Source organism: Bidens hawaiensis, unplaced genomic scaffold (assembly GCF_021521415.1).
Source record: "Bidens hawaiensis isolate Kalapana, Puna unplaced genomic scaffold, B.hawaiensis_p1.1 tig00025049_1, whole genome shotgun sequence".
Classification (NCBI taxonomy): domain Eukaryota; kingdom Viridiplantae; phylum Streptophyta; class Magnoliopsida; order Asterales; family Asteraceae; genus Bidens; species Bidens hawaiensis.
Genome location: NW_027493987.1, coordinates 246,955 through 318,241, shown reverse-complemented (window position 1 = coordinate 318,241; position 71,287 = coordinate 246,955). Strand labels below are relative to the sequence as shown.

Sequence of the window (71,287 nt, the reverse complement as noted above, 5' to 3'; positions counted from 1 at the left end):
TTTTGGGCCGAAGAAGAATAAATTTACCCTACCGAGCAAAAAACGGAAGTGGCCGGGCTCAAAATTTCGGCCATCATGTATATAAATTTTCGGCCGAAGGATGATAGATTTACCCTACTGAGCTTAAAACGGAAGTGGCTGGGCTCAAATTTCGGTCGAAAACGGATAAATTTACAATATGTATAAAAAATTTTAATTAACTCTATATTCTTACACATATAAAAACCAACCGAGCTGCATCTGGATAACGGGTAAGCGAGCAACAAGCTGCGCCGCTATCCCCTTTTGAATCGCAAAGCCTATTCTACTAAATATAAATCATTGGTTCCTCGGTCTCTGCGAATCACTGTGGACCACCTTCGGCCGAAAAAAAAATAATTTACATCATCAAACGAAAAAACAGTGGGGGCCGGGACGCCCTGACCCCAACTAAGTTACGCCACATATCCCAAGTATCATCCAGTACCCCTATATAAAACATTAAAACCTGTACTCACAACGTATAAAAAAAAAGGTGACCACTTTTCCTCCCTTGGTTTTGAGTCATTGACATTAAACTCTTCCCAAAATGGTTCCATCTTATTCTTATTATTATTTTCTACCACTTTTTATTCTCACAATATCATGCACTCAAACCCCTAATGTATTTGTCAATGGTGACATAAATTTGATCCAAAAAACATGCAAAACCACCAAATATTACGACCTTTGCATGTCATCTCTCAAATCCGACTCGACTAGCACACAAGCCGACACGAAAGGGCTAGCGATTATAATGGCTAGATTCGCAATGGCTAATGCTACCAACACCAACTCTTTCTTGTCATCTAATGTTCTTGTGAGCAACAAGACTAGTGATAGTTTAATGAAGAAAGTTTTGAAGCAATGTGCTGATAGGTATTTGGCTGCGGGTAGCTCGTTGCAAGATTCGGTTAAGGATTTGGGGTCGGAGTTGTATGATTATGCTTATATGCATGTGATGGCGGCGGCTGACTATGCGAATTCGTGTCATAACGCGTTTAAGAGGTACCCGGATTTGGTTTATCCTCCTGAGATTGCTGCTAGAGAAGAGGGTTTGAAGCATATTTGTGATGTGGTTATGGGAATTATTGATGATATTGGGTATTAATGATCACATTCATGTTTTGGTGTTTTGTTATTTGTTTTATGGGTAAAAATTGTATGTTTTTTTGTTGTGTAATCTTTGATTTGTGTGGTTTTTTAATACATATAAATAAAGTGTATATTATATGTTATTTAATACATATGTTTTTATGAAAATAAATGGTTTTTATGATGACACATAAACTTGATGAGATATTGTAGCTTACAAATTGTAGTTATGAAAACAAAAAAAAAACTAGTTTTTTTTTTATTTGAAGAGGTCGTGATTAGTTTATTTTATTTTATTTTTTTACTGCGCTTTCAAGGTTTGAATCATTACCAGACACCTTCTTTTGAGTAAAAAGGTGAACTTTCGACTTGTCACATTTTCCTATGCCGACTCAATTGCTTGCGGACAAGAGCACCAGTGGCGGACCTACAGGTGTAGGTTTCGGCCGACCTCTGTGAAATATAATTTTTTTTAAAGGTATGTGTTAAAATCCCAGTTGACCCCTATGAAATTTTAACACCGACTCTCTTCTGACCCATGTGAAATTTTTTCCTGGGTCCGAAACACGATATTCGTAGTAATTTAGTGTAGAATACGTAGGAGGCAAGATAAGTCATTTGCCAAGATGGTGAACTAATAGTTAATGCATAAACAATGTTTGTTTTATACGATCGAGGTTTGCACGTTAGACTAATTTTCAAGTTACAGAGTTTTTAATCGGTTTTAGAGTTATATTTTCTCTGGTTGTAAGATTGAGAGTTGTTTGATCAAAATTCATTGTTTTCATTTTAACAAGTTATGTCCATTCGTTCTTGATAAATTCTATTGAGTTAAATTAAAAAAAGAGAGACTTAATTAAAAGGAATACAACTGTCAAGGACAATATTTCTACAAAAATTTTTAGAAGTAAAAAATTGTGGCATTCAAAAGTCATACAAATAAAAGTTGATGGTTTCCTTGATATTATTATAGCTGGCTTAGAATTCTTGCATACTTTGATGACTTTTGCATATTTGTTGTTCATAAAGTCCCTGTTACTTTGACTTTCAGCCCTAACCATAGACATTTGATGCTCTCTAGCACAATTTCAGGTACAGATCCAACAAAGTATTGGTAAAGATCCTCGTAAGTTTTTTAATAACAGGTTTTCATGATTACAAAAAAAAAATATATAATAAAAAGCTGGGTTTGGATCAAATACAAATACAATAAATGTGTTAAATATGAGAATCAAGTAGAGTAATTATGTAATTCGTCATATAGTACTTTATGACGCAATTACATAATTACTCTACTTGTATATATAACTACTCTACTTGATTTTCACATTTAACACATTAATTTCATTTGCACGTTAACTTTCTCAAAAAAGTTAACTATAGAGGCCTTATCCTTTGTTGATATTTCCTTTTTTATTAATTATAAGTTCACCATGGGCCCCTATATAAATGGACAAACACCAAGTTGTACTGAGCCCGGTCTATTCACAACGGCACAACCCATTTGTCTCTTACCCAAATATGAATTTAAAGTGAAATTCTTTTCAATGATGTGTACATCAAAGAATTCTCTCTTTTATTTTTTAGATTATTAGATATTATTCATGAAAATGATAACAAGTTTCTTGAGGTGTTACTTCATTTCAGGTTATTAGAGTTTGAATAAAATAAAAAATAAAAAAAATATAGCGTCCAGATCATAAAACTTTTCCGAGATCAAAATCGTAACAAGGATTATTTTAAAATGATCAATTATAGATTTTGATTAAGGTACTTCCTTTAGGACTTATTCATGTGTGGAAAGTACAATGTCGAATGGAAACAAGGGTGACAATGAAAAGCATAAGTTCAAAATTTTTTAAAGGGCGCCAAGGTCTATAAACTTTGGATATAAAACATATCGTTTGTCATGAAAAAGTTTTTACTATGATAATCATAAAAATTAAAATGAAATATTGAAATGTTTGTTACAATGTTCATAATTAGCTTGTTATAACTAAGACAACAATGCTTATGATTAGCATGATATGTTATCCTAGTAAAAATAGCTATTTTTATGATTAGAATGATATGTTATCCTAGTAAAATAGTTATTTTTATAGTTACCCCTTCTTCTCTTATTACATTGACCACACAATTATTTAGATGGGTGTTTTCCTTTTACAAAGTAAGAGTTTAAAAATACTTTACAAATTGACCACATTTTAAAAAATATCGGTAAGCCGATGTGTCACTCGAATGTCAAATAGGTAAAGAATACATAAAAGAGTATTTTATATTTTATTATAGTGTTTTTAACAATAAAAACTATAATAACCATCATGCATATGAGACTGTACTTGTTATAAGTTAGAAGTCACAATTTGGTCTATGCTACTCTCATCAAGATTGTTAGGGATTAACACCCACACGAAAGCAATACACAAACGCGGAGATTTTACGTGGTTTAGTCTAGACTGACCTGCAATCACGAGCTACAACTAGGGCTATTCTTATTGAGTGAAACAAACATTACAAGACTACAAGTACATTATCATATTTATAGAGAATAAACTAGGATTTGTAGATTGAAGAGAAATTAACAAAACTTAGACGGCTGGAAATGGGCTAGGGCCTGCTGCACGTAGCCCAGTGGCGGATTTACTTATATGTCACCCGGGTGGGGGGGGGGGGGGGGGTAAGTTACCCACCCGTCTTCTGAATGGCTATGTTATAAACTCCTATTTAAATTTAATGTGCACAATTCAGTTTATACCACAAAACCCCCTAAGTTCTTTATTCTTTTCTTCCAAAACCCAATTCATTATCCAAAAGTTTATTCCAATGTCAACAAAAGGTAGTTTCGTACTTTCGTTCATCACTTGGGTTTAACTCAAATTTTGCAATTCAATATTTACACTAGCGACATGTGTTTCATGCCAATATTTATAACACATTTTTTGTGTTTAATTGTCAACCTCATTGATTATTCTTGTTTATTCAGCACACATCACTTATTTTTATATTAAATGCTATGGAAAGGTTTATGAAACAGAAAAACCAATCTTTCAAAACTAGTTGTATCAATTTAGATAATCTTCCTCGGTGGTCATGACTTTCAATAATTAATTACCATACTTATTAAACAAAGCAGGGTTTAGACGTTGTTTAGTACCTAAACCATAAATAGTGATGAAAAGCACAAGGACTTTTAACGATTTTTTTACCCCTACTGAATAAAATTTATGGATCCGCCACTTACGTAGACCTATGCCCCTCTCCTTTCTTCGTGTCAGTCTAACCCGGCCCATAACGCCTAAGAATATTCTAACATATCACGATTTCAGATTTCTCATAGTTGAGATATTGAGGCATTAAACAGATTTGTCACATACGTACATGTACAATTATAATGTATACCTTCTCAAGAAACCTCATTGTAATCATATTAGCCCAAGTTTATTTTACTTTGTAATTGACTTGATTCAAGGCTAGGGGCTGTTCACGAGTCGAGCTGAACTGAGCGAAGGCTTGCTCGTTGCTTGGCTCGTTTACAACCGAACCGAAACGAACGGCTGAAATTCGAACCGAGCGAAAACCGAAACGAGCCAAAATCGAATCGAGCATATTTCGATCGAACATCGAGCGATTTCGAGCATTATTTATTTCTTTTTCACTTTAAATTTTTCGATAAGAAACATTGTAAGTTATATATTTTATAAATAAATTATTAGTTTTTAGACAAACGTGTAATAAATTGTAAGTTTTTATTAAAAGTAAGTTTGAAATAAGATAAAATGATCATGTAAACAAAATTATAGTATTCTAAAAACTTGAAGGAAACAAATAAAACTATAAAATTGACGGAATAAAAAAATTTAAAGGGGTTCAAAAAATTGTAAGCTTATATTTATGTGTTTTGTCTATTATTTATATATTTGTTCATATATAATTATATATAAAATAAATTAAAAATATTCGAGCCGAACCAAACCGAGCAGACCTTTGATCGTTGGTTGGCTCGTTTACAATCGAGCGAAAAATAAACGAGCATTTTCCGAGCAATTTTCAAACGAGCAGCAAACAAGTTCGAGTGACGAGCTGTTTGGACGGCCATTTAACTAATCAAGGCCCATTGAACACATTTGCTTTGTTTCTTACATAAATTTATCTCAAAACCAATATTTTCAGAGTTTAGCCAAATTAAAAAAAAAAATAAAAAGATTTTTGGCAGATTAGATGAAAGTGACAAGTGTCATATGTATAAACCTCATATCCATATTACATACTCCTCATAATAATCCATAAACTTACTAAACTCTCACTATCACCTTAACACTTCCAGTTTCTCCCTCCAAAATCTTCAACCATGGCTGTGACAAACTTAACCCCTGCTTACACAACCACTGACTTCACAAACACAAAACAATCATATGTTTCATATTCAACTCATCTCTCATACCACCGTCAGTTAAGCTTCCAGCATCTTTCTCGACCTCAGAACACCGTGATCCGCTGTTCAGTTACCTCTGAGTAAGCTTTAATATTATTGTCACTTGTAGTTTGATTGTTTAGTTGTTTGTTGTTTATTATAAGTTGTTAATATTGAAGCCAAGTTCAAGCACCAGTTGGTGTTGGTGTTGATCAGAAACCAAAGGCTGAATGTTATGGTGTGTTTTGTCTTACTTATGATCTCAAGGCTGTAAGTTTTTTTTTTTTTGTTAATTTTGTGTAATTTCATTTGTTACCGCTGAGTAAAGCTTATGATATTATTTATATTGTAGGAAGATGAAACGAGATCATGGAAGAAGATGATTAATGTTGCGGTTTCGGGTGCGGCTGGGATGATAGCTAACCATTTACTCTTTAAGGTGAATGATATTATGTTACATGCTGATTCTAAATTATGATCTAGGTTTATGATATTTCCGTTATGTGTATGAATCAAATACAAATGACTTTTATCATGAGAAGTGTATAAATTGTTGTGGTAACTATGTTAGCACTAGTGTAATTATTATTACTCTATAAATTTTGAACTAGAGTAAGTATTATTATTATTTTACCTTTTATAAGATAATTTCTCTAGTTCAAAACTCTAGTTACACTAATTATTTGTATGTTTAGTAGGTTAATTTTATTTGTACCGAATCGCACCCGTACAATTATATTCTGATTATTGTGTATCTAGTACAAATATATGCTCTGCCACACAACTTAAATGACAGAATCTGGATAGTTTGTTTATTTTTTTTACTATGTTTTGAAGATTCTTGATTTTATGGTTTAATTGCAGCTTGCATCTGGTGAAGTTTTCGGTCCGGACCAGCCTATTGCCCTGAAACTTTTGGGGTCTGAACGATCATTTAGCGCTCTTGAAGGTAATAAGTAATAACACGATTGTTTAATATTTTAGCAATGATCAAATATTTAATGCAATGATCATCATGTAGGTGTGGCCATGGAACTTGAGGACTCTTTATATCCGTTATTAAGAGAAGTAAGCATTGGTATAGATCCATACGAAGTATTCCAAGACGCAGAATGGGCCCTTTTGATTGGTGCAAAGCCTAGAGGACCGGGAATGGAACGGGCCGATTTGTTGGATATTAATGGCCAAATCTTTGCTGAGCAGGTGCTCTTAATTCGTTTCAACTTTCATAACTCAAAAAATATTAATAAACTGCGATTTTCGTTTCAACTTTTATAATTGAGTAAACTGCGGTTTTCGTCCCTGTGGTTTGTCTAAATCTGTAGTTTTAGTCCAATAGTTTCAAACTTGCGATTTTCGTCCCTGTGGTTTCATTTCACCTGCAATTAAAACCGAATTCATTAACCCCGTTAAGTATGGTCGCTAAACCCATCAGCGTACCTTTCACGTGAGGGGCAGTTTTGTGGTTTTTTCCCCAACTACACCCGAGCCCCTCACGTGAAGGGGGGCTTGCGAATTACGACTGAGTTTATTTGGGGAGAAAAGGGACAAAAAGGCACGCTGATGGGTTTAACGAACAAACTTAACGGGAAATGAATTCGGGTTTAATTGCAAGTGAAATGAAACCACAAGGACGAAAATCGCAAATTTGAAACTATTGGACTAAAACCGTGTATTTGGACAAACCACAGGGACGAAAACCGCAGTTCACTCTTTATAATTTAACCGAGATATGACATAATGATGCAGGGAAAAGCTCTTAATGCTGTTGCTTCACCAAATGTTAAAGTCATGGTGGTGGGAAACCCCTGCAATACCAAGTATCGAAAACGAGCTTCTATACATTTTGACTTTTGTAGAAGTCAAAGTCAACAGTCGCCGTGACATTTTTTTATGTTCTTTTGCAGTGCTTTGATATGTTTGAAAAATGCTCCAAACATACCTGCAAAGAACTTTCACGCGCTAACTAGACTAGACGAGAATAGAGCAAAATGTCAGGTATTATTTATTAATATGCGTTAAATGTAACTTTAACTAAGTTTTCGAAAAATGTATAAAACTTGTTATGTGTCTTGCAGTTGGCTTTGAAAGCAGGAGTGTTCTATGATAAAGTCTCTAATGTCACCATTTGGGGAAACCACTCGACAACTCAGGTTTACTGGTTGTTCTTCTAACTTCTAAGTTTTCGTTTTGTTTGATAAAAATATAATTTTGTTCGTCTTAGGTTCCCGATTTTTTAAATGCTAAAATACATGGGATTCCAGTCACAGAGGTTATCAGGGATAGGAAATGGTTAGAAGAGGAATTTACCCAAATTGTTCAGACGGTAAGTCTTCGTTTAACGACACCACAATTTTTTTTATTTTTATTTTTTTAACTTTTTAGTAGTAAATGCTTTGTAGAGAGGAGGAGCATTAATAAAAAAATGGGGAAGATCTTCGGCAGCATCAACAGCCGTTTCCATTGTGGATGCAATAAGGTCTCTTGTAACACCTACACCCGAAGGCGATTGGTTTTCAACTGGAGTAAGTTTCTTGTAAACATCTTTTTAATCAAATAGATTATTATTGAACTATAATATAGTTAAAAGTTGTTGGACAAAAATGCAGGTTTATACAAATGGAAATCCTTATGGAATAGCAGAGGGTATTGTTTTCAGCATGCCTTGTAGATCAAAGGTAAGTACATATCGATTTTTTTTTTCACTTTTTATTTCTAACTCTTCGTCTAATTTGTATTTCGAAACTTTATTTTTTTTACGGTAAGGGGGATGGTGATTACGAGCTTGTCAAAGACGTGATATTCGATGACTACCTTAGTAAACGAATTAAAAAGGTACTCGAAATTTTTACTCTTAAAATTTTTAGTTAATATTCGACAAATTTTTACTCCATTATTTTTCAGTCTGAGGACGAGTTGCTTGCCGAGAAGAAATGTGTAGCACATTTAACGGGAGAGGCGAGTACCCATAATTAATGTGTTATATATGATTACGAAAACCAAATTGTTATAACTATAATTATAATCTAATTTACGTTTCTAAATATGTTTACTTTCAGGGAATTGCGGTGTGTGATCTGCCAGGAGGAGATACAATGCTTCCTGGAGAAATGTAGAACGAACCAGGTATATAATATTATTGATTAAGTACGTCATACATGCCCAAAATCGAGATTTTCAGGACAAAGTACTTGAATATCATGTTCTTGTTATAGTTGCCAATAATGGGCAGTTTACGCCATTTTACTACTTTCGGGTATTTGTAATTCAGTCGACTGGTTTTCGACCATGTCATCTTGGTCAGACTTTAGATATACATGTATACTATTCTGTTTCCAGAGTTAAAACCAGTCATCATTGTGTCAATAATACTATTTCAGTTAAAGACAATGGATAAATGCGTGTTTTTCTGTATACAAATATGCAACAAGATCTTAAACCGCATAATAGTTTTATTTTCAATGAGCAATCTCGAGTCAAGAATCAGTCACAAAGTACTTCTACCACGATTAGCGTTATTTTAACTAATCAACCAAATAAAGAAAACTAAATCAACGATACTTTTAGTTTAGTTACTAAAGATAGGCGTAAAACCTTTCAGCTCATAAATACCAAACTCGCAATCTTAAAGCTCAAACAAAGCACCATAGCCCAGCGACACGCGCAGTAAAACCAACCGTGATCCGCACCTAAGTTCACCTTCCCGGCTTCATGTGAATTGACCACCCTTTGACCCCCAAAGGAGAAAACAATGTTGAGTTGAGTGTGCTTGCCCAACGACAAGTCAACCACACCCCCATTGAAGAAGATGTTGACTGAACTTGCAGCTTCAGAATCAGAAGCTATGTGATTTGTAGGGAACTCTGATGCAAATGCAGGTGGTTCAGCGATGTTGCCCAACATGTAACTCGCTTTCTTCAGATACGGGTGTGAAATATCTGTATGCAAACATGAAAGAAGTTTAAAGTTAAGTTTAAGACTCGATAACAAGATATTACAAGCATGTGCCTTTTTACCTGCTTCTTGATTTGAATGCTCTTGCTTTGACGAGAGGGCAAGATTATCATTTTGTAGTTCATATGGCAGGCTTGCTTCATTCACTTCACGGGTTCTATCGTTCACATTCTAACAATAAAAAAACGCATATCATTAGCAAGGTAGCCCTGCTTGCGGTGCGCACATATGATGTATATATGTGTGAACCCTCGGGTGGGCAAAAGTGAAATTGCACTAATTTTGACGTTATTTTACTAATCTCGTGAAAATAACGTTAAAAGTGACGGACGGTTAATCAGGCATCATGTAGTGGCGTTGATAGCTGAAAGATAAGGGTACATGCACCGATCAGCCGGTGTCCCGATGATTGAGTGCTATGTGCCTTATGTCCAAGGCTTGATGCAAAACTACTATCGAGCCGGGGGTCTCACCGGAAGCAGCCTCTCTATCCCTATGGGGTAGAGGTAAGGCTGCCTACATCTTACCCTCCTCAGACCCTACCATAGCTTTGCTATTGGTGGGATATACTGAGTACGATGATGATGATGATGATGATGATGATGATATCATCAGCAAGGTATTGTTCAGTAACAGAGGTAGCAAAATGAGCAGATCAAGTAACACACACTTACTGTCTTATATATATATATGTGTGTGTGTGTGGGTAAGGATCCTAAGAGAACCGTTTGAAAATTAAGAACTTTGAGAACCATTTTGGACCACTAAAAAAACTCTAAAAAATATTTAAAAAAATTATAAAACAAAAATTTTGAAAAAGTAAAAAATCAAAATTCTTATATTACATTCCGGTTTCATTAAAAAAAAACTTCTTATTATACACATGTGTATAATTTCATTTAATCTCTAGTTACGTAATGTACACATATATACATTATCATTTACCTTAAATTGTACATATGTGTATAAAAATAAACACATGTATGTACATATATGTACATATTCTACAAATACGTATAATTTAGCTAAACCGATACTTTTTTTTTTTTTTGCTTTTTTTATGAAACCGCGATGATAAATAAGAATTTTGTTTTTTTTTTTTTACTTTTTTTCATTTTTGCGTTTTTCTTTTGTTTTATGCTTTTTTTTTTATTTTTGGGTTTTTTGTGGTCCAAAATGGTTCTCATAGTACTCAATTTTCAAATAGTTCTCGCACGATCCTGATCCTGATCCTATAAACAATTAATAAGTTAACTACAATTACAACCTGAAGTGTATACTGGAAGCTGTCGACATCCGAATCAAAGAACGAGGTATACTCGTTAACAATACCAAGTCCATAATCCATGTCCACATTATCCTTAAAGTCACCAGCTTGAAAGAACAAGCTATCATCAACTGGAAAATCCACATCAGTAGCATCAAAATACGACTCATCAAGCGAATAGCCCGTGTCAAAGTTCATTCATTGCTTAATCCTCCAACATATCCATCAGTCACCGACCCGGGTCCCATCTCAGTCTGCATAGACGGGTCAACCGGAAGATCATATTCACCTGCAACCACCAAAGGCTTTTGTTCACCACCAGTCACTGCTGCGTAACTCTCACCGTGGATTAGTGGGACTGCATTATCTTCCCTTGATATGTCTGAGTTAAGAATCTAACAAAGAACCAAAAAAGAAACTAAATATAAGAAAACAAAACGATAACGCTTAAAGAATAGGTATATTGGTTTTTATTAGTCCCAGTTATCTGCTTTTGGTCGCTGTTGGTCCCAACTAACGAATTGGCTGTCCCAACTTTTAACGTATTTGTTCCCAACGATCCGCGACTAACGGAATCCTAACACCGTTAGTTGCAGGTCGCCGGAAAAAACGTTTTTGGTTGGAAAAGTCACATTTTTTTTTCCAGAAAACACCACCCGAACCCCGCCACCACCATCAATTGACTCACCACCAACCAACCACCACCACTTGATCACCACCAACCGTTTCTGACGATGATTCTAGGGTTCTGACGACCTCAATAATTGGCACAAAATTGTTGAGTTTTCCGGAAAAAAATGTGAGTTTTCTGGCCAAAAACGTTTTTTAGGCGACCTGCAACTAACGACGTTAGGATTCTGTTAGTCGCTGACCATTGGGAACAACTACATTAAAAGTTGGGACCATCAGCAGCCAATTCGTTAGATGGGACCGACAACGACTAAAAGGCGATAGTTATGATTAATAAAAACCAATATACCTAAAGAATATAACAAAGAGTGTGAAGAATGTGAACCTGGTCAATATCATTAGCATCTAGATATGAATCCAAATCAACTGGCAATTCCTTACTATAATTTTCCTGTGCGCCACAAATACTAAATCATCGTCTTCCCACTTGTCCTCAATTAACGGTGCCCCATATCTTTCACCATTTTTCGGTCCAGAACCACTTTTGTGAAAGATTCGACACAGTACAAATGCATCCTATATATATATATATATATACAATAAATACATGATTCATATTATAACAAACTTTATAAAACATGAAAAAATACAACACACAATGGCAATGCATGAAAAAATACCTGCACAATTCCAGCCTTCTGAAGGTCCGGATCGATGAGCCTGTATTCATGCATGACCCAATTGGTCCTCTCGCCTTTTGGGGCCCGACCACTATGATAAACTAAAGTTTTCTTCATGCCAACCTGTTCAGACCTGTGGTGAACCACTCGGTCCTTACCAGTGGTCTTCCAATAGCCCTTCTTGGTAGCCCGGTTCGTTTTGGATCCGTTCGAGTGTTTCTTGTCAAGGACACTGAAAAAGTACCATTCCAAGTCTCTGGTCTTTATCTTAGACAAACCTAAAACAACCAAAGATGACACACTATAGCATGATTCATTCACATCTCTATTCATAATAAATATAAAATCTTAAATAGTGATATTAAAAGAATATATCTTTAGATATTTAATATATACTTAACTATGTTTACTTATTATTTAATTATGAATAATTATTATATCATTATGCAAATGAAATTAGTTATGAGTAGTTATCATCAACCAAATGAATTCAATTACTTAAAAAAAGGTGTATTGGTTTTTATTAATCACAACTATCATTTGTTGGTCGCTGCCAGTCCCAACTAACGAATTGGCTGCTGTCGGTCCCATCTTTTAAAATATTTGTTCCCAATGGAACGCGTCTAACAGAATCCCAACACCGTTAGTTGCAGGTCGTCGAAAACACGTTTTTGGCCGGAAAACTCACATTTTATTTCCGGAAAAAGGTTTTGAAAACTAAATTAATAAACTTTCACAAGCTCATTATTTTTTAAAACATATCTTGACAACTTAACGTGGTAACAAATTACATTATATTTTATTCAACACATGCAATAAACATGTTTTTAAAATACATTACATTTTAATTACTGCAATAATCAAGATTCATACTTAGTATTATTATTATTATTATAATAAATCAATCTAATGAACTTAAGATTACATAATCTACAACTGCTATATATTTATTATATAACCTGGAAGATCCCAAGGCTCGACTTTGTAGACATCAACGTCGGCAATGGCGTCTGAACGGTTGAGTTGACCGCAAAGCTTACGCTTGAGATAGTAACGTACGAGTTCTTCATCAGTCGGATGAAACCTGAAACCAGGAGCCAGTGCTGATGCCATATATATTAAATTGTTTTATTGGTTGTGAATAAACAAGAATGAAGTTGGAGAATTATTATTTAGGGTTTATGAAATTTCATCGGAGGCAGGGTTTTACTTCTTATTATCAACTTCTTTTGCGGGAATATTGGTATTATAATTATATTTTCAAAATTACTATAAATTACTATAAAACGATTACAATAAATTACTATAAAACGATTACAATCAATATTGGTATTGATTGACTCGTAGGGTTTTAGCGAGTTGACTCGTCTTATGCTTTTTATTATTTATATTTATTTTACATTTTTTCTTTATTTAAAAAGTAAATTGCGTTTTTGTCCCGTGATTTGTCCAAATCTACGATTTTTATCCAGTAGTTTCAAATCTATGATTTCGGTTCCTGTAATTTCATTTCACTTGCAATTAAAACCTCACCCAACTAACCTCGTTAAGTTTGATCATTAAACCTATCACATGCCCCTCACGTGAGGGCAATTATGTCCTTTTATTCCCCAAAATACACCTCAGCCCCTGACGCGAGTGGGCTTACGAATTAGGGTTGGAGTTTATTTGAGGAGAAAAAGAACAAAACGGCCACTCACATGAGGGGGCACACTGATGGGTTTAACGATCAGACTTAGTGGGGTTAGTGGGGCCAGGTTTAATTGCAAGTGAAATGAAACCACAGGGTCGAAAATCGCATATTTAAAATTATTGGATTAAAACTGCATATTTGGACAAATCATATGAACGAAAACCGTAGTTTACTCCTATTTAAATCAGCGTGTAAAGATTGAAATAGAATTGAAACTAATAATAAAAATGGTCTGACATGTAGTTAAATTATTGAAATATTTGTAAGTGATTTACTTTACATATAACAATTTGATGATTATTCAATCCGGTTAAAAATTTCTAGTCCTGCCACTCGTGGCTCGTAAAAAATAAGCGAGGAAAGCCGGTTGACATAGAAGATGAGGGGCGGTTTAGGATTTTTATACTGATTATAAGTCGAGAATAAGAAGTAATTTTATATAGACCGGACGTAAAAACATAAGTTATCCTTATTGACACAAAAATCCATTTGGATTTTAGCCGAGAATAAAAATATAAATTTATATTTTGAAAACTACCCTTATTGATGTTGGGTTTCTATGAAATTAACAAACTTAGTTAACCATTTAACTAGTGACAATTAAGGCGGAAGCGTGATGTTTACAAACTAAACATATGTATATGTTCATGAATAACCTAGTTTATTCATGTTATAAGATTACCAATAATCTATTTACTAGAAACCCGAAGCAAGGATCAAATGATACGGAAAAGCTAAACTATCAAGCTAGTAAATACTTACATTCTTAACCCTTTAAGAGTTTAGTAGATGGTTGAAGAAGATGATGATGTGAATGCTAGACTTTCAAAGGAAAACCCTCAAACGGAATATACCCCGAGTCTCCAACACACACCGAGCTATGCTAGGAAGCTTGAACACGAAAAACGAGACCCGAGCCCTTCCTTTTTCTTTTGGCCGTAAACAAGAAAGAAAGAAAGGAAGAGTTGTTTTGTTTTTGGTTACTTGAAAGTATATTAATAATGTTATCTCTTTGATCATCATGTATTTTCATTATACATACACATACACCCATGATGTTTGGTATTTTTGATCATGTATCCATTACCAAATATATGACATGATGTGATCAAGACTATGGGGTGTGGGGCCCACCCAAAACCGGCCCCAATTATATCCTTTTTTTTTTTTTTTTTTTTTTTTTTATTTTATATTTTATATTTTATAAAATATATAAACACCCCATCTTTTATAAACCATTTTATAAAAGAATACATAGTTAAATAATTATTCCAATAATAATTATTTGAATAAATAAATTAACCAATTAATTTATTTAACACTTTCAAGTAAATATTCAGAAACCCGATTTTCTGAATGTATCGTGTTCTGTATTTGTTTTATAGATCTTATCTTAACAAATATATAATTGGTGTGTGTCTAACTCGTTATTGGGTATGACCCGACTTGGATCAAACACGGCTAGCCGCATTAACCTAATTATGTGTCTCGGGCATATGGTATTCCAACAATCTCCCACTTGCACGTGACTCATAAGAAGTTAATGCTAATGGTGAATACCGCCTAACAACAGGTCACCACCCCTAGTGTGTTTGACTAAGTGCCATTCAATAACATCATCCCCTTCAAGTCCATACTTGATATGATATAGGTAAGTCTTATCATTACATCCCTTTGTTACTAGATGTCCTGTTAAATCGAAGAGACACAGAGTGATCATTCTCTCAATGATTTAACTTAACAGGCCTTAGACATCTAAACTCTCAACACATAAGAGGAACAAATCCCATCTTGACTGCATACATCCTTGTTGACATCTCGTATGATATCTGAGCTCTTTCTTTTTACGTCATCGTGTTACCGAAAAACAAAGAAGAGAGTCAAGTTATCAGACTTGATGAAAAGACCAGATCCAATATGCATCTCAGGTCAAAGGACACAATGATACTCGCCTTTACTCAAGGATTACTTATGATCAGTTGCACTAACTCTATGCAGTGATCCTTGAGAGCGGATCATGTCCAATATTTGTATCCCACAAATATCTATGAACCTTGGTGGCAAACCTATGCCTTATATTCATCACATGAATATCAACCAATCCGGGTTCATAATAGTCTTACCTTCATACTTGTTCCCACAAGCATGATCGACTACGGACGTTTAGAACAACATAAGTCATTCATGGATTAAACATGCAAATATAGAACATAACTCATTGAATAATTAAACATAATTAATTTTCATGAGATACCCATTACATTCGTTCTTTTACAAACACTAAATACAGATTAAATCCACTCACTAGAATACCGAAGTCCTAATGCACAAACATGACCCTCATGCTTTGGCCTATCGAGGAGCTTCGTGAGTGGGTCCGCAATATTTTGATCGGTATGAACTTTATGAATACATATCTTTCTCTTTTCAACTTCATCCCTTATGTAGTTGAATCTGCGCTCAATGTGCCTCGTTTTCTGATGAGCACGAGGCTCCTTGATCTGTGCAATAGCACCCTCATTGTCACAGAATATCTCTAGGGGCTCCTGAATGGTAGAGATAATCCCTAGATCCATGATGAACTTTTTCATCCATGCAGCCTCTTGGGCTGCCATTGAAGCGGCGATGTACTCAGATTCTGTAGTGGATAACGCGACAACATCCTGCTTCGAACTCTTCCAAGAGACAGCGCCTCCATTCAAAATGAAGACATATCCCGACTGTGATCGAGAATCATCTCGGTCAGTTTGGAAACTCGCATCCACGTAACCCTTTACGACGAGTTCCTCCTCACCAGACCCATATATTAAAAACATATCCTTAGTCCTTCTAAGGTATTTTAATATATTCTTGACAGCCATCCAATGACTGTCACCTGGGTTGTGCTGGTATCTACTCGTTATGCTTAAAGCATACGAGACGTCCGGTCTGGTGCACATCATTGCATACATAATAGATCCTATTGCCGAAGCATAAGGAACATGCTTCATCCTATCCTGCTCTTCCTTAGAGCTAGGACTTTGGGATGAGCTCAACACGGTTCCTCTAGGAATAGGTACCAAACCTTTCTTAGAGTTTTCCATCCTGAACCTTTTCAGGATTTTATCAATGTACGCACTTTGATTGAGTCCGATCAATTTCCTTTGTCTATCCCTATAGACCTTTATTCCCAAGATATATGTCGCTTCTCCAAGATCCTTAATTGAGAAACGACTACTTAACCACGCTTTTACGTTTTCCATACTTGGTATATCATTTCCAAATAAAAGTATATCATCGACATACAAAATAAGGAAAATGATTATACTCCCACTAGCCCATTTATACACACACGCCTCATCACCGTTTTGGACGAAACCAAACGCTTTGATTTCTTCATTAAAACGATGATTCCACATCCGTGATGCTTGTTTCAACCCGTAGATTGATTTCTTTAACTTACAAACTTTATCAGGATTAGATGGATCGACAAAACCTTCAGGCTGAACCATATGGACATCTTCCTCAAGATATCCATTTAGAAAAGCGGTCTTGACATCCATTTGCCATATCTCATAATCAAAATGAGCTGCAATGGCAAATAATATCCTAATCGACTTAAGCATCGCGACCGGCGAGAAGGTTTCATCATAATCAATCCCTTGAGTTTGCGTGAAACCTTTTGCTACAAGTCGTGCTTTGTAAGTATCTAAATTTCCATGCATATCGGTCTTCCTTTTGAAGACCCACTTACATCCAACCAGTTTGGAGTTAAGTGGACGATCAACCAATTCCCAAACTTGATTATCGTGCATGGATTGCATCTCGGCGCTCATGGCTTCAAGCCACTTGTCACAATCAGGTTGTGACATAGCATCTTTGTAGGAGATCGGTTCATCCGAATCGACCAAGTAACAATCATCAACAAGAAATCCATATTTCTTGGGAGGTCGACTAATCCTATTAGATCTGCGAGCAACGTGTGTATGATCAACCATTTGATCATCTTCAACATCCTCGTGTCGAAAGCTAGTATCGACCAACTGTGTATCATCCAGTGATTCTTGAACCTCTTCAAGTTCCACTCTCCTTTCACTAGGTCCTTCCATAAGGAACCTAGTTTCTAAGAAGTATCCTTTGCGTGAAACAAACACCTTTTGTTCACTAGGATCATAGAATATATATCCTATATCATCCTTTGGGTATCCTATGAAGATACACCTGATGGATCGAGCCTCAAGCTTATTTGGGGTGTCACGTTTAACATAAACTATGCATCCCCATACCCTTAAATATGAAAAGGATGGAACCTTTCCATGCCACACTTCATAGGGTATTCGATCCACCTTTTTGGTCGGGGCCATATTCAAAATACGAGCCGCTGTAAGTAACGCATATCCCCAAAATGATGGCGGTAGTGAGCTTCGTGCCATCATTGATCGAACCATGTCCAACAGTGTTCGATTCCTCCTCTCGGATACTCCGTTATGTTGAGGAGTTCCAGGAGGAGTGAGCTGTGAAATAATTCCACAATCTCTAAGATGACTTTGAAAAGCTTCACTTAGGTATTCGCCTCCTCTATCGGAGCGGAGTACCTTGATTGTTCGGTCGAGCTGATTTTGTACTTCATTTTGAAATTCTTTGAACATTTCAAAGGCTTCATGTTTGTGTTTCATTAGATAAACATACCCATATCGACTAAAATCGTCGGTAAAGGTAATGAAGTACCTTTCACTATTCCTACTAGTTGGCTTGAAAGGTCCGCATACATCCGTATGTATGATACCTAACAAATCCTTAGCCCTTTCATTTGTACCTTTGAAAGGCTCTTTGGTCATCTTGCCTTGAATACAAGATTCACACTCATCAAACGAACCTAACTCGTTTGTTTTCAAAAGACCTTTCTTTTGGAGAGTATTTATACGATTCTTGTTTATGTGTCCAAGGCGACAATGCCAAATGTAGGAATCACTCAAATCCTTTTTGAGTCTTTTAGTAGAAGTTTGATATAATGAGCTATTTAAGGTATTATCATGAACCAATTCATAAATACCGTTGTTTGGTACAGCTTTAAAATAAAAGATACCATTAGATGATACATGCATTTCTGATCTTACAAATTTAAAGTCAAAATTACATTGTCTAAGAAGGTGCACAGAAATAATGTTCCTAGTCAAACTAGGAGCATACAAAACATTTCTCAAAACAACTTCCAAACCACTTGGAAGCGATAAAGTGAAGTCTCCTCTAGCGACCACGTGCACCCTTGCACCGTTGCCCATGAAAAGATTCACTTCGCCCTTCTTTAAGTCTTCATTCTTTTTGAACCCCTGCAACCAATTGCAAATATGAGTTCCACATCCGGTATCCAATACCCATGTGTTAGAAGAAATAAGATTTAGCTCAACATTAATCATAAAGACATTACCCGAGGTATGCGCCGCATTCCTCTTGTCTTTTAGCTCTTTTAGGTAGACCGGGCAATTGCGTTTCCAGTGTCCGGTCTCCCCACAACCAAAACAAGGATCATCCTTATGACCCCTTGGTTCCATAACCTTTTGTTTCTTTGCCATAACCGGTGATTTGCCCTTACCCTTAAGATGCATAGGAGGACCCTTTCTTTTGGCTACCTTAGCCTTAAGATTGGGTTGAGATCGATTCTTGGATCTACCTTCATTGATCGCAAACATGGGTAAAACCCTTTTGCCCATGCTCGCCTCGGCTGTTTTAAGCATTGAGTGAAGTTCTCCAATGGTTTTGTCCCACCCGTTCATGTTATAATTTAATACGAAAGTGTCGAACCTTTTCGACAAAGAGTTAAGGATCAAATCCGTTGCTAACTCTTTTGAGATGGGACAATTGAGCTTGGCGAGGCGATCAATGTAACTTTTCATCTTAAGTACATAAGTTGAAACTGGTTGATTATCATCCATTCTACATGCATGCAAGGCTCGAACCGTTTCGAACCTTTCAACCCTCGATTGCTTAAGGAACATTTCCTTAAGTTGAGTAATCATGTCGTACGCATTATGGTTTTCGAAATCCTTTTGGATTTCGGGAACCATAGTCGCCAACATGAGGCATGACACTTGAATGGAATCTTCCGTGAGTTTGACCCAATTCATATATTCGACCTCACTACCCTCTTCCGGTTCTTCGGGGATAGGTGTTTCCAAAACATGATATAATTTTTCTTGTTTTAGAACTATCCTTAAATTTCGGAACCAATCCGAAAAGTTATTGTGGTTAAGACGGTCTTTAGCGAGAATAGATCGGAGAGAGACATTTTGGACGTTAGGGATTATGTTGTCGTCGACGTGTGCGGCCATCTGCAGAATTTTAATTAAGTTCATTTTAGTGTTTTACCTTTTTAATTATTAATACCCTTTTTATATATATACCAAATATAATTAATAATTAAAATCTAGAATCCAACGATAAACCCGACTCCGGTTAGGTGACCTTTTTCCCATTGTCGATTTATCAAGGTAGTTATTCATAACAATTGCAAACCCTTTTTGCAACTTCTAGAGTTTATGGGACCGGTTCGAAATCATATTTCGTGTCGGCATGTTTATCCCATCAACACCTATTAGACCCCATGTTTGGGTGACCCTCTTCACATGGTTCTAATTTAAGTCGTCCTACTTGTATCAACTTGTAATATTAACATACAAACGGTTAGGTGACCTTTTTCCCATTTATATGCCAATATTACCTTAACATATTAATTTACTCTTACGCGGTTAGGTGACCTTTTTCCCACTAAGAGCTTACTAATATGTTAAGCGTTATACAAAAGGATGGTGTTTAACTTATTATCCTTAATTTTAAAAGGGATTTTTAGTTTTAATAATTCTAGTTGTTAAAACTTTAAATCATGTTCTAACATGCATTTAGTAACATGATATTTTGAAACCATTTTCAAAATTCTAATTTATAATAAAGCCATTTTATTATGGGCGTGAGACGGCTAGTTAATAAATCCATTTTATTAAACTATGTGTCACGTAATTACCGATAATTATTAGAACCCGTTTTATGCTTTGTTAATTAATTCTATGTGACGAAGTTGATATCCTAATATCTAACAACCACACAATCAAACAATCAATTAACAAGCATACATAATTATACTAGACACGAGCCACTAAGTTAGACCACACTTGTTAGCCGAAACAAGTGTGTATCTTAGGTCCGATCCTAAGGGACACATGACACATGGATGTTGTAGCTCCCACTCGATCCCGCATCCAAATGCTTCGAGCATCTTCTTCAACCCCGTTGTGATCCACTGGGCTTGAACTTGGGCCTTAGCTTCCATAAGCTTCCATTTGGGCTCAATTGGTGGGCTTAGGTCCTTTTGGGCTTGAATCCCTTAATGGGCTTGTGAGACCCATTATCACCATACCCGGCCCAATTAGGCCCAAACTTCCAATTTTGCAATCTTCTTTATATTACAAAACAAATGTCCTAATACATTTTTCTATAAAATAAAGATATTACAAATAACCTATTTATTACATACCCATATGAATAAATAATTACAAAATTACAAAATTGCCCCTAATTAATTATTACAAACCGAAACTTGAATAATTAACTACAATCACAACATCAACCACAAACAAACATCCACTTGGTCTACGGCTCGGTCTAGTATTAACAAACATAACCCGTTATGTTTTAGGAACCCGTTCCAAAACCCCTTGACTTTATCGGGCCTAGCCCAACCCAATTTGGGCTTGACCCAATAACATGATTATGGGCTTCGGCCCACATGTGCAAAACACATGGGCTTCGGCCCAATTAAAAAGCTCACGGGCTTCGGCCCATTTAACCAAAAATGGGCTTCGGCCCATATAGCTTTTTCCCTTTTATGTCCGGTTAGCCCAATAACCATATACAAGTGGGCTTCGGCCCAAAATCACCCGATTTGGGCTTCGGCCCATATACTCGGTTTTATTATTATTTTTTTTTTTTTTATTTTTTTTTTTGAACAAAGCCAAAAACAATAACAAGATTAAATACAAAGAAAAATCATGCATGTTAATTTTTTTGTATAAAATCTTTCAAGGGGAAAAAAAATAAAACCGAGAACCCGAAGCTTAGTTTCCCGTATCCCGGCTCTTGATGCCATTTGTTGGGTTTCTATGAAATTAACAAACTTAGTTAACCATTTAACTAGTGACAATTAAGGCGGAAGCGTGATGTTTACAAACTAAACATATGTATATGTTCATGAATAACCTAGTTTATTCATGTTATAAGATTACCAATAATCTATTTACTAGAAACCCGAAGCAAGGATCAAATGATACGGAAAAGCTAAACTATCAAGCTAGTAAATACTTACATTCTTAACCCTTTAAGAGTTTAGTAGATGGTTGAAGAAGATGATGATGTGAATGCTAGACTTTCAAAGGAAAACCCTCAAACGGAATATACCCCGAGTCTCCAACACACACCGAGCTATGCTAGGAAGCTTGAACACGAAAAACGAGACCCGAGCCCTTCCTTTTTCTTTTGGCCGTAAACAAGAAAGAAAGAAAGGAAGAGTTGTTTTGTTTTTGGTTACTTGAAAGTATATTAATAATGTTATCTCTTTGATCATCATGTATTTTCATTATACATACACATACACCCATGATGTTTGGTATTTTTGATCATGTATCCATTACCAAATATATGACATGATGTGATCAAGACTATGGGGTGTGGGGCCCACCCAAAACCGGCCCCAATTATATCCTTTTTTTTTTTTTTTTTTTTTTTTTTTTTTTATTTTATATTTTATATTTTATAAAATATATAAACACCCCATCTTTTATAAACCATTTTATAAAAGAATACATAGTTAAATAATTATTCCAATAATAATTATTTGAATAAATAAATTAACCAATTAATTTATTTAACACTTTCAAGTAAATATTCAGAAACCCGATTTTCTGAATGTATCGTGTTCTGTATTTGTTTTATAGATCTTATCTTAACAAATATATAATTGGTGTGTGTCTAACTCGTTATTGGGTATGACCCGACTTGGATCAAACACGGCTAGCCGCATTAACCTAATTATGTGTCTCGGGCATATGGTATTCCAACAATTGACCCAAAAAAAATCTATAAAATCTATTTGGATTTGTTTTGCCAGGCTAAGCATAACAATTAAACAAACAATATATAGACCTTGTGAATCATGTTTGGTACGATTAGACCGATTAGTAAAGGTTCTAACCCAAACTGTTTACGATTTTGGAAGCTGTAAACTAAACTGGTCAGGTTTGGTAGATCAGCCTACTGGCTGGTTTTCACGATTTGACGTTTTGAACTGATTTAACTTTCTTACCTTTTAAACGTCGTTAGCTAGTAACCAAATTTTAAAGGGAAATTGTAGAGAAAAGATAGAATACAATAATTTTTTAACGTACATTAGGTACGAGAATACTTATATTCATGAAATTAATCCACGAAATCACATCACAAGATCTCGAAATCGTCAGTACATATCCAATTAATCATTGGTTCACCGAAATAAACAGTTTTGGATCGTTACTCGATCAATTTTTTACTTTTCTTCTCGAAAAATGTTTTTGAGCGTTTTAGGTTTTTGGCTGAGCGTTTTAGTATTTTTGTCTTGAGCGTTTTTGGTTTTTGCCTTTGAGCATCTCACGTACCTATCGTACGTTAAGCAATTATTGTACAGTAACCTCACCCGATAATTATATTTACTCTGAAAGCTATAACTTGATAAATCATGTATTATACATAGATCAATTAGTGAAATTTTCTGAACCAGAGAATCATATTCATATTACAAATGTACTGCAGCAATGACAAGCCTTCATAGCATATAGTAATCACCACAAATGAACACCTTAACACACATTGACAAATGACACATATATCAAAACCATCCTCAGGTTCAAAACTAACAAAACTGGACACAACATATTAACAAACTACCCGGTTTAAACCGTGCGCAAACCACCCTAACCGACGGGCCTGAACTCACCCGTCCCATTGCTCAAAACCTCAACCCGTGACTTCAGAACATCGATCACGAACTGTGCTTGCATCACTTCAGTCTTCAGATTCTCTTTCTCCCTTGAAACATTAACAATCTCACTCTCCAAATCACTTATCAACTTCAAATAACCTGGAGGCACGTATTTCTCGAGTGCTGCAGCATCAAAAAATGACTGCATGGCTTGCGGTCGCATTCTTTGGCTTCAACCGACTCAAATAGTTGCAACTCCACGACCTCTCTTCTCGGATATTGACTTATGGTGGTAATGGAGTTTTGTGAACCGTCTGAGTTCGGGTCACTCGCTTTAGTCTTTTGTTATGGAACAAGGAGAATGTTTTGAGCCCGGGTTCACAGTGTAAACCACAGCCACAGTCTTCTGATGTTTCCAACTCGCAAACAAACGGGCTTGTTTTGGGTTCCTCAACAGAAGCTTCCTGTAAAATGTAATCATTGTTATTGATCATTGTATCAATGAGTTAAGACTAGAGGTCTAAACGAGCCAATACGTGAACTACTCGATACTGGCTCGCTAGAACCTCGAATTGAAATTAAATGAGCTCAAGCCTAAAAATAAGTTTTTTACTAAATAAGCCCAAGCTTCATTTATCGAAGTCATGCTGGCTCAGATGCTTAAACGAGCCTATAGAATAGTAACCAAGTTTTGAAACTGAAATAATCAGGTCACTCATCAAAAGTTTTGTTCCAATCAGGTAACTAAAGTTTTATTTTTGTTCTAATCCTAGGTATTTTATCTAGATAGCAGGTTATCTAGGTTTTTTTTATTTCTTAAATAATCAGGTCACTCATCAAAAGTTTTGTTCCAATCAGGTAACTAAAGTTTTATTTTTGTTCTAATCCTAGGTATTTTATCTAGATAGCAGGTTATCTAGGTTTTTTTTATTTCTTAAATAATCAGGTCACTCATCAAAAGTTTTGTTCCAATCAGGTAACTAAAGTTTTATTTTTGTTCTAATCCTAGGTATTTTATCTAGATAGCAGGTTATCTAGGTTTTTTTTATTTCTTAATAGTTTGACATTGCAAAAAAAGAATTTAAAATTGAAAAAATAATTTTTAAACAGTGAAATACTGCAAAAAAAAAAATAATGAAAAATTGCAGAAAAATCTGAAATGTTTTTTTTCAATTTTTCAAATATTTTTGGCAATTTTTCGCAGCTAAAATATTTTTTCTCAATTTTTACTAATTTTGTTAATTTACAAAAAAAAAATCAATGTCAAACTATGTAGAAATAAAAAAAAACTTGCATAACCTTCTATTAAGGTAAAATATCTTGGATTAAAACAAAAATAAAACTTTAGTGACCTGAATGGAATGAGTGACCTGATTGGAACAGTTTCAAAACTTGATTATCATTCTATAGAGTAATCCCTTATTTTAATTATAAACATATAAATGACTCGTTTATTACTGTTCCAGCCTGAGCTCATTTAAGCTAAGCTCGTTTAAAACGAACCGAGCTTGAGTTCTCCTACGCTAAACAAGTATCGATATCAAGCTTAGTAAAAGATAAACAGTTATAACACCTGCACAATATCAATTCCTTCTGGGCAAATTTCTCCATCATCTGGTTCACCACAGGGAACCATAAACTCCGCATCATCGGTCCACTCCTCCTCAACAAACCGCGCATAACAGTCCCCGTTTGGTTGCTCGAGCACGCTCTTTAGGAAAATTCTACATAACACAAACGAATCCCGTGTTACTAGCAACTTGTGATCTGAAAGGCGATACTCATGCATGAACCAATTAGTCCGGTTGGCATCTGGGACTCGACCGCTGTAGAAAACAAGTGTTTTCTTTATCCCTATGGTCTTTGATTTATGCTGCACACGCCGGTCCTGCCCGGTTGGCTTCCAGTAGCCGTTTTCGGTTGCACGCTGCGAACCGATGCCGTGCTTCTTGATGGGGTTAAAGAAGTACCATTTTTGGTCTTTTGTCTTCAGTAATGAATAGCCAATCATACAAGATCAATAATAATAATATACACAGTTCAAAATTTGATGAATTCATGTTTTAATTATTCAAGAATCGTATATTGTAATCAAAATATTATGAAATGATTGAAAATATAATAAATATTAGCGGGTCATGCATGCATAGTAATGTCATGTGTGACTCCGAGATGTAGTTTTTAAAAGATCGGGTTTTACAAATCAAAATAAATAGCAGCATAACTTGTTGCACGCTATGCAACATAGTTAAAAGATAAATAAATATGAAGAAGATGTTGAATACTTGGGAGTTCCCATGGTTGGTATATGTAGACGTCGAGTTCTTTGATGGCGGGAAACCGGAATGGTTTACCGGACGCCTTGGGTTTCAAATAGTACATGACGAGTTCTTTATCGGTCGGGTGAAACCGTAATCCCGGTGCAAGAGGCGTTGGTGGTGGTGGAGGCATTGCCGGTACCCGGTGGTGGTGATTTGTGACGGAGATGGAAGTTGTAGGTGGGTGTGTATTGTTGGATTAAAGAATAATAAGGATTTGAAATTTTGAATTGACTATGTGTTATAAACAATCTATCAATGGGTACTTTTATATAGGTTTGTATGTCTGTTCGTTTGATAAATGAATTGAAATCTATTATCATGAATACCACTCCATCTCTAGCCAACCGCACCATGTTCAGGTCAAGAACCCGGGTCGCGTTCGAGTCGACCGACCAAGTCTACGGTCCGGGTCTATGTTACGTATCGCGTCTGGGTCTACGTTCTGGTCAACATTCGGTTCGAGATCGACGGTCCGGGTTTACTCTCGGTGTCGCATTTCGGATAGACGTTCTGGGTCGCATTCGGGTCGACAGTCGGTAACGCGATCGGGTCGTGTTCACGACGACGATATGGGTTGCATTTGGGTCGACAATTGAACCGAACGCGAACTGGCACGGATTGTCGAACCGAAATGAATTGGCCTAGAGCGTCAAACCGAAGTGAACTGACCTAGAGTGTTGAACTAAACTGACCCGGAACGTCAAACCGAACTGACCTGGAGCATTGAATTGAACGCGAACTGATTCGAGGCGTCAAACCGAACTAACCTAGATCCTCGAACTAAATTGACCACGCGGATTGTTGAACCGAACTGCCCTGGAATGTCAAACCAAAGTAAAAGTGTCGAACCGAATGCGACTTGACCCGGGGCGTCAAACATAACGCGAATCCACCAGGGACATCGAACCGAACGCGAACCGAAACGGAGCGACAACCTAAAATCGCTATGACCTAGAACGTCGACTCGAATGCGAAAACAGCCGAACATGGCCAAGTTAGTCAAACGCTCGAATATTCCAAAATATTTACTTGAATTCACTCACATTTTGGAAAGATTTGGAATTCATTTATTTAAGAAATTTGAAAAAAGTGAATTCCAATTATTTGCAACCGAACACACCAAAATAGAGTTATTTATTTTTTAGATATCACAAACTAACTTCATTCATAATAATATTTTCTCTCTCCATAACAAGAAATATCATATTGTTACAGTAACAAAAAGATTACAGCATTAACAAAAGAAATTCCAATGTAAAAAATACATATAGGCTTCATATGGTTCCACCAATAGGAGGGTTTTGAGTAAGATTAAGGCGCAAAAAGTATGGTCTTTCAATGGAACCAATCTATTGTTGATAATTTTAGTGTTATCAACATGATTTTAGTAATATTGGATTAACTTGATGATCTAGTAAATATTATTATTTATTAACGGGTTAGGAGATGCGGGAGTGCAGGCTCGTTCAATAATAATATTTGTGTTGTCGGTTGGGCCATGTCTTGTAATTAATTGGTTTTAATTCATATTTAATGAATTGGGCATTTTATATTAAATTGCATATAAGCTTACCTAAAAGGCTTTTGAGATTAATTGGATATGGGTCAAGTTGATAATGATCCTTTTAAGGATCCGTTTGTTTTGTGATCAATATATATATTATTTGATGGATGACGGTTGTAGAATAACCGTAGACAAACAACAGACACAACAAAATCTCTTATGATCATCACAAATTTGGTAGAAGGTTTTCTCACAAGATTATCAATATCAAAATTCTGTTTCTCAAGTAAATCTTGGTCTAATCCGATTAAGCATTGAGTGTACCCTCAAATAGTTTAATCTGATAGTGACATCACGATTCCAAGATTAATCCAAGTTGCTATATTTAATTCATCATTACGGTATTCAATCACGCGTCATTTACGGGTACGTTAATTCTGTTTATACAACAAAGATTAAACTATTTGATTGCACTGATTGAAAAATAAAAATCCCGTATTGGATTTTGGGGTGCATCGAATTGGGATTAGTGTTGGAATTAAGAATTGCTATGGTTAATATATAGTCATCGATATTAGATTATGTTTTGGATTTGACTTTTGGAATCTTGAATATGATATATGGTGGCGTAAGATATTGAAAACATAGAATGATTTTATAAAAATCAAAAACAAACGTTTTATCCTATATAGTTTGAGTAAACAGAAGGGATTCAGTGGTATTGAATTTTTCATTTGTTATCTTACCAATTATATTCATATAGTGTTTATATTTTGATTTAGAATCATTGCATACTTATTCCATAAAATAATAAATTATGACAATGGGAAATAAACGAAAGTTCAACCGGGACCATGTTTATCCCAAAAAGAAGACTAAGTCTTGTTGGGGATATGTGGAAAATGGGGACATTTAAAGTCTGATTGTCGAATTAAGTTTACGGGTGGAAACGGGCCTGATGAGGCGGGTCCTAGCGAGTCAAAAGATCCAAACAAAGTTAATAAGGAAACTGTTTATGGTACTCACATGGGGTTGATGGACCATGGTCCTGGTAATCAACCAACTGGATGTGTACAAGATAGAAAAAACCCATTGGGTTGTGAAATAAATGAAACTCGGTCTTTGAGTTTGGTTTTGGACTCGAAAAGTCCAATGGTTCTTAAAAACAATTCGGTAGAGAATTGTGTATCATTTATTTCCGAATCCTTTTATGTACAGGATGACATGCTTGCATGGTGGGTAGACTCGGGTGCTACGAGTCACGTATGCAAGGATCTGAAATGGTTCGAAAATTTTGAACCAGTTGAAGATGGATCTGTACTCAGAATGGGAAATGTAGCAACCGAACCTATTAAAGGAATCGGGAAAGTCAAGCTTGTATTTACATCTGGAAAACATTTGTTGTTGGATAGTGTGTTGTACGTTCCAGGGATTCGAAAGAATCTTCTGTCTGGGATTGTTTTAAATAATTATGGTTTTAAGCAGGTTATTGAGTCAGATAAGTTTATATTATCTCGACATGGAACATTTTTTTGGATTTGGATATTTGTGTAGTGGTATGTTTAAACTTAATATTAATGTTCCGTTTGCTATTGAATCTGTTTGTTTTGTATCATCATCTGAAAGCAGGATAGATTATGATTCTAATTTATGGCATGCTAGATTAGGTCATGTGAATTATTTTAGAATGAAAGAAATGTCTAAGATGAGTTTAATACCTGCTTTTAATATGAATAAAAATAAATGTCATACTTGTGAATTAACAAAGATTACAAGAAAACCATTTAAAAATGTTGAAAGAAATTCTAAGTTATTAGAACTTGTTCATTCAGACTTATGTGACTACCATAATACACCTTCACTTGGTAATAAGAAATATGGTGTTACTTATATCGATGATGCAACAAGATATTGTTACGTATATCTTGTACATGCTAAAGATGAAGCACTTGATAAATTCAAGATTTATAAGCAAGAAGTTGAATTGCTTCATGGTGATTTTATTAAAACTCTTCGAACTGATCGAGGAGGGGAGTATTATGATCCAGTATATTTTCAATCAACTGGAATAATACATCAAACCACAGCACCATATACACCAGAACAAAATGGTGTGGCTGAAAGGAAAAATAGAACCTTGAAGGAAATGATAAATTCTTTATTATCTTACTCGAGTTTTAGTGATGGGTTCTAGGGAGAAGCTATGCTTACAGCATGTTATTTATTAAATATAACTCCCGATAAAAAGAATAAAATAACTCCTTATGAGTTATGGAAAAAGAAACCTCCAAACTTGAACTATTTGAAAGTTTGAGGTTGTAGGGCTGTTGTACGTCTTACTGAACCCAAGATAAAGAATTTGGGTGAAAAGGGAATAGACTGCATTTTCATAGGCTATGCAGAAAATTCAAAAGCTTATAGGTTCTATGTATTAGAACATAATGATTCAGTTTCTGTGAACACTGTCACTGAGTCTAGGGATGCTATCTTTGATGAAAATAGATTCACTTCTATGCCTAAACCTAGAGACGTCATTCAGAATTTTCAAGGTGGGATTTCTAATCCTGTTGAGAAGGCATCTGATGGAAATGGCAGTATAAGTGTTCCTAACGAACCTAGGAAAAGTACTAGAACCAAAAAGCCTAAGTCTTTTGGCTTCGACTTTCACCTTTATTTAGTTGAAGGGACCAGAAATGAGGTTGAATATCAGTATCAATATTGTTTCAATATTGAAGAGGAACCTAAGACATATAATGAAGCAATGGCTTCTATGGATGTTTCCTTCTGGAAAGAGGCCATCCAAGATGAGATGGATTCTATCATGCATAATAATACATGTAAATTGACTGAATTGCCTCCTGGTTGCAAACCATTGGGTTGTAAATGGATCTTTAAGAGAAAGATGAAAGTTGATGGAAGCATAGATAAGTTTAAAGCCAGATTGGTTATTCAAGGCTTTAAGCAAAAGGAAGGAATTGATTTCTTTGATACATATGCTCCGGTTGCAAGAATTTCCACTATAAGACTTCTTATAGGTCTTGCTTCAATTCATAACTTGATCATTCACCAAATGGATGTGAAAACTGCATTCTTGAATGGTGAATTAGAAGAGGAGGTATACATGAAACAACCCGAGGGTTTTGTATTACCTGGTTAGGAACACAAAGTGTGTAAACTTATTAAATCATTATATGGTTTGAAACAAGCACCTAAACAGTGGCATTAAAAATTTGATGAAGTGATTTTATCTAATGGGTTTCTTTTAAACCAAGCTGATAAGTGTGTCTATAGAAAATTTGATTCCTCTGGTAAACGAGTGATCATTTGCTTATATGTGGATGACATGTTGATCTTTGGTACTAACCAAGATCAGGTTGATAAGACAAAGAAATTGTTGTCTTCTAATTTTGAAATGAAGGATATGAGGGAGGCAGATGTGATCCTTGGTATAAGGATTAAAAGGAGTAACCACGGTATAACCATGACACAATCTCATTACATTGAGAAAGTGTTGAAGAAATTTAATCATTTTAATTGTTCTCCTGTTAGCACTCCTATAGATCCAAATGGTAGGTTGATGACTAATTCAGGTGATTCAGTGTCACAATTAGAATATTCAAAGGTCATTGGATGCTTGATGTATGCTATGATTAGCACAAGGCCTGACATAGCTTATGCCGTGGGAAATTTGAGCAGATATACTAGTAATCCTAGTGCTCAACATTGGCAAGCAGTAAACAGACTGCTTAAATACTTGAAAGGAACTATGAATTATGGTTTGTGTTATTCAGGTTTTCCTTCAGTATTAGAAGGGTATTCTGATGCAAGCTGGATAACAAATATGGAAGATTATTCTTCCACTAGTGAGTGGGTATTCCTACTTGGTGGTGGTGCTATCTCCTGGGCTTCAAAGAAGCAGACTTGCATCACAAATTCGACAATGGAATCTGAATTTGTAGCTTTGGCAGCAGCCGACAAAGAAGCTGAATGGCTCAGAAACTTAATTTTTGAGATTCCTTTGTGGCCAAAACCGATATCACCAGGTGTAATAGTGCAGCTACCTTGGCTAAAGCATATAGTCAAGTGTATAATGGGAAATCTAGACAATTAGGTGTTAGACATAGTATGATTAGAGAGTTAATCATGAATGGTGTGATATCAGTTGAATTTGTAAGATCTGAGCTTAATTTAGCAGATCATCTAACAAAAGGGTTAGGAAGAGATCTCGTGAATAAATCAGCTAAGGGGATGGGTTTAAAGTCCATTTAAATATCTTATGTCAAGACACCCAATTCCCATCTAATACAACGTTAGGTGTTGAATTCAATGTGGCAAGCTTGTCATAAAGATATTGAAACACATTAATATAATCATCCCAAGGTATGTGTTTGGACTGCAAGATAAAAGGAGGTTGAAGTATAACTTCTTAATAGTTCATTGATAAATTGCAATGCAGGTGCAAGAAGAGTGAACTACCTATAAGAGTATGAAGTTTAGCTGCTTCAAGAAGCTTTGGACTTGAGCTTTGATATATTCTTTGAAGGATTAGGACACAGGCTAGTAAAATATCGTGTCAAGTGAATTTGATTTGTAAACGCATGTGTATTTACCTACATGTATTAAAAATGGATAACATGGGTTCAATCCATAGTGACACCCTTGTTATTCTAATATTTGTAACGCGTAAATACTAAAATGAAAATTCAATCCACAGGACATTTTCATTTATGCATGTGTTTGTGTTACTGTGAGGATGTTTAAGTTAATCATGGATATCACTAAAATGGGGGAGGAATGTTGATAATTTTAGTGTTATCAACATGATTTTAGTAATATTGGATTAACTTGATGATCTAGTAAATATTATTATTTATTAACGGGTTAGGAGATGCGGGAGTGCAGGCTCGTTCAATAATAATATTTGTGTTGTCGGTTGGGCCATGTCTTGTAATTAATTGGTTTTAATTCATATTTAATGAATTGGGCATTTTATATTAAATTGCATATAAGCTTACCTAAAAGGCTTTTGAGATTAATTGGATATGGGTCAAGTTGATAATGATCCTTTTAAGGATCCGTTTGTTTTGTGATCAATATATATATTATTTGATGGATGACGGTTGTAGAATAACCGTAGACAAACAACAGACACAACAAAATCTCTTATGATCATCACAAATTTGGTAGAAGGTTTTCTCACAAGATTATCAATATCAAAATTCTGTTTCTCAAGTAAATCTTGGTCTAATCCGATTAAGCATTGAGTGTACCCTCAAATAGTTTAATCTGATAGTGACATCACGATTCCAAGATTAATCCAAGTTGCTATATTTAATTCATCATTACGGTATTCAATCACGCGTCATTTACGGGTACGTTAATTCTGTTTATACAACATGTACAAATGTTCCCCAATCTTCAGACCCGATGTTGTAAAACTCCATGAGTCATCGAAGTAGCCTCCGACTGGTTTTCCATCCAAATCTAGCGCCATGACTCCGCCAAACTTCGTGAGGGTAGGCATTTTATGTAGGTGTTTAAGCCCAAATGCCATAATCTTGCGTACAAATGGATATGTCATTGTAACTTGCGTTAAAAATGAATTATCCTGTATCAACACGCAATTCTTTATATAACATAAGAAATCAATCAATCATAATTAACAAGTCCTAGTCTAGTAAGTCATAGACTACATAAAAGACACCATTACCCATGCAATTGCCAACCAGTAATGCCCATCTCCATCATATCGTAGGTTGTCTGGAAAACCAGGTAAACCATCGATAAAAACATCAATGGACCCATTTTTGTCGCCTTGTAAATAATATCTAGAGCACCTCATCCTGCGACATCAAGTCGTGTTTAATACTTATAATACATATACAAGTGGTTAAAGTTATTTTTAATGAGATTAGTTTATAAATCTTACATGAAGCTCTCGCAAAAGTTAACAACGTCTTGGTTTGGTGAAAGTTCAACACCGTTAGAAAAGTAAAGGTCTCGAGCGAGCACTTGTGTTTGTTTGGTTAAAGGATCATAGCTCAATAATCTACCATGAGGTCTACCTTCCAAAAGGGGTAGCATTCCTTTATCGTAGCCGTACTTAGATGACCCATCGGTGAAATACACCATACCGTTTTTTGCAACAACTACGCAATCAGTAAACCCTAACTTCACTCCCTCGGCCTCGTCGGTCAATACCTCTATCTCGCCATCTAAACTTACCTTTATCAGTCCCTATAACCAACCGGTTGTTTATCAATTAGCAAATATTTTTTTTGAAGTATGCAAATTTCTATAGTTATTTAATTTTAATACGTCGAATGATCTATGAGTTGGGGTGTGATTTCTAACACGACATAAAAACACGCTCAGTGGCGGCCTCGTAACCCGGTTAAAAAGGCACAACATCAACCTCATTTTTTCAAAGTTTTGTTAGTGTAAGTTTAATTGGGTTGAGTTTGGAAGTCAAAGCCACTCTGGCCTAAGTTTTGAAAGGGGTATGGCATTTTGGTCTAAGCCTGGAAGTCCAACAACTAAATCTGGCACTAGACATGTATAAACCAGTTATTTGAAAATCGGTTAATTTAATAATCGGTTATTGGTCATTGGTAAATTAATCGTTTAGACCGGTTCATTGGGTTGGGATACTACCTGGTTTTCAAGCACAAAAACCTTAACTGGTAAATAACCGGAAAAAAAACTGGTTAAAAAAATAATTTTAAAACCTAACACCTGTTTCAGTTAACCGGTTTTGGGGCCAAAATGAATACCCGGCTACTAACTGCCAATTTTTTTCCGGATAGAAACCAATTAGAGAGGGACCGATTTCTAACCGGTTAACCGCTTTGGACGTGCACCTCTATCTGGCACTCAGTATTTAACACACTTTTTTTAGTACCTCGTGTTATTTGATTACTTTAACCCTTTAAGGTTAACTTGTTCGGGTCGTGTTCATGTCAATCCAATAATACACGTATCATGTTCGGATTCTTGTGTGACACAATTTTCGGATTCATATCACGTTTGATTGATCCGTCAACCCGCAAACTCCTTTATAATGTTTTGTTCGGTAGCTTTTTATCTATACTATATATAATACACCAAACAAGGGCAAATTAAGACACTTAATTTTAAAAGTTTTACAAGTGTTAATACATAAAGTACATGTGTAATTATGGGTATACTTGTCTTTTACACACAAATCACTCAACTTACAAGTTTGCCCCCTCATCTTTAACCATATTCTTTTTTTAGTTTCAATTTTAAACCAACTTCTCAACCACGATTTTTAAACGACAATAAGTTTTACATACGTTAATATTTTTGTAAAAATATTGCACCATAAAAACAAGTATTTTATTCTCTATAATTTGAGTATAATATTGTTATAAAATTTTCCATTAAAAAAGTTAATATGTTACGTAGGGATGTTCAATGCCGGTTTTGATTGTTTTTAAGTTATAAGCTTGTGAGTCCAACCGTTAGTACCCATCTTTTGTCATCCAAAACCAAAACTAAACCATTGAAAATTGAAACCAAACTGTTATTAATGGTCCGGTTCTGGTTTGGTTTAACAGTTTAAGCTTTGATAATAAATTTTATTTAAAATAATTATTAATTTAACCATATCATCAATTCCAACTAAGTCAAAATATGATACTTGAAATGATAAAGGAAGTAAAAAACAACCGACTGAAAGTAAAAAACTCAGCGGTGAAACCAACCGATGACCAGTTGAAGGTTTTAAACCGAACCATGAACACTCACAGTTGTTACGTGATTAATAGGGTTCGCATTTAAACACCCGCTGCATCGCGCGGGCACTCGTCTAGTATGAAACAAATATAAGAAAAAGAACCAACCTTAAAAGCATCAGCCACAAACACATCACCCGAATCCGCTACCGAGACACCAAGAGGCCGACCACCCGTGTTAACCCAATTCTCAACTACCGTCTCACCCGCCAAGTCATTCAACTTGACTCGTTTGATCCACCCGTCCCCACAACCCGTGTACACAAAACCCGGTTTTGGTTCATAGGCGATATCCTCGGGTCCAATCAACTGACCGACCCCTATCTTTTCCAAACCAGGAAGATTGGCTGCATTTTTTCTAGCTGATACAACAACCGGTTTTCTAATTTCATGCATCGGGTATGGCACGGTCTCAAATTCATCAAGATGGATAACAAGCACCGCTATCACGATAACAACCAACGTGACAAATACAAGACTGATACTCCATGAACTAGTGCTGTTTTTGGTTGTGTTGGCTAAGTTAGCCATTTGTGGGAAAATTTGATTTTGCTAAGGTAAAAGTGGTATGATATTATATAATGTGTAGCTGTGGCTCGTTTTTGACTTTGTAGCTTCAGTCCACTACATGCCAATAACTTTAAAATCAGTCAAACAAGTGGTATAGGATTAATATTATCTTATAATGTTGATCATTAACGGAGCTTAATTAAGTACCAAACTCTATATTAGAATATAAATAAATATACAACCCAACAAAATACTAATAACAAAAAAAAGAGTAATATATGATTTTACTATACCATTAAAGCAATACAAGATATTTACATGACCTTCGACTAGCATGTCCACATAGGCTTTTAAGTAATTCGGTTTTCATCTATAGATTGTCATATAATTCATTAATGAATATTTTCTAGAATCATAACCTCACTAATTAATGTTTTATATAATCACAATCCATCTCTTTCTCTCTAAAAAAATACTCTCCTCTCTAGAATAATCTCCACACTTATTGCTGAAGTAGCTAGCTCCTAAGCTGTTGAAGCGTTCCGCTGAAACGATCAAGCTGTCTACAGCTAGCCCGAGCGGTCGTATAAAGTGACCATCTCACTCCATGCTCCTTACATTTACACATCGTTATTGTCTACTTTACTTATATTATTACTTCATACAAATGACTAATGTTGAGCATCGAAGGGTGGTCCAGAGACCCCGTTTCTGGTCCCCTTCTAACGAATTCTTTTATGTTGACAGGTTTTGACGAAGGAATGTGACAAAGCTGATAACCCTTGGGAACATGGCACCCCTTTATTGTCCCTTATTTGTTGTAGCAATATATACCTACTTGTATATTGGGTCCTTAATGTTTATTAATTACATTGGACGTCTTATAAGTTATAACTAAAAGTCATCCTTTAGAAGGATGTAATTTGTTACAAACCACTCAATGCCTTCTTTTTCGTTGACTGAGGGTGCAATATTGTTCATCTGATAAACATATATGTACATACTGCCACTTGGTTTTACAATATTCAAGAATCCAATTCAAAAATGATTATGGTTGTTACTGATTTTAGGTAACCAAGTCTTCATTGGTACTCCATGGCCTTGACTCACTCCTACTGACGGTTATTGGGGTGGGGCGCGTCCAGAGAATCGTCATAACCTTCTTCCAATTGTTCGTTAATTGGAGGGTGTTGAATTTCATCACTTTCTTCATACGAATGTTGGATTTGGTGGTGCACAAATTTCCTGTTTGTGTTTCTAAAACAAATTGTGATTGCGGTTGAAGTTGGATCATAAATTGTTGAACTGGTTGGGTGAAAACATTGGCCTAATATCCTATTGGGATTGATTTTGAAGTTGTGGTGAAAACATTGGCAAAATAGTGGCACTTGGAAGGGTTAAACTTGAGTAAATTGTTGTGAACTCGTATATGGTTTTTTGGTAGCATATATGTGCCTACGATCATGGGATGACATGTCTATAGGAAAATATATTGTGGAATTAAAGGGAATAAGAGATGGTGAAAAGTTCGTCTAAACATGAATAAGTAATTGCACTTCGATAATTTTTTTTATACGGCAAAAACAATCATTAGAAGCCGTTGACCAACAGTTACATGAACACCATTTGCAAGACATAAGCGGTACCGTTAGAGTGGGACGGTGTTTTTACTTTTTAGAGTAGTTAAGTTAAAGTCATGCGAATCTACTAAGTATGTAACTATATATCATTATAGTTAATATGGGCATATAATGTATATATGTGGGTCCTCAAGTAGGCAAAAGTGAAATTACACTAACTTTGAAATTATTTTACTAATTTCGTGAAAATAACGTTAAAAGTGGCGGAAAGTTAATCAGGCATCATGTGGTGGCGTTGATTGCCGAAAGACAAATGTACATGCACCAATCGGCGGGTGTCTCAATGTTGAGTGTTATGTGTCTTATGTCCAAGGCTTGATGCAAAACTACTATCGAGCCGAGAGTCTCACTGGAAGCAGCCTCTATATTCCTACGGGGTAGAGTTAAGGCTCTCTACATCTTACTATACTCAGATTCTACCATAATTTTGTTATTAATGAGATTTACTTAGTACGATAATGATGATGAATTATATATCGTTATCTTGTAGAATGAAAATTATTGAGACAATAGGCTACCAATTAGGATTATACAATGATATATGATACATTTTCTCTTGTTTTTAAACTAGCTAGTTATTATATATTCATAAGAATTTAGTTTGGTCATCTCTCGCTTTTGGACCACTTATCTCAACTTTATGTGACTAATCTATTTCCACGTGGCTCTCTTCAACAAGACACTAAATATGCACCAACTACCAAGACCCCATTTTTAATCCACATCATCCACATTAAGTTACGTTTACAGTTAAAAGTCACTATATTGTTTGAAAAGCCACTTATTTATGTATCAACAAAGGTTTTAACTTTTTACGTACGTAGGTTGATATTATTATTTTATTCTCAATTGTTTCTTTGATATGATTATGATATGATAGCCTGCAACAGTTTTGACATTATTTTTTGTTGTTTCATTTTCCATTCCTTGGTATTATTTGTATTTCCTATCCATGCACGTATGGCCTAGGTATGGGACCGATATAAATTTATGTGGATCAGGATAACATCACTGTCCCTAGAACCTTCATCTTACATCTCTTATTCACACCTATTGATTCTACATATTTTTCTTTTAAATTAATCAGCTTTATATTAACTTCCAAACACTCATTATAATTAGTAAATGAGAAATTTTCTAAAATAACGTGTTTTGACTATGGTTTTTCAGAAATAGCTCAAGACCAAAAAACAAAAACCCAAACTAACGGAAAAATCTCATCGGATCCGAGGGAAACTGTTTCTGATCCGACTGGTTAATAACCCTATCAAAACGCGCCACAAAGCATATTATTTCGTCGGATCCAATGATTTTCCGTTTTGTCCAATATGAAACAAACCGACGTAGTAGTAAACAGTCGGATATGACGGTTCAATTCATGCTTCTGTCGGAATCTATTGTTTAATTTGTCCGACGAACCCTAGATTTTTCAATTCGGGGGGTTTTGATTTTGAGTTCTAGAGTGAAATTGAACACTCTAATTGTGTTCTACTCGAAAAACTAAGCGATTTACACTATTGATTTGCTTGATTATGTGGAGAAATTAGAAAGATAGCAATGTGGATTGGTTATGGAGATTTAGGGTTCGAGAGGTAGATTATGAAAAATTTCGTCGGACCGCTAAAATTCCGTCGGATCCGACGATTTTTTAAGAAATTCCGCCAGATCCATTAATACATCACACGTGGCTTGATTTTTAAAAGTCCAAAAATTCCGTCAGACAGTGTTGAAATTCCGTCAAACCAGAAATGATTTCTGTCAAATCTGACGAGATTTTTAGGCTAGTTTTGAGTTTTTGTTTAGTGTTGGGCTATTTCTCAAAAACCATAGTCAAAATAATATATTATTTTGAAAAATTTTCCATAATAAATTTAGTTCCGTATATATAACTACCATTTCATCCCCCAAAAAATATAGCATCCAAATATACAAATATTATTCATTCTCCTCTTTTTAAATATTATTATCATCATGAACATAACTTGTTCCTTCACCTTCATTTTAATCTTCACACTCACACTTCTCTCGGCCACTTCCGCCGTAATCTACGACTCCTCCGGCAACAAGCTTCTAACCGGCATCCCGTACTACATCCTCCCCCTCCTCCGCGGCACCGGAGGTGGCCTAACCGTCACCCGGGCCACCAAAGACGCATGCCCTCTCAACGTTACACAAGAGCCATTTGAAGTAAACAATGGCGTCCCGTTCACCTTCACTCCCATCGTTCTCGACGAACAAATCATTCGTGGAGCGTACCCGATATCTATTGAGGCTAATGTCATAAACCCATGCAGCGGATCCAATATATGGAAGGTGATGTTAGATATTTTAGTGTAATTAGATTGACTTGTCGACTAATATATAATCATATTATATATGGTATTAAACGAGTTAGGAGCTGTGAGCTCCACATTTGCTTTAGTTTATTATGATCTAACAAACAAGGTCGATCCAAGGGGGGCAACGCCTACAGGCTGCCCTTGGCTTGGGTCCAGCTGTTAAGTCAGCTTAAATTTTTTTATTTAACTATTTTTATTATATTGAAAATTCATTAGAAAATGAATCCTCCTTATATTATTATTATTATTATACAATTACAAATTTTGGTGCATATAAGTGCCGATTGGGCCACTTGGTCCACTTGATGGCACCGTATGGTCGTTGAATTTCTTTTTTAATTCTTTTTATTTTAGTTCCAATATCGTGACAAATAAAATAGAAACCGAACAAATTCGTGTAGACTAACTGCATTTAGTTTTAATTTCGGTATTGTAACCAATGTGATGAAAATCGACCGAATTTGCGTAGACTCACCGCCTCAACTTCCGAGATCGGCAATGCTTGGATCTTCCCAACGCCCGAGTGTTTCTGACTGACGCCACTAAATTGATCCACCTCAAGTTTCATATGTTTTTATTTTATTTTTGGTTTTAGTTCCGGTATCATAACGCACTTAACCGAAACCGACCGAAGTTGCGCTGACTTACCGCCTCAGCGTCCGGGACCAACAACATTTGGGTTTATCATCTCCTGGGTTTTATCAACCTGCTCAACGCAACACGTCGGGTATAACTATAGTTAATAACATAAGTCAAAATATTGACGGATTTTAATGAATATTTTAAATTTGAATTATGGTGGTCGTGTATCATTGGTTCATTAATTTATTTAAAAAAATAAAATCATACTACAATCTTGATCTCGTCCAAGTTTTATACGGTTGAGTATTTAAATAATCACTAAATAATTTTAATCTGAAAGTGTTACACGACTTTCAAATAATTCTAGTTACTAATCACGGAATTCTCCAACAGGTGACGTCTACCGCGCTGAAGAAACACGAAGAAAACGCGCTTCTAACAAGTAAAAAAGATAAGGATAAGAATAAGAATAAGAAGAAGAAAGATGACGACGACGACGATGATAAAAATAAGGATGTTGCGAACGTTGAAACCGTGACAACTGGTGGGGAGTTTAATAAGCCCGAGAGTTGTTTTCAAATAGTGGAAGATAATTTGATGCCCGGGTTGCAAAGCTACCAGATTCAGAACTGTCCGTTTAAGTGCGGCCCAAGTAGTTCGGGTTACACTTGTTACAATATAGGTGTTGTTACGGATGCTGATGGTAATGGGTATCTTGCTAGGACTGATGCGGTTTTTCCTGTTGTGTTTACGAGTTCTTATGGTGCGTTTAGCACGTCGGCAAAAGTAAGCACGTTTAGTCAGTTGTCGGCTAAAGTGAGCGCGCTTAGTCTTTCGGTAAAATGATGTGGAATGGTTGTTGGATGTGGTACATTTGTGTCGAAGAAATAAAAAACGAATGTATTAAATGTATACGGGTTGAATTATTGGTCGTCGCTATTTTTAGCTACCTAAGTTTAATGGTCAAAATTTGTTTTAATGCTGAAAGCGCTATACATTTGCCGTCGCTATAACGTTGCTGGCATGAAATGTGACTTGGTGTGGTTGTTAATTAAAGGCAAATTAGAAATAAATAATCCCAACCTTTGTGTATTGGTCGATAATAATCTCAACTTTAAAAATCACTACCAACGATCCCAACTTTCAACTATTTTGTCTCAATGGATCTCCGTTAAAAAACACTTAACGCCGTTAAGTTTTTCCCAAGTTTCAAACCGATGTTTTAGGGCTTTTGATCGAAAGAACGATACAAGCCGACCGATGTAAAACTTATCTTGAAACGGTGATCCAAGTGATGAACAATGTTTCAATTTGGGTGTTTGAATTTCCAATTAACAAAAATCATGTTATCTGAATCACCGTTTCGAGATAAGTTTTACATCAGTCGAATCTTATTGTTCTTCCAATCAAAAGTCCTAAAACATCGGTTTGAAACTTGAGAAAAAACTTAACGGCATTAATTGTTTTTTAACGGAGGTCCATTGAGACAAAAATAATTGAAAGTTGAAACCACTTGTCATGATTTTTAAAATTGGGATTATTATCAATCAAAACACAAAAGTTGGAATTATGTATTTCCAATTTGCCTTAATTAAAAGATGAAATTTATAAGGTGTGCTATGTCATGCTAGGTGGGCAAATCATTGTGAATCGTATGTTTATTTGTGTCAAAATCGTCACTTGTATTTGTAATCGTATAACATGAATATGACTGGTTTAATCTATCTAAACGAGTAAGGCCAAGCGTAGCGGGACGACAAAACAAGAAAAATGGGACGATATTTGTGGTGAATACCCCCCCCCCCCCCCGCGGCTACAAAAGGGGTGATTTGGTGGGGGCGACAAATTCTTGTCCGGGGTGATTTGTGGAGAATATTATTAATTTAATATGTTGTGTGTGTAATATAGATATATACGTATATATATATTAGGCTACAACACCATTAAACCCTAAAAACAAAAACCTACCATTTGTTAACTAGGCGCCGCATGACGCAAAACGCCCTATTTTGTAGCCCCTTCACAACACATAGCCTAATGGGTAGATGAAGAGAGAACTTGTTGGACTTGTTGGTGTGTCGACATAATAAATACTTAACGCTGCTAAGTTTTTTAACGGATGTCCAATGAGATGGAAAAAAAAAGGATTGACCTCTATTACGAATATTCTCGGTTGATAAAAAATCCAATTTGCCTTAATAAATACGTTAAAAACATTACAAAAAAAGGTCACATAAATGAATTCGTGGCGAAATGAATTGTGTAGAAACATGTCGGTTAGAATATGTATCAGAGTCAAGTTTGTAAATAGCATACTTTGGACACGTTTTCTTTTCATGTAATAGACCTCTAGCGATACGATTAGCATCGAATTATTATAAGTTACATGATAAAATAGCTTCAATATAGTGACGGTTTTGTTTGATTGTACAAGGTATGGAGGTACGTGGTAGAAGATAAATGATAGGAGGTATGATTGTCCAACTTTATCATTTGTTTAATGACTAGAAGCTCAATAAGGTCGTAGTAGGTCCGATATGCATCAAGGCCACTCGTTTATAAAGCAATTAAGACAATCAACAACATGTGTCAGATCGAGTTCCTTAGTTAAAAAATAACATATATGCATGTAATATCCTGCATTTTATACTGCCAAATATTGTTCGTTTTAATCACAAACAATTCACGAGTTTTGAATTTTGCTGCTTCTATGTAAACTTCATATGAGATTATAAGGTCTTCCCTACATTTTTTTATTACTACTAGGCAAACACAGGTAACTATGGACTTTTACTTTGAGCCTACAAATTTTAACAATTATAGCCGGAATTTAAATTGTCTAAGGTGTTACAATATTTATAAGTTTTTCAATTATAGAGGAACTTGATTCAAGTTGATTTTAATTAATTAATTAAGGTTTCGGAATTCAGACGTCATTTCAAAATAAAATAGCTGTACATTAGCCTGGTTAGGTGGATGGGTTTATATTAGAGCATTTAGAGCGTCTACAACAAGGTGAATTCTCCAAGGTTTGGATGATGTGGCACCAAGCAAACTAGATGGTTAAGGACTTTATCCATTGTAGAGCAAAGTTTGTGAGTTAAAGTTTGCATAACCAAACTTAATTCAAACTTCTAGGGTGGGTTCCAATGTCAATTTATATCACATACTCATATACATATTATATATGCATATATAATTTTAATATATTTAATAAGGTTTGTGGAGGTTTTTTGTTGTGAACGAAAGTTGAGGTTTTTGTTAAAAGTTTGAAATCTGATATGGCGGTGTGTAAAGATTTGTTGTTGTGGATGCTCTTATTGTCTGAATATATATTTATTAATAAAATACATATAATTGAATTAGTTATTATAATATTTTTTTTTTCTAAACTAAGGACAATCCTGTAATTTCACACTAATTTATAGAAAATAACTAAAGAGTTGGTAGTTTGTTACTTTGTTAGATTGAGATTGCTATTGATCACAAGATTGAAATTTGAGATTATTACTAGTTACATTGTTAGTTGGGATTAATATTGTTAATAGTTTGATTATTAAGATCCAATTTTCCTTGTTATAATTGTTGTGGGTCACGACTCTTTAAGATAAGCCTTAACGTGTCGTAGCCTATATGTCTCAAAAGTTGAGGAATACAACAAATATATTTCAAGTACTCTCTGTCTCAAAAGTTGAGGTATACAACAAATATAATTCAGGAACTCTTTTGCTTGTTTATAAAAAAAATTAGCTTCCTTTATAAAAAAATTGATCATGTATAAAAATACATGCAGTCTTTATAAATATATCAAAGTATGACTATTGTCTTCCCCAAAATATCCTCTTAATTTACCAAGTCTTAATTAAGAACACATGTAGTCTTAATTTCTTTTTCCCCAAAACAAGACCCAAGCTTCGCCATGGTTCATATCATGAATACAATTCTACGAGTTGGTTCGTTTTTCAAGGCCCAAGATTTCAAAAATTTCGCCTTCCAGCATTACAACGTGCAGTCTTAACAATGCATACCCAATGAAAGCAATGCAGATTAAACTCAATAGTAGAATATACATCCTGTCCATACGATACATAAAAATGGATTTATGGTTGACGTCTGTTGTCGCACCCTGCCCAGATGATGCTTATGTAACTACTATTTATTTATCGTATTCGCTTTATTAGCAGCTAAGCAACTCGTTTCTAGAACTATATCAAACCGTCTTAACAAGGAGGTTGGCTTCAAACCAGTTCCCATCTGTATTATGGTTATTCAGAGCTGGATTTCTTTTACAATTGCAGAAAAATAAATACTCCGATAACCTCAGCAAGGCAAACTGTCTAAAGTCTAAATAAACCCGGTATTTATTTAGTCAAAATATCGAACTCCTAACCAGAATAGAATTTTGCATTAACAAAAACAGATGAAGTGATCACTTTTAACTTATTATTAACCCGATAACAAAAATATCAACAATTAAAGCAACAAAATAATAATTACTCTGAGGGAAATTAATGAAAAAAAAAGAGCACATTTTGTGCTCTGTCAGACTGTAGAACATCAACTGTACCTTTGCTAGTACGCCCTTTCGAATGTCGTGGAGAAGCAAGAAGTCAAATAGTCAAAGTGGGAAGATCATGTATGAAGCAATCCAGCGTGTTACGTTAAAGCCTCGGGCAAGTCGATGGCCACATAGAGACAAAAATATTTCAAAAAAATATGATGGAAGGATAAAAATGGAAGTCTTTTTTTACTGTTAGATGTTTTTTTTATTAGATGACCATAACCATATCATCTCCTCCGGATGCAATTTCTTCAAGTTTCTTCCAAGTCAACTCACGATGCTCGAGCGTTTGGTTGACCATGGCTTCTTTTTCTTTAAACTGATTATTGCAATCCTCAAAGAGTTCTGCGTCCATCTCAATGAACATTTTTCTGACATTGCCTGTTAGTCCGTTAATGGCTTGGTTCCAGTGACTCCTAATGTTCTTCTCCAATGGTTCGAAGATGATTGGTAAAATAACATCCCGATTCAGTGCAATCAAGTCCACTATATGCTCATTGTTCCACCAGAACAGTGCTCGTTCTGCAACCTACAAAACACAAATTCGCATTACCGTTTAATCAGATGCTAAATTTCTTAACTCACATAGAAGTCACAAAATGGGTCGGTTTGGGGCTCAAACAGAACCAAAACACAAAAACTCGGTTTTTGACCTTTCGAAAACCGTTCAGTTTCGGTTTGGGATCAGTACTCCGGCTTCTTTTTCTATTTTTTTCTTTTTTTTTGACCATTTGGGCTACAAAATTTTGGATCGAATAAATAATGAATTTAGAATGAAAAGTAATGAATTTGGGTAAAAGTTGATCAAATTTTTGGGTCCAAAATAATGAGTTTGTGTACAAAATAATCAAATCCAAAAATATTGAATTTGGGTCTAAAACTTTGGGTTTAAATCTTTTTGTTAATTACTTGATTAACCGATTATCATACAGTTTAGCTAAAATATTTGGTTACACTATTTACTGAACTCTTATAAATTACTTCACATTCAAAATTAAAAATGAAAATCTATATATTCATTATTAACGAAAACATTAAACCAAAACGTATGTTTTGTTTGTGCTCGCTTATTTCGTTTCGGGTTTTTCAGTTATAAATCGTTTTTTGGTTCCATGCATACCCCTATGAGATAGAGTGCTTCTCATAAGATCTAATCAACAAAAAACAAAACGTACTAAAAATATAGTATTAGTAAGCTACCAATAACAAAAAAAACTATAACACAAACACAAAGTTATATACAATATTAATCAAATAACGATTTTTTATTCTAAACTAACCTGGAAATTAGGGCTATTAATGCAACGTCCAACCTGCCGAAAAAGAGGAACCATACATAGTTGAAACTCTGCGGGCTGAGTCACATCCAGAATCTCTTCAAGTTCACCGAGAAACAAAATCTCCTTTGTGCAGTTACTCACGGGCCAGTATCTCAACAACCCTCTAATAACAATATCCGCCAACTTATAATCCTTTTCAACTAATTGAATTATGCAGTAAGACAACTGTTGATGATAATAATTAATATACTTTGCTTTATGCAACGGTATAAGCGCACGCACAAGAAACAACTTATGTTCTTCCTTCATTGGAACAGCAAAACCGTTTATTATACTCCCAAGAATCTCCAACAGTTCACCGAGACCAGGGTGCCTCTCGGTTTCAAATATAAATCGATAAAAGACGTTATTAATCGCCTTTCTGATAAACGGGCGGTGAACCATGAACTTACCATACACACGATGGAGTATGGTTTTCAAATACTCGCGCTCACGTGGATCCTCTGAGTTAAACAAGTCGAGCAAGTTTAACACGAACGTATGATCGATAAACCGTTTGGCTACTTTAGTGTCGGTATCGTGTGAGACGACGTATCTTAATAGTAATTCATACACGAGCTGCAAGTGAGGCCACGAGGGTTCTAAGTACATCTCGTCTTCTTCCGGATCACCATCTATCGCTCCGGTATTCTCGTACGCTGCAGGAGGCAAAGCTCTAAATATGTTAATCGATATCATGTTCACCATCTCCTGCTGCATTATCTCATTCATTTTACTCGAGCCCGACTGCACTAACTCAACAAGCTCCTGCAAATTCTGCCTTTTGATCTCTTTCTCTTTAACCTTCTTCAATGCGTCCGAAAACTCAAACGAAACCATGCACATACTGACTTTTTTTATAAACAAAACGTGTCGTTCGGATACCGGTACGTCTTTTAGTAAAGGTGTGACCTCGATCACGCACGGTGAGGCGGTCCGAGTGATGGCTTGTGACTTGATGGTAGTCAGCTGAGCCTGTGGGATGGCAGAACGGGAGGCGTGGTTCACAGTGACATCGGATGGACCGTTCGGACCGGGTGGCGGTTCGATTACTTCGTGTTTGGACCCCTTTTTTATTCCTTTAATGATCTTCAACATGTTTACGTGTTACACAAAACCTAATCCCCAAATTGAAAGTATTTGGATTGAATTATGAATCTAAATAAGGTTCGTTGTAGCAATTGATCAACCAATTGAAGCCCTAGGGTTAGAACATGAGTGTGAGTGATTAAATAATGAAATTGATGTGAATGAGTTAGAAAGAATAATAATAATAATAATAATACCTTGTGGATTATGATTAGATTGAAGGAATAATAAGAGATCCGAGATCTTGAAATTGAAATTGAAAGCATCTGCAGAATTAGGTTTGAGAGTTGAATGAATAAGAACAATTTGTTAATGGATTGATTAATTATTATTATGGAGATTAGGGAATGAGGTGATGAGCATAGGAGAAAGAGGGGGAGAGATGTCTCATATTAACAGAAAACTGAACATAATTTCATACCATGATCCAATAACATGAAAAATAAAGTTTATTTGGGATTATTTTTGAAAATCGAGTGTTTTTATATTATTTTTTTAATTATTGATTAACCTTTGGATTATATTCTATCATGGAATCATAAACTTTTAAGTTATTTTTTAAGTTGGAATTGCATTTACATAAAATTACAAAGCTAACCATTTAACCCGGTTGAACCAGGTTGTACTATTCATTAGCCAAATCTGATATGAGTTAAAAACCGGTTTTTAAAATATTGACATTGACTCATCAAATCATCTATATTTCACCTTTCGGTGTAAACCTTCTATAGATGAGAAACGCCCGACCCAACATGCAACTCGCTATTTCTTTGTTACAAATGAGACTTAACCCAAGACCTCCCGTTTCTAAATTAAGTCTTTAGATGTCACACTTTAAATAATTGGCATCACACACTGAAGTTAATGGTACCATATGTTGTAATAGGCATCTTATAGTCCAATAAAATACTCCGTTTTGTATAAATTAATTTAGTTACATTGAAACAAAGTAAATATACTTAAAATGCTAAAATTAAATAATTTTCATTTTCTATTACTTAAGGGGCTAAAATGGTTGTTATGTGAAAAATCTAATACATATGGCAATCTAACCGAACCCCGTGGGTAAAGCCGAAACCAAATACACCTAAAAAAAATAACAAAATCATATGCAGGAGTAGGACCAAGTATAAGATTAAATTTAAACACACTTATGTCTATGTAACAGTAAGAAGAACATTGGCCCTATTGCCTGAAAAAGGCATAACCGTCTCAAACTAACCTTCACTAGCTAGTTCGGTTATTGTTGCTTGGAGCACCCATAACAGGATGTAATGCCTTAGGCCTGGATGTGCTAGCAAGAGAGGAAGAAAAATGCGGGCTTAATTTATTGTTGTGAGAGCAAAGTTTGTATGGTTAGGTTTGCTCCCGCTATGCAAACAATGGGTGATGGGTCCATTTTCCTCCCACTCTCTCACACACACACACACATATATTTTATATATATATACATATATATTAAGATTTGTAAAGGTTCGTTGTTATGCAAGAAAGTTGAAGTTTTTATAAGACCATGTGTAGTGGGCTATAAATTTGGGTGATAAGGGGCGAAATTGGGTTAGAACACCGCCCCTGGGGTGACAAAAGGGGCGAAATTGGGCTGGGCGAGATGTTTTTGTCACCGGCTTGTTTGTTGGAAATATTATTATGTGTGTGATATATATATATTGATCAAATACAAATGAAATTAACGTGCTAAACGTGAGAATCAAGTAGAGTAATTATATATACAAGTGGAGTAATTATGTAATTACAATTATCATAGAGTAATTACATAATTACTCCACTTGTATATATAATTACTCTACTTCTTCTCACATTTAGCACGCTAATTTCATTTGTACGTTAACCTTCCCCTATATATATATTAGGCTACACCACCATTACACCCTTAAAACAAAAACCCTCTATTTGCTGACTGGGCGCCACATAACACAAAACGCCTCATTTTATAGCCCCTTCACTACACATAGCCTAAAAGGTTTAGAATATGACGTGACGTTGATATATCGGTTTGTGAATGTTTTTTTTGTTTGTGAATGCTCTTATACTTGGCGGGTGGTGTTGTAATATTGTAACACCTTTCATTCAGTATATATTTGTTCATGATCCGGTTATTGATCCCGGTCAGTGTACCGCTAGCCGCGACCTGCTTTTCTTAATGTTCAAGTTTCAAAAACATTTACTGATTTTCTCAAACTTTTATGCAGTGTTTTAAAAACCGGTTCTAACCGGCCGGTTAAACCGGATTTCGCACAGCAGACCGGTATTTTGAGTCCAGTATTTTTGGCCGGTTTGTTAGAACATCGTACCGGCGGTTTTTGTCTAAAATACCGGTTTTATGTCCGAGAAATTGTTGATATTTGCTGCTCATATATTTTCAAAATTACTTTTAACCTAACAATTAACATTCAAACGTGTAAACTTTATGACTGTTTTTTAAAAAATTGAGTGCTTTGTATTATTATTTTTAATATGGATTAACTTTTGGATTATTTTTTTGTTATGGAATCATTTACATTTATGTTATTTTTGGATTAAAGTTAAATTTATAGAAAATTATAAGGTAAACTATTCAACCAGTTGAACCTTCCGGTATAACCCGATTCAACCGGTTATACAATTTTTTATCCCAATCCGGTACAGCAGTACAAATAAAATACCGGTTTTTAAAACATTGCTTTTACGGTTATTTGATGCGACATCCTATTAAATCTGGTCATACTTCAACACCACATGCAATCTTTGTAAATGCTGCGTGTCAGAACTTAAAGCCACTGTGGTATCACCTTACTCCACGTGTCATAACCTCCGAATTCCAACATAAACTACCATTCACTCCCCATCTCATATTCTATTCTCTTCGCCGCCTCAAGGGTATATCCGTCATTTAACCCCACACCACGCATATTATATCATCTTCACCCAACACATCAAACTTAGGTGCTGTTTGTTTTTTCAGAGGTAAAACATCTGCAGTCTGCGGACCATATCTGCAGGCATCTGCAGCAGAAGAGGTGGACCAAACATCTGCAGACTGTAAGAAGAAGACTGTTTGTTTTTTAACTAAATGAGCAATTTTTTGTTCATTTGTTAAATAAACGAATATCCTAACAAAAGTTTCATCAAATGTTCGGTTCATATACAGGCCTACTTAAGTTGATTCTGGGATTAAATTGTCTGGTCTGTTTTCTACTACTACTACTAGAAGCTTGTGTTCATGAACCAAATATGTGTCTGCAATGAACATATTTAAAATCAATGATATATAAAAGTGAGAGATTGATTGATACCATCAGCAACAGCCATCTCGATATCTTCCATGGTTATAAGCCCCTTTTCCATAGCTTCCTTCTGGTCCTGTTCAGTAGATTATTCAGTTCAACAAGCTAATTTAAACATGGTAATAATGAATTAATAATACATAAATAGTGAATGAAAGAATAATACCCGGCGCCATTTCTTCATGAGCTTACGCTTACGCTTGCCGGAAATAGTGGTGTTTTGGGGCTTATGTTTCAGCTTTCCGGTAAGAGGGTCACCGTGCGTGCGCCGCTCGCTTACGGTCGGCGATGGCGGCTCTCCGCCGCTTCTGTACCACGTTGAAGACGGCCATCCCGATATCTGCTTCTCGGTGACTAGGGTTTCAATTGGGCGTCCATGGTTCCTTATTTGTATTGTCGATGGAATAAGTTACACAATTTCCCCCTCATGTATTACGAGTGAAGTGTCTGATGATGAAGGAACAAAGAAGAAGAAGTGGAGAAGAGGTGAGAAGTCACATGTACAAGACTTCTGGGAGAAGAGGGCGCGCAGACGTTTTTTGATGAAACGTCTTCGGAAAAACAAACGCACTGCATAGCCCAACGTCTGCGCGCCCTCTTCTCAGTGCAGACAAAAGTGGTCAGGAAGAGCTTTTGAGGAAAAACAAACAGCATCTTAAGCTCCGTCGGAGACAAGACAATAATAATGGAACGAGGTCGTCTAACTTACGCCGTCACGCTCATCATGCTAACATGCGCCATTCATGTCCATGCAAGTGACTTAACAGGTTTAACAGGTCAGAAACACGCGCTTCACGTAACTACATATATATAAGTATCAAATATGAATACAACTCGTTTAATTACGTTTAGGGCTGTTTTCAAGAATTTAAATTCATCAGCCGAACAAGGATAAAAAGGCCCGTAGGCCTTAACAAAAAAATTTTATTCGCTGGCGTTCATGGATAAAACTTTTATCGTCCGATTTATTATAAGCAGAAACCATTCTGAGCATATTATTATTTTATAAACCATTGCAAATAACCTTTTTTTACAAAAAAAAAAAACATATATATGTAATATGTATAAAAAAGGGTTTGTGCCCAAGAAACTTATGTGCCCGGTCGATGATGCAGCTCGCACACCCTACGAGCCTCTCCTGATTACGTTATACGTCATTATCTCATGAAACCTTGCAAATAACATTATCTTAACAAAAAAAAGCATATATATATATATGTAATATGTATAAAAAAATTGTGTCCCCGAAACTTATGTGCCCGGTCGATGATGCAGCTCGCACACCCTCCGAGCCTTCCGTGATTACGTTATATGTCATTACTATATGACAATTTTAAGTTTCATGTACTAATATGGAAAAACAATGGTGTCTAGTCTGCTAATTTTAATTATTTAAAAAAAAATAAAAAACTCATACCATATTCTTTTCATTAACATATATTATCGTGTCTTAAACAAATACCCAGTTACCGGCACTACATGCAACAAGACCTCACGATCCAATTATTGTCCAAGTTACAGACCATCCAAACAACCACCTTATCGGAACTCCGACGGAGCACCGGTTCACGGAGTTCATACAAGAACATGGTAAAGAATATTCGACTAGAGAGGAGTATTTGCACCGGCTCGGTGTGTTTTCAAAGAATATTATTAAAGCTGCTGAACACCAGTTGATGGATCCCACTGAGGTTCATGGGGTTACCCCGTTTTCTGATTTGTCGGATCAGGAGTTTGAGATGATGTATTTGGGTGTGAAAGGTGGTGGCGTTAATGTGAAGGTTAACGGTGGTGTAACGACGGTGGAGAGGATGGAGGTTGATGATTTGCCGGAGGATTTTGATTGGAGGGAGAAAGGCGCGGTTACCGAGGTTAAGAAGCAGGTGAACATTCGTAAATTGTTGTTATTTTTTTTTGAACGACAACGATTATATTAAAAAACCAGTAAGAAAACGGAGACTCATAAAAGCAGGTAACAAGACTACAAGATAAAAAAACACGAAAAATAAAGACGTGGGACAAACGAGATCCAAATTGAATATGACCTGACTGACCCGACCACACGATGCAATAAAATTGTTATTATATGTAGTCTTGTATAATGTTTTTCCTATTGAGCACATTTTATTGATAACTGATGCAGGGTGCTTGTGGAGCATGTTGGGCGTTTAGTACGACCGGAGTTCTTGAAGGTGCGAATTATATTGCGACAGGGAAGCTTCAAAACTTGAGTGAGCAACAACTTGTTGATTGTGATCACACGGTTAGCTATATTGTTCCCGATTTCTCTTTCGATATACCTTTCTAGATTTTAGTATAGTGTAATAAATAATCTCTATGTAAATGAAGTGAATGAACACCAACGTATGTTTATTTGTGTTCATTTGTTCGTGTTCGTTTATGCTTGTTAGTTTAGTATATAGACAAAAGCTTAACAGATGTAAATGCCTGTTTTAGGCCGTATAACGATTTCTTCAGTCGACAAATATGATCGGGATAATCCCGATGCCTAAACCCCGTTGGTTGATTCATGTAGACCGTTTCATTAAGATTACCGTGTAGAAACGCATTAGTGACGTCCAACTGATGAATCGGCCAAGATTTTGTTAACGCTAAGGATAAGACAGTGCGTATGGTGGCCGGTTTGACTACCGGACTGAACGTCTCCCCACAATAAATCCCCCTTTGTTGGTTCCGACCATCACAAACCAATCTTGCCTTGTACCGTTCCAACGATCCATCCGATCTGAATTTGTGACGGAAAAGCCACATGCTTCGTATAACATTCATACCCGGTTGACGAGGTATTAATTCCCAAGTCCCATTTTTAATAAGGGCAACAAACTCAATTTTCATTGCTTGGCGCCATTCTGGTGTGGACAAGGCAACTGTCGGGTTACGGGGAATGGGAGTAATAGAGGTAGATGTCAAGTTAAAAGTTTGTTTGGGTTTGATGATTCCATCCATAGAACGCGTACGAATGGTTCTGTTGGTTTGGATTGGTGTTCGATGTAGTATTATGTATAGGGGTGGGGTCGGATGGGTTTACGGTGGATGTGGGTGGGTCCGATGTGGATAATGGAATGGCAGAAGTGAAAACGGGTTGAGGAAGGGGTTGATTTTTGGGCCTGCGTGAGTACACAAATGGTAGCGGGCTGTTTTGTGGGCTGTGATGAGTGTTAATGGGTTGGAAGGAATTAGTGGACTGTGGAGAGTTTGAGTCCGTAGGTAATTGGGTATTAGGTTCTTTAGGCTGTGTTGAGGGGTCGGTAATGTGTGACCACAACAGTGGGTTTAGGCCATCGGTTAGAAATTGATAATGTTGAAGGGTAGGTTTGTTTATTGTTTTAAAGGGGAATTGAGATTCGTTGAATCGAACGTGGCGACATACGATTATTTTATTCGTGGCAATGTCTAAGCATTTATATCCCCGATGTTGATTTGGGTAGCCGAGGAAGACGCAAGGTTTAGAACGAAGTTCCAGTTTGTGAATCGTGGTGTATGGGATTAGAGGATAGCACAAACACCCGAATACTCTAAGGTGTTCATAGGTGGGTGTGCGTTTGTAGAGAAGGTGTGTTGGTGTACTGAAATAGAGAGTTTTGGTAGGTAAAATATTGAGAAGGTAGGTGGATACTTCCAAGGCATGGTGCCAGAAAGTGTTGGGGAGGTTGGCTTGGGCTAGCAGGGTACGAACAATATTGTTGATCGAGTGAATAGTTCGTTCCGCTTTCCCGTTTTGAGAAGAGGTGTGAGGGCACGAAAAACGAAATTGCATCCTGTTTTGATGACAAAAGGTTTGGAAAGAAGTGTTTGAATATTCTTTCCCGTTGTCACATTGAAACTGTTTGATTTTGCGTTCAAACTGAGTTTCGATAAGGGTGTAAAATTGTTTGAATATTGAAAAAACTTGAGATTTGTGTGATATAGGGTAAGTCCAAAGAAAATTCGTGTAGTCATCGATAAATAGAACGTAATATCGGTGACCACCCATGCTAACAATGGGCGAGGTCCATAAGTCACTATGTAATAGGTCAAAGAGCATGCAAGTAAAAGAACTAGAATTAATAAAAGGGAGTCTAATACTTTTGCCAAAAATACAAGGTTCACAAACTTGAGATTTAAATCTATTACATGTAATAAAACTAGACTTATTAAAAGACTTTAATAAATCAGGAGGCGGGTGGCCCAAGCGTTGATGCCACACGTCTTGGGATAAAGAAGCAAAGGTAGATGGTGTTTGAATCTTGGATAGGATCTCTGGCGTGAGGGGATAGAGGTCCCCGGTGCTATTGCTGCGGAGGATGCGCGCCTTGGTCTTGAGATCCTTCACAAGAAAACCAAAAGGGTCAAATTTAATTGAGATTTGGTTATCGGTAGTTAGGCGACTAACGGAAAGTAAGTTTTTGATAATATTGGGAGAAAGCAGTACGTTATTTAATTTAAGGGGCGGGTATGGTGGTTTAAGAGTTTGGTTGCCTTGTCCGGTCACGGGAATGATATTACCGTCACCAACAATTATATTACGTGAGATGCCGGTATTAAAAAGGGAGGAGAAATTACCTGGGTGGTTCGTCATATGATTGGTTGCACCAGTGTCCATATACCATGGTTGCTCGGGCGGATAGAGCCTAGAGGGCCATAGTTTGAAAAGCCTGGTCTATGTCCGTGGGAACATAACCCATCTGATATGCTTCTGCAGGCCTCGGTCCTAAGATGCCTTGAGAAGTCGGAGTAGGAGGTTTAGTTGTGGGATACGGACACGGTGGGGTTGTAGGCCACTGTTGCCAAGGTTGAGGCGAGGGACCCGGTTGAAAATTAAGCAAAGGGCCCCAAGGTGTGTACGTTTGATAAGGAATTCCCCCTCTGCCCCGACCGTAGTTGTTTCTGCCCCGACCACGACCCCGACCACGTCCACGGTCTGCTCCAGAATCTGATCGATTTGTCTGCTGTTGTTCCTGTTGGTTTTCGGTTTTTCCCGCTGCATGTATTGCAGTCCCGGCTGTTTGGGCAGCATGTAAAGCTTGAGCTGCTATTTCTGTTTCCTCCTGGCACAGTCTTGAACGAGTACCATTGAATTCTGGCAGCGGATGACGGTAGCGATGGTGCGGTACTGTTCCGTGAGACCCCCGAGAACTTGTAGTACCAGCTGGGTTTGTGAGAGTGGGACATCCACGTTATACAGTTGGTCGGCCAAAATCTTAATTTCTTGGCAATACGCCGCCATGTCTTTGAAGGATTCAAGGCGGGTATTGTTTAGTTTCGATTGTAGGTGCAAAGCCCGGGCACTTTTATTATCTTGAAATAAGTTCTCCAATGCGATCCAGGCGTCATACGCGGTCGTATTCTTCTTCATCACTGTTTGAATGAGATCGATGGATATAGTCCCATATATCCATTGTAATACGATTGCATCAATACGTTTCCATTCTTCTTCGGATAGAGGCTGAACAGCAGGCCCCTTATCTTTTTCGGTTGAGGTCGTTGCAGGTGGCGGGGTCTCGGCTGAAGATGGTCCGCCACTTGATGGACGGTGGAGTGTATTTTGAAGAGTTCGGACCATGTAACGTATTGAGCGCTAGCATTGTCTAGGATTATCGGGATGAAGGTACGTATGTTGGTTACGGTGACAGCAGGATGAATGTTGGAGGCCATATTGAATCGGCGAGAATAATAAAAAAACCGGAAATAAGCAGGAAGAATCCGGCAGGTAGGGAGAGGGGAAGGAGGTGGCGGCAGTGGAGGGTTAGGTTTAAGGATCTATGGCATATGATTCTTAATGCCTTCACGATATCCAGACAAGATCCACGCATGAAGATCCAAGGGCCCTTAACCTGGCCAATTATCGATTAAGACTTATTCATCAAGAAAAGTGACAAAAAGTAAAAAACAAAATAAATAATTAAATAATTACAAAATAATTGTCTATATAAACCCCTTTATTCTACCAAAAAACCTTTCTTTCTTTTTGCATTTTTGCAAGGTACACCTATTTTCTCTCTCTACTTATTTATTTTTTCATTTTTAATTTTTTTTTTAAATATTTATAATTATTTATTTGTATTTAATTTTATTGCTTGTGCTTTACTTGTTATTATTAATATTAGTTAATGGGTTTTGCTGGGTTTTGTATTTGGATCAGTGGTTTATGAGATTTGCTGGTTTTAAGTTTGATTCATGTGTTGATTTTGAACAATGTCTAGTGTGTTTTTTTTAATAAGGTTTTTTTATTCAGATATGAGATTTAATATTGGTTTCATGGTTATGAGCATATTATGTTTATAAATGTATAATCTATGAGATTTTGGGGATTTTTGAATTATACAATATGATTGCTAGCTGGATCTTGATGGATTTGAGATTTATGAAATATTAATGAATGTTCATGATGGTTATAGACTTATAGGATTTCAAAAAATTTTTAGATCTATCGCGGGTCACGCCTTATTTTAGATGTATATTATTAACTATGTGTTCTTGTGCAGATGTCTGGTGTTGCGAATAAAACTTTGCGTGAATAAAGATACAATCTTGACTGGTACTCAAGTTACATACTTTTTTCCTAAAAGTCGTAGTAAAAATATATTTGAGTTGTAAACATGATGGAAATCGACACAAGTTCACGAGCAAATAATATTATGATGATGGAAGTCGAGACAGCAAGTTTACGAACAAATAATATTATGATGATGGAAGTTGACACAACAAGTTCACGAGCCAATAATATTATGATGAGAGAAATCAATACCGGAAGTTCTCGACCCAATGAGAAACGGCCCTTGGAAATATCGTCTCTGGAAAAAGAAGCTAGAAAACATCCCGAAAACAATGGAAGTAACAACACTATATTTATTAACCATGGTTAGTGTTTGACATTTTGTTATTTGAATTTAACAAAACATTAACATTTTTGGACTATCTAATATGTCTATCATCTAAAAACTTTTAGGTGCGATTGCCTGGAATGAGAGCCGAAGAAAATGGGCCGGGGAGCAATCTCAAAGATCCCGGAAAGAAAGAACACCGGAAGATCCAATCATAAGGTTTGTATACCTTTGACTTTTAAAGTCAAATATTTCCAATTTCATCTTCAAAGTTTATATGTTTACATTTAATATCAAAGACGAAAGTATATATACTGTTTTTCTTGAATTTTCAAAGATACCATAGTTATCTAGAGTTAAAGGCTTGTTCATTTGACCTCAAAAAGTCAACATGCTTGTTTGTTTGATCTGAAGATTTGTAACTCTGTATTGCAGCTGGTCAACGACTTATGAGGACCTGCTTTCTAATAATGACCATTTTCCCGAGCCAATTCCTTTGCCTGTAAGATTTTTTTGCATACCGAAGCATTCGAAAGTCAACATTTTGACCAAACCGAACATATGCTAATCATGGTTTTGATTTGCCTTTTGTAGGAGATGGTGGACTTCTTAGTTGATGTATGGCTTGATGAAGGTTTGTATGATTAGTTGATCAGTCAGAATCGCGGTGCTCGAGTAGAAGAATTATGCTCACCAGAATAAATACAGCACTGCAGCTAACAAATGTAGTCTATTTATTTAGCGATTTGAGTCGGTTCTTATTTGATTAAACTTGGATGCACGTTTGAAGAAACACTAACCGGACCCCGGACAGATTACTGGTAACCTGGGGGTTGGATAGCTGTTTCCCACGAGGGGTTAGACCCTTGGAAGATGGTTCTTCTGATAACCTGCAAAACAGACACCGTGAGCTCGTCACTGAGAAGGGGGGGGTTCCTCCTTGTGACCACCCTCCGGCGTGAGAATCAGACTAGATTGCTCTTTAAATATAAAAGTATATTAAGAGATTGCTAGAGCAGATATCAGGTATATTATGATGATATAAGATAATGTAATGTTGTATGATGATCATACCATTTGGGGTATTTATAGCCGAAGGTAGGTTTCCAAGGAGGTATGGCCGGCTGCTACAGTGTTCCTGTTCATCAACAGTAGCCTACGCACGTGCCCTGCTGGTAGTTGGTGGGTAGGTAGCGGCTGATAGCGACCAGGCCTGCTGTACACTATTCCTGTTCCACCAACTGACGGCTACGCACGTGGTATGGCAGTAGTTGGTGAGTAGGCAGCGGCTAATAGTGATACAGTACAGGAGCATGCTGCTCGCCATACTGTATCAGTGAGCTGTCGTATCTCTGATCAGATCTTTCGCCCATACCTCGTCAGGTACAGTAAAAGATCCTTCAGTATACGGACTGGCTTATTTGGGCGGGAGTATTCCCCCTCCCGCCTCTGTGCGGGATTGCTCCCGGCTTGGCTCATTCCTTCAGGTGACACTGAATGATCGAGAGCTAAGTGCCTTGTGCGTGTAGCCATGCTGCGCGGGTGGCCTTCCCTAATGGCTTGTATCCGAGGCTGCGGGGACAGGCGGAGTCCTTCACCATTGGGAGGCATTTCCTGCGGGACCAGCTTGCGTACTGCGCGTAAGGACGTCACGTCTCTGAGCATGGTTGGTCCTGCGGATCCAGTTGGTCTCTGCGCAGACGTCCCTGTTTAAGGTGAGTCTTGCGGGTCCAACTGGGCTCTGCTGGGACCTACCTCTTCAAGTCCCCCTAGTCCAATGTTCTTCTCATGAGTGTTTAATAAAGTGAGGTGAACTTTTGGACTTGAGCAAAGGGTTTTGAAAAGGGTTTTGTAAGGTTTTCCATGGGGATTCTTTCCGCGGAAGTCCTTGTCACTTGCAGAAATGCCCGAGTTTCCTGCTTGGTCTTTGGGTATGATGCGGGTAGGTCTGTAACCTCCTCGCAAGTCAGGAGCATTGAGTCCCAGTTGTATGTATTTTCCATGAGGTTTTGGTAGTTTTGAACATAGTGATCAATTATGTTAAGACCACCAATTCCATCCTGGAGCTTCAAACAACGTAGTTCTCGACGTTCCCGCTATGCGGGGATGTTATTTCCGTTTCCGCAAGCATTGCCCAGAAGATCCTTCTTGGTTTCAATTCCCAGCGGAGCGCTAGGTATGTGAAGGGTTTTGCCTTAACACTGTACCTGCGCTCGTCTTACGGTTACTTTACTTCCAAGGTATTCCTGGCGTCAATTCCCTGCGGGTGCTAGGTATGTGAAGGGTTTTGCCTTTACACTGTACCCGCACCCGTCTTATAGTTACTTGGTTGCCGAGGTACTTGGCTTCAATTCTCTGCGGGTGCTCGGTATGTGAAGGGTTTTGCCTTTACACTGTACCCGCATCCGTCTTACGGTTACTTGTTTGCCAAGGTTTATTTGGCTTCAATTCCCTGCGGGTGCTAGGTATGTGAAGGGTTTTGCCTTTACATTGTACCCGCATCCGTCTTACGGTTACTTGTTTGCCAAGGTTTATTTGGCTTCAATTCCCTGCGGGTGCTAGGTATGTGAAGGGTTTTGCCTTTACACTGTACCCGCATCCGTCTTACGGTTACTTGTTTGCCAAGGTTTATTTGGCTTCAATTCCCTGCGGGTGCTAGGTATGTGAAGGGTTTTGCCTTTACACTGTACCCGCATCCGTCTTACGGTTACTTGTTTGCCAAGGGGTAAAGGGGTATTTTCCCGCTTTTTAATATTTTCGAATTTTGAATTTTGAAATTCGAAGAGTTGGTGAAAAGATAACAGTCCAAACCTCTGAAACGTCGTGCGACGGTTTCCTCTGACTGTGTCAGGACGTGCAAGAAGTTATGGTGACGTGACAGAACATGGTCATTCCAGTCGCTTTTTCAGGCGCGTGGGCGCGATTTTTCGGGCGCGTGGCCGCGAAATTACTGGCATACGTCCTTTCAACAGCTGTTGCCAGCTTGCTTTTTGCCACGTGTCATAGTTTCATTGCACATTCGATTTCTCTCTCCTCCGCATTAATTTCACCGCATTAATTGCGATTACTATATAAAGGGGGAGAGGGTTACTTACAATTCACACTTTTCACTCTTCTCTTCATCTTTAAGGCGATTTCCGGCGAATACTCCTTTATTCAATCGAGCATTCTCTCGAAATCGTTCTCTTCTTTCTCTGCAAGATGTCTTCTCGTGATGCTGAAGCTATAGCTGACGACAGGGGTACTGCTGGCGAGTGCCAGTGTGCTCTGCCCGGCGATCAGTACCGGTATGTTGTCAGGAAGTTCATGCTCGATCATCTCGAGCCTGAGTTTCCTGAATCCCACCAGACCGTGTATGATGCCCCCAGAGGCAAGATCGGGGTTTATGCTGCATTTTTTGTCTATGGGAATCTTAGATTCCCGTTGACAAAATTTGTTTACCGTGTCCTTGAGAGGCACGGTGTTCATTTGACAGAGCTGCACCCCATGGCGATCGCCAAGATTCGCCATTTTGAGTGGGTGTGCCGGATTTTGGGCATCGAGCCCCATGTGGACCGCCTGATGACCTTCTATACCTGGAGGTGCATCCAGGGGTGGTACACCTTGACGACCCGTATTAAGGGTCTGAAGATTTGCGACACCGAGCGCAGTCTTCGCGCGTGGAAGCAGGAATTCTTCTACATTTCTGCCCGCGCCATCCCCCTTGCCATGAAGTTTAAAAATGGCCAAGCGATACCGAGCCTTCACGCCCCCAACTACCAGGAGGCGGAATGGTTTTCGAAGATATCCCGGATCCAATCTCCGGTTTACCGGTTTGCGGAGTCCGGGATGGTCATGTTAGGGATGAGCCGGGTGTGGAAGGATGCGTCTCAGGTTCCCATCCTTCTCGAATACGGTTTGAACTCTATTCCCTATGGTATGTCTTGTCTTTCTTTTTGATACAAGTTTGTCTTCTAACTGTTTCTTTTCTTTCAGAGGGAAATAATTTGGAGTCGCTTCTGTTCCCGCGGGAAACCGACGGTCCCGCGCGGATGGGTACTCGTGCTCTGGACGAGGGCGAGTTGCCCATCCTGGAGCAAACAGCGGATCGTTTTGTGGAGGTCTATCCGCTGGGCCACGAGATCCTGAGCCACCGGCGGCCAGGTAAGGCGATATTCTTTCCTCAACCCCTTAATGCTGTACCCGCTGTTGGAATTCTTGACCTGTCTTCTTCTGAGGAATCCTCAGATGCTCCTCCACTGGTGCGGAAGAAGAAAGCTGCTGCCGGCGGGAAAGGGAAGGAGAAGGCCTCCACGGCTGGTCCGGTGGTTCTATCTGACTCGGAGTCAGATAGTGAAGAGGTGGCGGGGAACCCCGGTGGTGAGGAGACCACTGCTCCGGAGGCAACGACCGTTACCTCCGGAGAACCAACGAAGACGACGGTGACCGGTACCAAAAGGCCGGCTCCATCGGGTTCCTCCCCGCCCGTCCGTACGTTCAGGGTCAAGAAAACCCGTAAGTACAATCATAATGTCTTTGCAGATTTATTACTTCATAAATTTATCTAACACTTTCTTCTTTGTGCAGGCGTGGATGTTGACGCATTCCGGGGTGAAGCGCAGAGGAGTACCCTTCCGCCAATGACGGTAGGCTTGGTCAGCCTACCTGAGGCGTCGACCCAGGTGCCTGCGCCTGCTACCGCTGGTTCAGTTGCTCCCTCTGAGCAGACTGTTCCAGCTGAGATGACGTCACCGCCGGCTGTGAGTGCGATTTTTACAGCATCCTTCACAGAGCCGGCGGTTACTGCTGCTGCCTACGAGGCGGCGACCGCGGCGGCGACCGCGGCGGCGACCACAACGGCGACCTCGGCGGCTGCCACCATGCCCGCGCCACCGGCACCGATGGCCGGACCATCAGGTACGCGCAGGGTTTCCCGCCGATCTTTGCCACCTTCCCGTCTGCCTGACCTGTTGGATGGATTTCCTTTAGGTTCAGGTGATGGGTTTGGCGGCTATCGGCCTGTCATTGACCCTACAGGTGCGTAGGGTTCCTTTCTTTTCTTATGTTTTTTATCATCTTTTCCTTACTGCCTTTGTTTCTTTTGCAGTGTCGGATTCCAATGAAGTGTATGTTCTACGATGGAACATACGCCGAGGAACAACCCTTCGCACACCTGTGGAGTGCGTGGACTGGGCTCGCCACGCTGCTCCTCCGGGTGCGTTGGGGGAAGCCATGGTTAGCTACCAGGAGGGTAGGCTAACTAATGAGCTTCGGGTTCTCCAGGCCCGGATGCAGCCGCGCGTCGAGCTGCTTTGTCGTGAAAACGACAAGTTGAAAGCAGCTCGCGCCAAGGACATATCTGAGGCGCGTGCTCTTCGGGAGGAGAACCAACAGCTGGCGGCAGCTGCCGCCGACAAGGAGAAGGCCTTCAAGGCCCTCGAGGTTGAAGTTCAGGCGCGACTCGAGGCCCGCTCCAAGGCTGCCCAAGCTGTGAATGAACAGCTTCGGCTGGCCAGGGAGACTGCGCGAAACGCAACCGAGAGGGCTGCCAAGGCTGAAGCCGTTGCTGAGCCTTTGCGTGTGGAGAATGAGGAGCTCAAGGCCAAATTAGAGGCTCTCCAACGCGCTCATGATGCCTTGGCAATGGAAGATGCCAAGAAACTCCAGGAAATCCTGGACCAGAGGGGGGTGCTTGACCACACCGAGCGGAAGCTTAAGGGCGTCGAAGAGGCTGCCGCAAAGGAAGTTTTACTTGCCAACCTTAACAAGAGCGAAGCCGAACGCGCCCATAAAGAAGCTCAAGCTGCCCTCCAATGGCTTCTTCGAGAAGCGTTGCCTCAGGTATGTTTAGTTTTATTTTCACGCTTTTCTTTTGTAAGAAAAGGTTCTAATACTTGTGTTTTCTATGTAGGTTGTGCGTTGGGTCTTTTCAGAGACCTCTTACGATGATGCTATGACCGCAGCCCTCAACGCTTCTCATGAGGATGGGGAAAAGGCCGGCTTCCTGCTTGGTCTAGGGTTTGTTGAGAAAGGCGTCCCGCCTTCCAACTTCCCTTTGTTCGATGTGGATACCGAAGCCATTTATGACCAAGCATTGAACCAATACGCCGCCTTCCCGCATCCAGTGGTGGAGAAGGTGGATGAAGTAGCTGCTGCTGATGATGGGTTAGCTGTCCTCAAAGCGTTCCTCGAACCACCCCGTTCTTCTGACGGAGCGGGTCCAAGTGGAAGCGGCCCTGAAGCTTGATCCTGAAGATCCCTTCCCATTGCTAAGATAGACTTGTATAGTTTTATTCTTTTGGGCGGGTAGTTATCCGGCCATTCTTGTAATAGTTAATTTGTGAAATATAAATCTTTTTGCGTATAAGATTGTTATTTCCTTCTTTGGGTTCCTTGCTTTATAAACTTATGACTTGCATACTTAGTTTAAATTAGCAATTTTCCAAGTGTTTAGAATAAGAACCTTTGAACGTGGTTGATAATGGGTTAAAGTTTCGCTTCCTCCTTCGTGATTGTGCGGGTAGAACCGTCACTTGCACTTGGTAGGATGGCTAAACTTTAGCCTTCATCTGACCTGCGTGTAGGTTTTCCTTTTCGAAATTTCTAAGGCATTAAGATAAGTTAACCTTTGAACGTGGTTGATAATAGGTGTGAAGTTGTTTCCTCTTTCGTGATTGTGCGGGTAGAACCGTCACTTGCACTTAGTAGGATGGCAAAACTTTACCCTTATCTGACCTGCGTGTAGGTTTTCCTCATCCTTTGAGGATAAGTTAACCTTTGAACGTGGTTGATAATAGGTGTGAAGTTTTGTTTCCTCTTTCGTGATTGTGCGGGTAGAACCGTCACTTGCACTTAGTAGGATGGCAAAACTTTACCCTTATCTGACCTGCGTGTAGGTTTTCCTCATCCTTTGAGGATAAGTTAACCTTTGAACGTGGTTGATAATAGGTGTGAAGTTTTGTTTCCTCTTTCGTGATTGTGCGGGTAGAACCGTCACTTGCACTTAGTAGGATGGCAAAACTTTACCCTTATCTGACCTGCGTGTAGGTTTTCCTTATCCTTTTAAGAATTTTGTTTTTGACCATTCGACGCGCGGTTGTCGATAGGTTAGTGTTCAGTTTCCTTTCATGATTCATGCGGATAGACCGGCACTTTCATTTAATGGGAGAATTGAACTTTTCCTTCAACTGACCTGCGTGAAGGTTTGCCACGTTATTGGGTTCGTGCGGGTAGGACCGCCTTCCCACGCAACGACTTCACGTAATGTGAATGCCGTCACCAGTGTTGCATAGTTTAACCGTTCGACGCGCGGTTGCGTGAAGGTTTGTCACGTTTTTTGGGTTCGTGCGGGTAGGACCGCCTTCCCATGCAATGACCTCACGTAATTATGCGGTGAAAACCGGCATATTAGTGTTCAGAAAAGTATAAATGTAAAATCATCAGCTTCGATGTTCTTAAAAGAGAATCATTTCCATTAGAAGTGGCTCTTGGCCTTTTCTTTACAAATTGGAATTGATTTACATGCAAACTGTGTAAATGAGCTCCCTTCCATGTTGGGATGGGAGCGCCATCGAGCCGATACGCACCTGGTTCGGGATCTCGTTCTTTACGCAGCATGTAGTCTCAATGTTGAAGCTGGAATTTTTATTCGTTTTCCCCAGCTGGGGTTCTACACGCATCCGCCTGCTCAGCCTTTATTGCGCCACGAGGTGCGCGAGCGTCCCATCTCTGACAAATGCTTCGACCATGTCTTTTACATCTATGCATTCTTCAGTGTTGTGGCCCTTTGTCTTGTGAAAGTCACAGTATTTGCTCCGATCAGCATCGTGACGATGTCGGATTATCGGAGGTTTTGGCCACGGGAGCTCTTCAGTGGCGAATATCTCAGTGACGCTTTTGGTGAGTGGCGTCCATCTGGAGTTTCGGTGCGACTGTACATTATCCCTTCCGCCCACTCTATGTTGCAAGCCGGATGAGGTGTCAAAGTTTACCATTGACTGCCAAATGCCTAGCTTTCGCTTTTTATTTAGTCTGGCGGTGAGGACGTTGTCCTCTCTCATCCTCTGGGTGTAGAGGTTTGTGCTCTGTGGGAGATCTTTACCCAGTTGCTTCTCCGTTTCCGCATAGCGTTTTGCTGCTGTCATGATGCCATCCCATGTGGATGGCATGCCATCTTTACCCGTTAGGGTGCGGATGAGCTCTGGGTCATGTGCGCCCTGGATGAAGGCAGCTGCGAACAAGATCTTCGCTGATATTGCCCAAACTTAGCTTCTTTGAGTTGAAGCGAGTGATGAAGTTTGGCAGAGATTCATCTTCCTCTAGTATGCATTTGAGGATTGTCCATTGCTCCTCGGTATACTTCCGTTGCTGGCTGAAGTGTTGGCTAAACTTCTGTTGGAAGTCTGCCCAGTCGTAGATGTGGTTGACCGGTAGACGATCAAACCAAGCTCTAGCAGCCCCAACAAGCGTCATTTGGAACATGTAGCACCACGTGGGTTCCGTCCAATTGCTGACGGTTGCCCCCGCTATGAACCTGTTCAAATGATCGTCTGGATCAGATAAACCGTCATATGTGCCTATGTTAGGCATTTGTTTGGCACTCTTTGGGGCGATTGCTTCCGCAATGTCCCTTGCAAACTTGGACATTCCTGCATTTGCAACGTTTGGTCTGAACGTTTTGGAGAAGTCTCGTGGACTTCCACCTGTGCTTTTTGGTTTGAAGGCTTGTCCAAAATGCCTTTTCGGTTGGGATTCCGTTTCCTTACGCTTCCCTTTTGCCCTATGGCGAGGGTTCGCGTCGGAGTCGGATTCCTCCGAGTCATCCTCCCAGTACTCGAATTTGTCGGCCTGTTGCACGGAACGCAAGCGTTCGTCCAACTCAGCCTGGAATTCCTTTTGTCGTGCCTCCGCCCATGCCTTAACTTCATCGAGAGTCTGGCGGGGGAGTCTTCGTTTCTCAAACTGGGTATCGGTGGATCCCAGTAGGCGATCATTTACTGCACTTGCCCCAGCTTTGGTAAGTGGGGTAGTGTTCGTAAAATTTACTTCACTTGCCCCGGCTTCGGTAGCCGGGGTAGTGTTCGTAAAAACTGTGTTGCCGGTATTCCCCCTAGTAGCTGGGGTTGTGGTTACCGGAATTTCTCTAACCATCTTTGTAGAAGTTTGAAAAAACTGGAGAAAATTGTAGTTCTAGCTTTATGCACGGATGGCGCCAATGAAGAAACACTAACCGGACCCCGGACAGATTACTGGTAACCTGGGGGGTTGGATAGCTGTTTCCCACGAGGGGTTAGACCCTTGGAAGATGGTTCTTCTGATAACCTGCAAAACAGACACCGTGAGCTCGTCACTGAGAAGGGGGGGTTCCTCCTTGTGACCACCCTCCGGCGTGAGAATCAGACTAGATTGCTCTTTAAATATAAAAGTATATTAAGAGATTGCTAGAGCAGATATCAGGTATATTATGATGATATAAGATAATGTAATGTTGTATGATGATCATACCATTTGGGGTATTTATAGCCGAAGGTAGGTTTCCAAGGAGGTATGGCCGGCTGCTACAGTGTTCCTGTTCATCAACAGTAGCCTACGCACGTGCCCTGCTGGTAGTTGGTGGGTAGGTAGCGGCTGATAGCGACCAGGCCTGCTGTACACTATTCCTGTTCCACCAACTGACGGCTACGCACGTGGTATGGCAGTAGTTGGTGAGTAGGCAGCGGCTAATAGTGATACAGTACAGGAGCATGCTGCTCGCCATACTGTATCAGTGAGCTGTCGTATCTCTGATCAGATCTTTCGCCCATACCTCGTCAGGTACAGTAAAAGATCCTTCAGTATACGGACTGGCTTATTTGGGCGGGAGTATTCCCCCTCCCGCCTCTGTGCGGGATTGCTCCCGGCTTGGCTCATTCCTTCAGGTGACACTGAATGATCGAGAGCTAAGTGCCTTGTGCGTGTAGCCATGCTGCGCGGGTGGCCTTCCCTAATGGCTTGTATCCGAGGCTGCGGGGACAGGCGGAGTCCTTCACCATTGGGAGGCATTTCCTGCGGGACCAGCTTGCGTACTGCGCGTAAGGACGTCACGTCTCTGAGCATGGTTGGTCCTGCGGATCCAGTTGGTCTCTGCGCAGACGTCCCTGTTTAAGGTGAGTCTTGCGGGTCCAACTGGGCTCTGCTGGGACCTACCTCTTCAACGTTGGTCTTCTATCATTCTGTTTTTTGGGAAACTGTAAATTTATCATGTATTTCTTGTAATACGTTGATGTCGTCGAGCTTGATTGTTAGATGACTCTGGCTTTGACTTATTTCTAGTGAACAAGTCATGGAAGCCTGCATTGTGATGTATGTTTTGACAATTGAGCTAAAACACACTTTGGTGCGGTAAATTGGTTTTTAATCTTCTACAAGCTAAAAGTATAGTAATTTGATAAGTAATGGTCAATTGCTTATGATATCACCATGTTTTACTAATAAAACAAATAACTAATTATACATTTTCAACATCATAACTGATCACACACAGGTATGTTAAAAGGAAAAAGCATATTCGAACAAAAGTAACAAAACCATTGAAAGATAATATATGGTGTGCAAATATTAAATGTAATTTCTTAGAGCATCAACAATGAGCCGACGCTTAAGGGCCGTCACCTCAGTTTTTTCCAGCAAAAACTTATACGGACCGGGCCCTCCCTCCTCGCCTCCTTTCCTTCTCCATGAACGGTCTATTAAAGGACTTCCACGGTTCCACCTCATCAATCTTCGAGATCCACCGTTTCCTTCCAATTTGGCATCACCTCACGTTCATCGCCTGAAAAAACCCCGTTGTTTATTTTATATTATGTATTTGTTTGCGTATGTTATAGTTTTTTTTTAATAAATACGGTTTTTGAGTGAGATATATATGAAAGCATTCAACCAACTAGCATTGCTTTAGTGGTACGTCGTTGACTTTCTCTAGAAGAGGTCATCGGTTCTAGCCTCATTCTTGACAAAATGTCAGCTGCGAGCCAGAGTTCTACACCAGTGTGCCTTCGGGTTAGGGATAAGCGTCTTCGATACCGGTATTTCACGAATTTTACACGAAATACCGGTACCTTACCGAACATTTCAGTACCGGTACCAAATATTTGGTATTTTCATGATCGGTACCGGTACCGTCCCGAGCTCATCCCTACTTCGTGCAACGAGTTTACCCTATAACTACTGACAGGCCGGCTCACCAACGCTACTTGTGATCGCGGGCATGATTCGGTGGATAACCTTTTGTCAATGGGGGTACCCTGGTGATCTAACATTGTTGGCCTTTAAAAAAACATGAAATTATTTTCAAAAAAAATCAAAAAATTGTAGTGAATCTAATATACTTGTGTGGCAAAAAGTAGGGGTGTGCGTAGTGCGGTTCGGTTCGGTTTTTGAAGTTTTTGTCCGTTCGGTTTTTGAAGTTTTGGTTTTTGCCATTTTAGCTTGAAAATTTTAGGCCGAAAAAAATTGGCACAAAATAAAGAATTTATATATAAATAATTTTGTTAATTGTAAAATAATAGATTATTATACATTTGATCAAAAATATTGGAGTTACATATTTATTAAACTTTTATAAATTATTTAATATATAATATTAAAAAAAAATTAGAATTTCGGTTCGGTTCGGTTTTTTCGGTTTTTTTACATGCAAAACCAAAACCGAACCGTTAGTGCTGTTTTTACAAGAACATAAAAACCGAATCGTCGGTTTTTGTTTCGGTTCAGTTTATTCAGTCTGGATTTTTCAGTTTTTCGGTTTCGGATCAATTTTTTCGACTTCGGCAAAAATTATATACATCTCAACCAAGCGTTCTCGTGCCCTAGAACTAGAATCATTTGCGAAAACTGATCGATCCAACAATCGATTTCATATTATTTAAAAACGCAGTCTCAATTAAGTTAAACGAATCATCATTAATTTGTTACCTTAAACCGTCCCAAATGGTCGGAAAATACAGCGACGATGACGAAGAAGACGACATGTTCTACTACCGTTACTCCTCCATCACACCACCACAACCACCGTCATCATCTTCATCCAACAAAACCCTAAACAAACCCTCATCTGATCGAACCAATGGCAATGGAAATCGAAGCGGAGGATTAGCCCCATCGAAATCCACCGTGTACGTTAGCAACCTGGACTACAGCCTCACAAACTCAGACATATTCACCATCTTCTCCACCTTCGGTAAAGTAGCCAAGGTCACAATCGTTAAGGATCGGGTCACTCGTGCAAGCCGAGGCGTTGCGTTTGTGTTATTCGTGGCTCGGGATGATGCGGTGAAGGCGGTGGAAGGGATTAATGGGAAATTACTTAATAAGTGGACGTTATCCGCTTCGATAGCTGCGGATAATGGCCGGGCACCGGAGTTTATTAGACGGAGAGTGTATAAGGATAAGAGTAGGTGTTATGAGTGTGGGGAGGGTGGGCATTTGTCGTACGAGTGTCCGAAGAATCAGTTGGGGGCGAGGGAGAGACCGCAGGCGTCGAAACGAGGGAGGAGGGAAGGCGGTGGCGGTGGGGGGGTATAGGAAAGGGAAGGAGGGGTATGAGGATGATGATGAGGCAGGTGGCGATGAGGTGTTTGAGAATGATGATTGGGCGTCGGTGGTGGATAATGGGGCGGGTGAGAGGTTGTTGGGTGGTGGTGAGGGGAGTCGGGATGAGGGTAGGAAGAAAGGGAAGATGAAGAAGACGAGTTATTTTAGTGACGAGAGTGATAACGAGGATTGATGTTTTAATCCGTGTTCGTATTATGGTATCAAGTAAAGTAGTCAAGTTACGTTAGTGATTTATAACTTCGTTGTTCTAAGTTGAAGTTCCTGATATGCAGGTGAACCGTCAACGTATAGGTGGAGATTTGAGAAGATACTTGATCATCAAAAGTTGTGCTTGTGCTAATCAGTTAATATCGGTACTCCTATGTATGTTGTTTCGTTTATACGTCTAGACTATTTTCTTAGTATGTCATATACTCATTTGAAGATCTTTAAGTGTTTCAAGAGAAAACTATAATATAGCGGTGTTAAATTTGTTGGGAGAAATTTCACCTCTTATAGTAGCTTAGCATTTTCTCATTGCCTACGAGACGGGTTTTATGTGATATCTGTGAACACAGGGGTATTTTGGTCATTTTATGAAAACTAGTTGAAAACATCTAACAGAGTTAGCGTCAAGGATAAAAACCAGTTAAACTATTTAACCATAGTGACTCAAAAGGGTTGAAGGTTTCGGATTTGGACTAACCTAGTTAAATGAGCAAACGACAGTGACAAAAAAGAACTTAATTTGTTTTAAACAAGGAGAACTGGAGATGAAGCTCATTTAGTAAAATAGAGAATGGAGGAAAATCTTGGTATACATGTATAGGACTCATTAGAGATTAGAGCCGCTTTTGGTGTGTTTAGGGGTGTGCAAAAAGCAGTCCGAATCAACAAATCCTCGGTTTTGAACTGTTACCTAACTAGCTATTTGATAAGTGTCGGAATCCTGAACATCATCAGTTTCTTGTCCAACTAGCCAAAGCTAAAGTTGCATTAACTAGTGTTACGACCATGCAAAACTTCGTAGGTCAAGATTTTAATGTTCAACTTTTAGATACAGTTTTTATCTGCTACAAGTTGTGTTTAGGGGGTTGCAGTTGGCTGCAAACCCACAAACTCGTATCTCAATCAATGGTTAAATACACTTTAGATATAAGAATCCCCTCATTCTAAAGGGGTCAAAGAGCATAATGAACTTAGTATCAGTTTAACAGATATAATGTTTAATTATAAGGCTCTTTATTTGAAGTTCAAGTTTAAGTACACAGATTATAG

At 38.0% G+C, this 71,287-nt stretch overlaps 5 protein-coding genes and 5 pseudogenes across 8 annotated transcripts; 6 read left to right on the top strand and 4 right to left on the bottom strand.

Moving 5' to 3' along the window:
* Nucleotides 1–507: 507 nt before the first annotated feature.
* LOC143570781 (cell wall / vacuolar inhibitor of fructosidase 2 pseudogene) lies at nt 508–1,273 on the top strand (annotated as a pseudogene).
* A 4,185-nt stretch (nt 1,274–5,458) lies between these two features.
* LOC143570780 (malate dehydrogenase [NADP], chloroplastic-like) lies at nt 5,459–8,951 on the top strand. Its single transcript, XM_077056347.1, has 14 exons — nt 5,459–5,625; nt 5,704–5,794; nt 5,877–5,963; nt 6,389–6,473; nt 6,546–6,727; nt 7,274–7,344; nt 7,432–7,522; nt 7,603–7,677; nt 7,749–7,850; nt 7,927–8,049; nt 8,134–8,202; nt 8,291–8,359; nt 8,429–8,482; nt 8,584–8,951. Exons 1-14 carry the CDS (start codon nt 5,462–5,464, stop codon nt 8,638–8,640), a joined length of 1,320 nt encoding a protein of 439 aa, XP_076912462.1. The 5' UTR covers nt 5,459–5,461; the 3' UTR covers nt 8,641–8,951.
* Nucleotides 8,952–8,954: 3 nt separating this feature from the next.
* LOC143570798 (NAC domain-containing protein 78-like) lies at nt 8,955–13,168 on the bottom strand (annotated as a pseudogene). The gene is made up of 6 exons (XR_013141995.1): nt 13,015–13,168; nt 12,056–12,333; nt 11,761–11,951; nt 10,746–11,140; nt 9,541–9,649; nt 8,955–9,462 (listed from the first exon to the last, which is right to left on the bottom strand). The product of XR_013141995.1 is annotated as an NAC domain-containing protein 78-like (transcript).
* A 10,333-nt stretch (nt 13,169–23,501) lies between these two features.
* Nucleotides 23,502–26,181, bottom strand: LOC143570797 (uncharacterized; annotated as a pseudogene). Its single transcript, XR_013141994.1, has 3 exons — nt 26,016–26,181; nt 25,304–25,734; nt 23,502–24,194 (listed from the first exon to the last, which is right to left on the bottom strand). The product of XR_013141994.1 is annotated as an uncharacterized LOC143570797 (transcript).
* Nucleotides 26,182–27,217: 1,036 nt separating this feature from the next.
* On the bottom strand, nt 27,218–35,966 carry LOC143570779 (protein STRICTOSIDINE SYNTHASE-LIKE 5-like). Its single transcript, XM_077056346.1, has 5 exons — nt 35,421–35,966; nt 33,485–33,792; nt 33,266–33,398; nt 32,952–33,163; nt 27,218–27,383 (listed from the first exon to the last, which is right to left on the bottom strand). The coding sequence occupies exons 1-5, from the start codon at nt 35,841–35,843 to the stop codon at nt 27,326–27,328; spliced, it is 1,134 nt and encodes a 377-aa protein (XP_076912461.1). The 5' UTR covers nt 35,844–35,966; the 3' UTR covers nt 27,218–27,325.
* Nucleotides 35,967–39,374: 3,408 nt separating this feature from the next.
* On the top strand, nt 39,375–41,376 carry LOC143570778 (miraculin-like). The gene is made up of 2 exons (XM_077056345.1): nt 39,375–39,775; nt 40,777–41,376. Exons 1-2 carry the CDS (start codon nt 39,434–39,436, stop codon nt 41,227–41,229), a joined length of 795 nt encoding a protein of 264 aa, XP_076912460.1. The 5' UTR covers nt 39,375–39,433; the 3' UTR covers nt 41,230–41,376.
* A 3,397-nt stretch (nt 41,377–44,773) lies between these two features.
* Nucleotides 44,774–47,604, bottom strand: LOC143570785 (serine/threonine protein phosphatase 2A 57 kDa regulatory subunit B' beta isoform-like). The gene is made up of 3 exons (XM_077056351.1): nt 47,550–47,604; nt 46,225–47,464; nt 44,774–45,473 (listed from the first exon to the last, which is right to left on the bottom strand). Exons 2-3 carry the CDS (start codon nt 47,359–47,361, stop codon nt 45,153–45,155), a joined length of 1,458 nt encoding a protein of 485 aa, XP_076912466.1. The 5' UTR covers nt 47,362–47,464; nt 47,550–47,604; the 3' UTR covers nt 44,774–45,152.
* A 4,486-nt stretch (nt 47,605–52,090) lies between these two features.
* Nucleotides 52,091–52,944, top strand: LOC143570796 (putative cysteine protease RD19D pseudogene; annotated as a pseudogene). The gene is made up of 2 exons (XR_013141992.1): nt 52,091–52,519; nt 52,780–52,944. The product of XR_013141992.1 is annotated as a putative cysteine protease RD19D pseudogene (transcript).
* Nucleotides 52,945–57,146: 4,202 nt separating this feature from the next.
* On the top strand, nt 57,147–58,204 carry LOC143570777 (uncharacterized). The gene is made up of 4 exons (XM_077056344.1): nt 57,147–57,497; nt 57,586–57,679; nt 57,896–57,962; nt 58,055–58,204. Exons 1-4 carry the CDS (start codon nt 57,236–57,238, stop codon nt 58,106–58,108), a joined length of 477 nt encoding a protein of 158 aa, XP_076912459.1. The 5' UTR covers nt 57,147–57,235; the 3' UTR covers nt 58,109–58,204.
* An 11,202-nt stretch (nt 58,205–69,406) lies between these two features.
* On the top strand, nt 69,407–70,202 carry LOC143570776 (U11/U12 small nuclear ribonucleoprotein 31 kDa protein pseudogene; annotated as a pseudogene).
* The last annotated feature ends 1,085 nt before the right edge of the window (nt 70,203–71,287 follow it).

Excerpts from the sequence above, each read along its gene's own strand:
- LOC143570779 (XM_077056346.1), bottom strand. The coding sequence starts at position 35,843 with ATGGCTAACTTAGCCAACACAACCAAAAACAGCACTAGTTCATGGAGT. Across the intron at positions 33,399-33,484 it reads AACTTTTGCGAGAGCTTCAT|GATGAGGTGCTCTAGATATT; the intron begins GTAAGATTTATA and ends TTGATGTCGCAG. Across the intron at positions 27,384-32,951 it reads ATTGGGGAACATTTGTACAT|ACCATACTTTTTGCGCCTTA; the intron begins GTTGTATAAACA and ends TTCCATTGAAAG.
- LOC143570780 (XM_077056347.1), top strand. The coding sequence starts at position 5,462 with ATGGCTGTGACAAACTTAACCCCTGCTTACACAACCACTGACTTCACA. Across the intron at positions 5,795-5,876 it reads TTACTTATGATCTCAAGGCT|GAAGATGAAACGAGATCATG; the intron begins GTAAGTTTTTTT and ends TTTATATTGTAG. Across the intron at positions 5,964-6,388 it reads CTAACCATTTACTCTTTAAG|CTTGCATCTGGTGAAGTTTT; the intron begins GTGAATGATATT and ends GTTTAATTGCAG.
- LOC143570785 (XM_077056351.1), bottom strand. The coding sequence starts at position 47,361 with ATGTTGAAGATCATTAAAGGAATAAAAAAGGGGTCCAAACACGAAGTA. Across the intron at positions 45,474-46,224 it reads TTAATAGCCCTAATTTCCAG|GTTGCAGAACGAGCACTGTT; the intron begins GTTAGTTTAGAA and ends TGTGTTTTGTAG.
- LOC143570778 (XM_077056345.1), top strand. The coding sequence starts at position 39,434 with ATGAACATAACTTGTTCCTTCACCTTCATTTTAATCTTCACACTCACA. Across the intron at positions 39,776-40,776 it reads GCGGATCCAATATATGGAAG|GTGACGTCTACCGCGCTGAA; the intron begins GTGATGTTAGAT and ends ATTCTCCAACAG.
- LOC143570777 (XM_077056344.1), top strand. The coding sequence starts at position 57,236 with ATGATGGAAATCGACACAAGTTCACGAGCAAATAATATTATGATGATG. Across the intron at positions 57,680-57,895 it reads CCGGAAGATCCAATCATAAG|CTGGTCAACGACTTATGAGG; the intron begins GTTTGTATACCT and ends TCTGTATTGCAG. Across the intron at positions 57,963-58,054 it reads CCGAGCCAATTCCTTTGCCT|GAGATGGTGGACTTCTTAGT; the intron begins GTAAGATTTTTT and ends TGCCTTTTGTAG.